The following is a 72,089-nucleotide window of genomic DNA, read 5'->3' on the forward strand; positions in this document are numbered from 1 at the left end:
GCACAGGAATTAATCTTTTTGAAATTTTCTGTGGTACACAATGACAATGTTTGCTTGAATGGTGAATATGATCTCGCCGAGGTTTTTCAAGCAAAGCTGAAGTTCCTAAATCGAAAGATATCACTCGAAACATTTGATGCCTTCAATATCATTAACAATGTATGCCTTACTACGGATTCGTTTTTTCCAACGACTAAGGAAATGGTAACAACTATAAATGAGGTTGATGCGAATCATATTCTTCAAGTCGTCTATCCAAAGTACTCCGGTGTTGTATCCCATCGGCGAATAAAAATTTGCAAATCAAAAAATGCCCAAACAAAGTATGCGAAAATATACAAATTGAGATATCAAAAAAATCAAACGTGTGAGCAAATCTTCATTTTATTTACGAGTGAAAGTGATTTGCTGAAAATACTTCTGTTGCACAATGTCATGGTAGATCAATGTTCTAACAAAAAGCTGAAAATCATTGCCATCCCGACAAAACGAAGTAAGGAAATTTACAAACGATATGAATGTTTGGAGTCGTTTTACGAAATGTTGACAAGGTTTTGTTCAGTACATTCTAACAGCAGAAGCCTTCAAAAAGAAACGATAAAGGAACATTTGGAGAAAACCGGTTTCATATCCCTTTATGATGTTCCGAACAGCGATGCCTTGGCATACGTGAAAAACAGAGTGGTTCATTTTACGGCTTCCTTCAAGAAACCGCCTGCACTCAAACCACGATTAGGTGTGAAAAACAAATTGCTTGTTACTCTTGAAAAAGTGGTAAAAACGATGACGATCACTAGATACAAAACAGAAACATTTCATGATAACAACATCTCATTTAATGTTAACTATCAGGGACCTTTGAGTCATCTTCAATTCATGGTTTGCAAGTTCGTTAATGAAAATGTTCATCTGGGTTGCTTTCTGAACTCGGCGTTTTGGGTGAGTAATGTGTGTACTACTACAGACACTGTGCACGCTGGTATTCAAAACACACACACGTACAGAGAGCAGTGTTTGCAAGATGATAGTCACCTTTCATATCCGATGATGAATTTCCCGGCTATGGTGACGTTTGTTAACAATACAAAAAACACCAAGACAAACTGTCTTATCAAACATAGAACATCCATCAACACGTCTCGCATCTACGGTAAAATTTTAGAAGACGCTCTCGCAAACAATGTTAAATTTTTAAAACGGTTGAGCGAACATGATGAGATATTGACAAAGCTATTCTACAAAATTGAAACACACTATCAGGAATTGCTATCGCGCAACGTCATGCTACTGATACATCTTCTCTATATCTTTCAAGCCGGAAGAAAGTTCAATACCGATGATATATTGAACTTCTTTGAACGACGCTTTTTGTACTCGAGGATGCTTATGACTACAAGTAGATCTTTTTCAACTGTTAACACATACATCAAGAAATTCAAATCCGATGCCAATGAGAATACCAGTATCAAGTCATCTAAATTTCTTCCAGCATCACCTCCAACAATATTTCGGCAAAGGCTGTTTCAAAAGTACAAGAAACATTTTTCTGACCTCGGATCTATCAACACAAGAGTATATCGTCCTAGAGGAAGAAATGCAATACTTTTAGATCTGATTTTGAATTCGAAAGATAGATTTTTCTTTTCAGATCGATGCAACAAACTGTTAATCCTCCTTCTCGAAAGGAACAAACGGAATCCGATGTCAAAACTTGCATTTGAATTATTATTGGACTATCAGCGAGGTATAAAAGGAAACGCCATATTGTAAAAGAGCAACACTTTAACATTGACAAACACACATCATGGACTTTGAAGATAGTAACAGCAGTGAAGGCGAAACCCGTGTTGAGATGACAGACGGCGATTGCTACAGCCAGTTATCTGAATGTGTACAAGATAATCTACATACGATACTGGTAGATACCATAAAAAACTACTTCATGCTAAAAAGAGGATTTTTTTCGCCTATCGATTGCTCAAAAACAAACCAGTATCGCCGTGATATGAGGTTTCTCATAAAAAATTGGGAACATTTGCATAAGATGAACCAGTGGTTTGAACAACTGATGGGTGCGAGGATATCGATGCAAGACTTACCGCATAAGAGACTTATGAATGAAATGACATCATTGTTTCACCAAGCTATGAATGGAATTTTTCCTGAACACTTTCCAGTGAAGAAATACAAACAAAACGTGTCATTGCTGTCGATGACTAGCAGGATGGAGGAGATGTTAGATTATGAATAATACCATTGTATGTATAACTGATGTAAATGTATCGAACTGATTGGTGAATGTCATCTCTCTTCATGAAATAAAATGTATGTCATACTAACTATGTTTTCAGTTTTTATTTTGAATTCAAATTTGATTATAACAAATGCATCTCCAATATTGCGTATACACGTTAGGAAAATGAAACATATACCACTTGTATGTAAAATACGACTACAGACGCTTAAAGATAGAAAGAAAGAAAAATTAAAGATTTTGAAACGATATATTCGACGGAAATATCTTCGTCTTCAGACTACAAATGATAGTACATCTGATCTCTGGGCGAGATCTGTTGACGATTTTTGTCATACTTCAAATAATAAGTCCGAACGAAAGCAGAGCGGATCCGATTTGTTGACAGAAGTGCTAGAAAGAAAACGGCAATATGTCATAGACTGTATAGCTAAACGTCAACTCGTCAATAGCAAAATTAAATTGCTGGCAAGAATAAGAAAACGATTTTTGAATAACAAAAACATTTTTCTTCCAAAACCTGTTGTCAGTTGGGTTAAAGATTTACCAGGAAAATTGAATGTCAATGACAATTTATTTTTTGGATGGAACACTCAAGCTGAAAACAAAATCCATTTGCAAGATATTTTTTCACGATCATTTCGAAATCTCGTTCAAGAATTCGATGTTCTTTTTGAAAATACATACATATTCAAAGTTGCAAAGGTATTAAACAAACTGGCATTTACAATAAATGCAATTGACAATGGGGAGTTTAATTCCTTAAATTTTTTGTTCAAAATTTACGGTACACAGAAATACGACTTTGAAGATGCGATTGTAGAAGTTACATCCGAAGATAACATTCCTTCTCCAGACCTGGCCGTATTGCACGATCATGTCTTTCCTGTGTTTCAGCGTGTCAATTATTTTGATTACAATAATCAAACTGGGGAAATGCTGGATTCACTGGATAATGCTTTGTTTGTATATCGCACTGAGTTATTTCCATTTCTAGTTTGTGAGTATGTTCTCTTGAGGTTTCTTTTAAAACAGACCAACAATGACATTTCAAAGATTGTGAAATCACAATTAAGATCAGAATATGACGTTATTACCGATACAGTTATACCAAATGTATGTCAGATGTTCCCAGGTGTTTTCACAGTTCTATTTCTTGTTTATTTTGATGCATACGATCACATCGATACGAAAGGTATTTTGAGACTTCTTTTAGATATCCAGTCGTCAATTACAATTGGTGATTTTAATCGAGTGACAAACAATTTACGGGTTATTTCATACTTTTTATGTGAAGTTGTGTACAATATTGAAAATGATATTTGGCGAATTCCGGCTCAATATAAACAGAATCTTCTGTCGAACATGAGCTTTTTGAAATACAATTACATGATAGGTAAATCAAAAGATACCTTTGTCAGGGTAAATGACATGCCTTTCATTACCCGATAAAAGCAGTTTCCTCTAGTTCGTTCAAATCTAGAAGAGCTTTGGCTTCGACAGTTTCGAGAAATATTAAATAGCCATGTATATCCAAATTGTCCAAATTAACATGTGGTTGCTGTCTTTGATTTATTGATTGTGTTAGGATTCCTCTCAAGAAAGATGCAAATTTAACGAATTTGTAAGTATCTGTTTCGTTCTGTGCGATTTCATCGAAACACACTTGAAATGCCGGAAGAGAAAATTCATATATCTGTGTATAAATTAATGAAGCTTGTTCGGTTTTGTAGTACATTTGAACGCCTGTTTCATCTACGTAAACTACCATAGTATCATGTGTCATGTTTTGAAATGCTAATTCGGGAGTTTCTGGAATTGATTCATATATTTCGAGCCTATCTACGTACTGGCTTATAACAACCTTGAGCCATTGTGTTAATTTGATTTCCTTTTGAAAAGATGCCTTTTCATCAATTATTTGGTGTTGAATAAGTCTCTGTATGTTCGGAGACGTTTGTGTTTGCTCGTTTAATCGTTTGAACACTTTTATAATTTCACAACCATTCAAACAGATTTTCGATTTTCTTGGAACGAGACACGGAAGATACTTGGATACCATTCCCTTTGTATATATTGCAAGAACCTGATAGTATCGATTGTTGAGTTGAATAAGAAATGTGTACTTGTTGATATCGTTCCTTTCTGAACGGGACAGTTTTGCTCTTTGTGCTTCTTTGTATTCAAATGAAAAATATAACTTACATACACCAGTGTGATAATTTCTAACAATAATGTTCACACCATCTTCGTATATTGGGGATGGTGAAATAATAGTTGAAAACTTTTCAAAATCATACACTCTGAATGCAGTTGGATATGAGACTGAGTTATTTTGAAATACCAAAGGTCTGTGTTCATAATCAGCCATTGCTAGCATCGGGAGAAAACAGTGAGATTCATGCGGTGGGTACTTCCCAAAATTTAAGCATATATTTTCTAGAACCCCGTAACGGTGTTGAAAATGAAACGCCATACTAAAGTATTTTTGTCGCAAATCAAGATCTTGCATGAACATATTGGCGTCATCGGTTAGTAATTGTAGATCAACCCTATTTATGATATCATGGGTCATTTTCAAAAATGTTTCAGAATCTGAATGTACTTGTAAAAAGCGACACACAAGATGGAGAATGATAACGTCAAACATTCGAAAAATGCGGCGTTCTGATTGTAGGACATCGTCGAAACAGATGCTTAGCTTTCCTTTTGTGAAGATTAAAGTGTATATTCCATCACATTGTGTTGATAATTGTATTTTCTCGTTTGGATGAACAAAGATGAAATTGCTTGTGTCAAATTCTTTGTCTGGAAGGGAAACAAACAAGTTCATTACAAAAATGCATTGGCTGGTACTTAAGTCGAACATTAATGTAATATCGGAAAATGGGAGACCTGATTATATTTGGAGATGGTGAAAAATCAAAACGGTACAAAGAGCAGTTTCACACAATGTTGTCTTCATGTGGAAAACAAGAAAGCGAATGTATTCGAGTCATGCGGAAAATAATGATTGATTTTTTTGTTAATTCGTTCCTAACAATGACCTGTCTCTCGGCTTACAACGAAACTAATTTAAATCGTTTATTGGTTAGCTACAAACCGTTCGATTCTATTCGTAAATCAGAATACTATAGTGTGGTGAAACGTTTCAAAAACCTGTACTGGGCTGAATCTATGTTACGACATTGGAGTTCATATTCTTTGTTGCAAGCTGTTACCAGCGAGCAAGTACATCTAACTGTTATTTCGTTTTCTGATTTGGTTATGTTTGTCATATTTGCTGTAGCGAACAAAATTATATCACTTCATCCTAGTTTGCTGAAAGGTGTTATATTCGGTAATCCATTTTATGTACGAGACATCATTTATAGATATTGGTTCTTACACGGACTTAGCGTGCGAGAGGTGTACGAGTATAAATTCCACCATATTGACTTCTTAGCTTGGCGAAAAAAGCAGTATTTGAAAGAATGTCTGAAGATAAACCACTGACGATGACGATCCTTGCATCTCTACTTTTCTCAAACTCGTATAACGAACACTATCAGAAACTTTGTAGTTTTTATCATGAATATTGGACAAATCAAAAACATATATCAGATATAATGGAATCGAAAATGACTTCATGCAGTTTATGTTCGAATTTTGAAAATGAGCCAATTGCAGTGTTAGGATTGTATTACGACTCCCTTCCGCTGACTTCTGTCTCCTTACTGGACTCAGCAGTAGTAACCATAATGTGTCTTCTAAAGGAGGAAGAGCTGCACATTGACAATCCTCGATTTGTACAGTTTGTAGACAGTCTGAATCCAGATGTGATGAGAAATCACTATTTTCTCAATTTTTGTAATACAAAAGAGAAAAGTATCAATGACTGGGATGTCACTGAAATTCTTAAAACACTTATGTTTAGTCTCAAAAATGGAACAGTTTGTATTCGTCAATTTGCAAATTTGACAAAGTTACTTAAACACGAATGCGTTGGTCAATGCAACACGTTTAAAACAAATGACATTCTTGGTGTATTGGAAAAAAGACTTGGTTCGAATACAGAATTTTACATAAGTGATAAAAACACGCTCCAGATGTCAAATTATGACAAAGGCGATAACACTGCCGAACGATTTAAAATTGCCTGCAATCAGTTAAAGATTGAAATGCTCTGATCTTAGATTAGGTTAGTTTCGTTATCGTTTGTGAAATTTCCGAAGTCGTTTTCTTCTGTATCAATAAAATTGAAATGTACAGTATTGTTGTTATGAGCTTCGTCTTTTTCTTCCCTTTCCTCTTCTACTTCGTCTATTGTTTTGATTATAACTTTACCAAATGATATCGATTTTTTCTCATCTTCTTTTTCTGTCAACGCATGTGTTGGCGGTAAAGGAAGGATTTCTCGTAAATGTTCTTCAATATTCAATGTTCTCGAAGATGGATTATCTTCGATTATTGAATCAAAATCATAATCCATTGCCTCTTTTACACCAAGGATAGTCTCTTCTCTTACATCGTGTAAATCTCTTTCTTTGTCTGAAAGATTTGCGATCTGGTTATTCAACGTTTCTAAAAGCTTTTTATCAGATTTGATAGTATCTGAAAGGAGTTCTAAATCATGAGTCAGCTGTCGCTTATGAGCCGAGGACAATTTCTTATGACCATAAGCGAGACTAACTTTATTTTGAATGTTTTCGAAGTACATTTGTTGAATATCTTGGGAAAACAGGTTAGATAGGAGTTTATCGTCAATCAGCGCTTTACACTTTGCCTCATTTATTCGAGATTGTATTTTCAGATGTAAAAATTGACGAGATTGTTTAGGATTCATTATTTTATTAACTTCAAGCAATATAATGAGTCGTTTCTATGTTTCAGTAGTACACAAATAGAAAAAATGGAAACGAAGTACTTACTGTCATTACACTTATACAGAAGTTTCTCAGGAAGAAGACAAGGTGTCGACAAACATTTTCAAAACAGACAGCTAAATGCAGTTTACGAAATGTTAAGTGAACTTGGTGTTGAACTATTAAACGGTTATCAGAAATTTGTTGGAGAACAACTTTTTATCCTGAAAGAAAATGGTGTACATCATTTCCAGAATCTTCATCTTATGCTGAATGACTTGTTCTTTGATGGAGAAATAAACAGGGGGAGAATTGCATCAACGCTATTACTAGCATCAATGTTTTACACGAATGACATTGCGACAGCATGCGAGGTGAACACGAGAATCGAGCTATTTTACCAACAAAAACAAATATCTACGTGGCTAAGTAACGACTGTCAGCTTTTTGAAGATCAACGTATTGCCAGACTGTTAACGCGGCTAAGTAACGAATGTCAGCATTATGAAAATCGAAGTGTTCCCAGACTGTTAATGCGGCTTTTCGTATCGTCGTTAAAGTATATGTATTTGTCTACCGACTTGCTCAAAGTTTGATCTTATCAAAATCAATATCATCATAACTGCTCTGATGAGACGTGCGCTTTCGTTTGAAGGGGAACTGATAACTAGAACTTTCTTCTTTTGGATTATTTTCTTTGAGAAGTCTTCTTTTTGTTTGTGGATGTGTTTGTGTCGTAATAAAATTTGAAATGTAATCTTTCATCGTTTTGGTTTTTATGAGTGTCAATACCCAGTCTTCTTGGTTGCTATCTTTCGGGATGATATAATGCTTATGTTTTGGAATTGAACTTGTTTGTCGGAAAACGTGGTGTGGTATAACGACGTACTCACACAATGTATCGCCGTCTAACTCAAGTAAACTCGTGTCTGTTTTACTGAAACAAACATTCATAGTCTTTCCAAGTTCGGGAGATTTGACACGATATATGTCATGATATTCGTCATGACTTATGGTTTCGCACGATGTTAGCTTTTTCATTTCACTTACCTTGTGGGAAGCGTTTGAAAAATGTGTTGGTACGATTTCAGCCATTTGTTTTTGGTTAGAGAAAATCACGATATCGTCACCATTAGAACATAATTGTGAGTCTTGTGGTAAAGGCATTGGAAGCGGAAAATATTTTACATCATCGTCACGAAACAAGTTTTTCTTTGCAAGATAACTATCTCCCTTCACATACCACATATCGTCTTCAAAAATAACACTTTTATGAGTTTCTATTAATGGTATGATGCTGTTGATATTTCCATCGACCTGAAGTCTACACCATCTTACTCCATTGAAATATTTTGCACACAGCATTTCTTCGTTTTCTGGTTTTTTACATAGTGATAAAATGACATGGGGTGCATCGTACGATTTAGCTATTGGATACATATCATGTCGAACCGTTTTAAGCTGCTCAAGATAATCGTATAGGTATTCGTGCTGTGTGCTGGCATACATATCTATTGAGATATTTGAAAGCAGCTCAAGTGATGACCAATTCAAAAGCTCGAATATATATTCAAGCATAGGATTTGGTGCACTTTGAGATCCTACACGTATTTCAGCATTGTATAATGGGATCTTGTTTATGAACGCAAATTGTGTATCCAGAGAGTATTTCTTGAGAATATTAACAAATTTGAAAATCAATTCGCCGAGATCACATTTCAGTGCGTGCCTATACAATTCAACATCGTTTGGAATTCTTACACGAAATGAATCAGGATTGTCAAGGTATTGATTAATTCGATCGACTGCACTATCCTCATCTTCATCGAAACATGTCAATTTTTGTTCTCTGTGCGTGTGAGTTCCAGTAGCCATTATGATATATTTCGATGAATCTATGCTTACCATGATAATATTTTTTTCGCATACAAAGTAAGATTGTACAAAAATAATTACAAGAATAATGTATTTGCGTTTGCTACATATAAGTTCTGACCCATCTCATTTGGAAAAAATAATTGCAATGTCAAGACCAACCATTTCACCACTTGTAGGAATAAGCATGAACGGTGCAGCATTTACGAATAAAGATAACGCGCCTTTAAATTATGTGGATCGGAAAAGCATAGCTACAAAAATATTTGGAAAGACGAAAGTGCCCTTCATTTTTGATGTTGATATAGACACAAAGCTTGGTCACGATAAGCCGGTACAACGATATCCAAGTAATCAGCTGCAATGTTTTTGTAAGCAAATCAATAGTAGCTTTTTGAAGAATGAAATCAAGGGAGAACTATGTACATTCTTTTATGCCATTTCGTATTTCGTATTTGGAAAATACGACTATGAGTATGCAAAAAGGTTATACGAATATGTCACTATTAGGTTGGACAAGTGGAAAATGTTCGATATCCTAGTTGGGACGGCGGGTTGTATTGGAACTGACATATGTGTGCTCGCTCCATCTCAAACGATAAAAAACCCACACGGTTATAAACGATATAACATCAAACGGATTTCACCGTATATAATAAATCCACGACCCGACGAGTATCGAAAACTGACTGGAAAAATATTGGTGTACCATTGTACAGAACGGAATGTGTTTGAGCCGATAGTTGGGTACGATCATGCGGAATTAGCATACCAGAAAATGTGTTATAACATGGCCATGGATGTGAATATGAAGGTCACACTATCAGATGCTACAACGCATTTAATCTACATTCCTGATTGCAATCAAGTAGCATCTGATAATGTGTTTAAAGATTTGCTCGACTACACTGGGTCATGTCATTTGGATCTTTGTGAAAGAGACATTCGCAAAATACAGACATTTTTGAAACATAGACAATTTCAACCAAGCATAAGTCAGGATGGAAAGCTTTTTTCATTCGCTAATACGTTTCGCATTACAGAACTAGGCAGCATCCTTCGTGATGCGTTTCTTCTTGAAACCGACTGTGAAAATATTCTCAAGTTTTTGAATGATTGTGACCAAGTACCTAATCAAATGTTGAAACATACACTGGATCAACTGAAGAAGCAAAGCATTTTACAAATTGACAAACTTCCTAAGTCCCGATTTAAAAATGTACAGTATCGTATAGATACACTACATGATTTTTTGACAGATGTACCAAACATAAAGTTTGATAGAACACAGGAACCATTTACATTGATTCGCATTTCAAAAGAAGGAGTGGAACTGTTTACAGACGATTGGCATCTGATACCAGTAAACGTATGTCTTCAACATATAACAGCTAAGATTCCAATAAACAATACAAATTACGTAATAATCGGATCTACACTGTACTTTCTAGAAAATCACGCCTTGGGATATATTGACTTATTTCAAGATAATAAAGATGTTCGATACTCCCAGATCCCATCCGGTGGACCAAAAATGTCTGAGATGCAGTTGTGTGTTTCAGATTGTGGTTCGTTGTACATCTTTCATAATGAAACTCTTAGGTATGCATATGTTGATGGAGAACAAAAAGTATGGATGTGGTCGAAGCTGGAACGTAGTTTTCATAAATTCAAGTTATCAGTAATGCCTGATAGTCCGTTCACTTTGTTGTCCGTGTTTGGACGTTACAAAGTAACAAAGACGGATCCTTACAGTGACGAAGATTTATTTATCGAAGCTGATTACAAAGCCAACGAAAGATTATTCCTTCGAGAACATGCACAACAACAGATATTTGCGATCAATGACGATGGTTTATTTATTTTTGACATCAATAACAGATACGGCATCAGGAAAATGAAAAGAAATTATGACAATGATTTAAAAGTTGTGTTTGTGCAAGTACCTGTCCATACTTATGATACTAATTTTCCGATTATGGAAAACGCTTCAGAAGAACTCAAAAGCTATTATGAAACTACTGACGAAGAATACAACACATTGGAAGAGGCCCACATGGAAAAATATGCCTACGCTACAGTGGAAACAGCATGCTTGGAAAAATATATTCAGACTTTTAGGCTACAGTAAAGTGGCTGTAAATTGACTTGAACATTTTGCGTAATTTTTCACATCCTCTGATACAGATTTTGAGTGAAATTCATTGTTTAGTGTTGGTGTAATAAATTGTCTTAGAATGAGATTGTTGGTTTCATTGTCTATTTTACTGGGAATGGCAATAAGTTTCTTGCTGGATACTACAATATTATACATTGGGTTCACCCATAGGAAAGTGTCATTAACTTTGTTATAGTTTGGAACGAAAGAATACGACTTGATAAGAACTGCATTCTGATTCCTGGTATCCAATGAGCATATTTCGTCTTGGTCACAATTGCCCTGGTCACCAATGCGAAATCGAATCATCATGTTATCGTGAATTGCATTGACTTCTTTTAAATGCTTAACATAAAAGCTATCTTCGCTTTCTGAGAAGACGTATACTTTTACTACTGTCATTTGAATAGTTCATATATGGCTTTATACAAGTTATTGTCAAATTTACCATTGGAATCTCTTATACATTCGTGTTGTAATATCAATAATTTCTTGCTTGTTGCTTCTATGGCGATGTTGTTAACACAGCAAAATGCGTATCTTGCGCATTTGTCGACACCCAGAGTATAGTCGGTGTCGCTTAATGTGATAAGACTTTCTATTTTCTTTCGCTCAGATGTCATGTTTCGCAAGTGCAAATATTGATTAAAATGTAAAAAGCAATGATTAAATACATCCGTCAGTGATTTTGGTCTGATCGCGTTCATTTTCCCCTGCGTACAATTGATCACCAAAAGTGGCTGATGAGCAAGATATAGATACTTTTGAAATGTTTCTCTATCAAAGTTGAAACATTCGAGTAGTGACATGAGTATACATTCGGTCGTTACGTTTGCCTCGTCATCGTGCATGTACGAGTGTAGACCTTTTGTATCAACACAAACGGAGGACTCTTCAACACCTTTTAAAACATAGTATTTTATTTCTTCTTTACCATCTCTATCCACTGATTCAAGAACCTTACTTAGTTTAGAGTTGATTTTTATATAGTCTATGGATGGATCCGAATGAACCGATAAGTATTTGTTTGTTACTGGTAATATAAAGTAATAGTATACCTTCATCATTGAAGAAATAAACAAATGCGTTCAGTGTTAGAATAGATTTTATTGTCCAATGTTTCGCATATACCGCAACATATCATCCCAGTTTTCACTTTGAGATCTGATTCGTCGGCTGATATTGTATGATGATATAAGGTTTTGTGTGTGTTGAAGAACAGCAAACGAATCAACTCCTGCAATGGTGTGAATAGTAAGAATTTTAGCAAATAACATAAACACTGTCAAGAGTGCATGCCAGTCGATGCAAATCGGGTTGGCAAATTGATTGTGCCTTTCACCAAATATGTTGGAAATCGTCAAATTGTAAATGTCGTCGTTCGTACAACACAAGAGAACATGTTCATTTGTAAAGCGTTTGGCCAGCCACTCCTCCATGTTAGTTATGATGAAAGAAATAAGTTCATTCAATAATCGGTCTGTACTTGTATCCACGTTAGGTGCTTGTCCGAAACCGAAGTAGTTGCCCAAGCAAACTAACATGAATTCGCTGCTTGCTACCATACCGATGCTCATGTTTGTCCCGTTGCCTGCAAAACGCAAAAAAAGTAAGCGTATTGGTAAAATATATATATTTGTAGCCTGTTGCAAATACAAGGGATGGTATCAAAAATGTATTTGCAATCTCCACACGTTGTTTCTTACAGTCCTGATATTTTCGTCTACATTATGCTAGCGATTATAGTATCATTTACTATTTTCAACAGCATTGCATTATCTACTCTCTTTTGGCAGAGAAATAAGCGTGTTAACAATTCGAACACATGGAGTGTTCCACAACCAATAGTAAAATCGGAAAATAAGTATTAATTGTACTTCACGAATCTCGGAACTTTATCGAAAATGAACACATATTTTGTAGGTTTTATGCTTTGTTTATTTGCAAACAATGTCATTGGAAAAGAGTGTGATTGTGGTGAACACTGTAAAAGTTTTCAGGGTAAAATTGCTGATCAAAAATGCTACTATATCGCTCCATTCAATAGTATGAACGGTGAACAATATTTAGTGAGCAACATCAAAGAGGAGAAATTGATAGTGAATGGGGTCCTTCGTGGACTTACCGCAAAACAAGATTTTTACATTGCAACCGATAACAGTTATAAAACAAAAATATTTGTTAATGGTTGTCATCCAATAAACTGTACACATACGGCTTATGTTTCTGATTGTGTTTGTAAATTGAACATTTTTGAGAAGATTTGGAGTGGTGTGGAACTTTTTTACATAGATTATAACATCTTGTTTTGGATATCTGTCGTTGTCTGTGTTCTCATGGTTTTCCTTCCGATCTTGAAATGTTTCATATGCAAAACATAAAATTGTCAGAAATATAATTTCGGGTGTTTGAATCCAATAAATCGTACAAAATATTGCCGGTTTGAATTACTGTCTCCCTCAAAAGGTATCAATACAATATCGGATATCAACTTTTCAAAAAGGAAACACTGATCACTTTTGTTATAGTTTTCTATGTTTGTTTCATACAGAAAATCCACTGACATCATATCGTTTGCTAGAGGATTTATGTTTTCGAGAAAGAGAAGTCGAAAGTTTTTCATCGATGAGATATCTAAACTGTAGAAATCGTACGTCAAACACAAAATACACTTAATGTTTTCAATCTTGTTCGTCAAATACTTCTTCAAATGTGTCAGATAAGACTGCACATGTTTTGGTTTGCTCAATTTCAAAATTCTGTCCAATTCATACACGAATGGCGGATGGGCAATAGGAAACACCACGTCATGATTATCTCTCTTCAAAAACCTTGTACTCGCCAAAAGCTTTCCTGAGCATATATTATTTGTACAAGCCGTGTTAAGTAAATGAAGTTTGTCCACAAGTGAAATGAATTCAGGATGAATATTGCATTGCTCTTCGATTAAGTGAATAAGTGAGCTCTGGTCTGGCACAAGTGCTTTCAAAAATGAATCCGTGTCGTAAATGTTGATATCATTAGCGCTTTCAGTTATATTCACTTCCATTTTCGGCCGTTGTCGCTTGATATATTCGATGTCCGTATGCGGTTTTTTAGTCATTTGAAACAAATGTTTCATTGGTTCTATAAGTTCCTCATTGCTTGAACCGTTCTCAACATTGCTCATTATTAACAATTTTGACTGATGAACCGTACCTATTGTATCTTTTACACAGTTGATTTCATTGTTGAACGTGACCAGTTCTTCAAGTAGCTGTGGTTCGATATCAGACATATTGCTGAATAGAATAAAGCGAAACAAAAATGACTAAGTATTTATGGTCTTATATAATCAACAAATATAATGCACCACATCGCAAACATATATAAAGTATAATTAAGTATGAAAAAATACAATTATGGAGAAGAACACTCAAAACATGAATGTGAATGATGTGATTGATCTTGTGGATCAAAATATTTACGGTACAGACAGTGAATACCTTGTGCAATGCTTAGGCCAGGAGAAATCAACAAAAGTTGTTGACATATGTTTGGAACGTTTACCTGATTTGTACAGTTTACTTCCGAGCGATCGACGTCATTTTTTATTTTTGTGTCAATCTCAAATGAACACCGGGAAAACATATCAAATAAATTCCATTATCAATGAGTTTTCGAGGTCGGCTGAGGATAATGGAAACAAGTTTAACGTATTGTTCATAACACCACGACGTTCATTTGCAACATTTGTTACAGCAACGTTCAAGGGATTTCGAGATTATCGTGAATGTGAAAAGCCATATACATACGTTCGATATCCAAAGTTCGTTGTGCAGCTAGAATCATTGAAATGTTTTGAAAATATACAACACGGTTCTGGCAGTATCAATGGGTATGATTTACTGGTACTTGATGAGGTACATAGTTTAGCTGATGAACTATTTTCTACCTACAACAAAGACAGTAAGAAACTCTTAACTTGTCTATCGACAGCAATCAGAACAATCCCTCGAGTATTGTGTTTTGATGCACATTTATCTTATGGATTGATAAAAGTTCTCTTCGATATAGACAATGGAACAATCTTTCAGAACAGAGACAGAATATGTTTGATTAATTCATTTGCACCAAAGACGTGCAAACTGATTTTCTACAGAAAATGTCTTTACAGTGACTTTGTGTTACGACTTTTCAAACAAAACTTATTCAAATCAAAGGACTTTGAAATGTTTAAAACTTTCTTCAATATCAGCAAAATAGAAGAGTATGTGCTAACTCATGGGAAAAATGATTTGGAAGATATATACACCGACCAGTATGTAAACCTTTTGCAAAATGGTGACAGGGACGATATTATGGTCGTTCTTTTTGACTCATTGAAACAAGGAGAAAAAGTGTGTGCTGTCTGTCATACAAAAAAGCAGTGTTATCTAATCAAGCGATTAGCTGAAAAAATGGATTACGATGTCAAAATGATTACAGGAGACTCGACAAAACAAGAAAAATACAACTTTACTTCTAACCCCGATGCCTTCATTAATGGATGTGATCTCTTTGTATATGGTACGGCTTTTCAAGTGGGAATCAACGTATCTGCACAATGCGCTTACTTCGATTCCGAATTTGTGTTTATAGAATGCTATGAAAAAGTTGCCGATCCTGCAGCATTTGTTCAAACATTAAGTCGTATAAGGTATATCAAATCAAACAAGTTGCATGTAGTTGTCACGGATCATTCAAAAGAAACACTTAATTTTTGTATGGAAGATTTAATGGAACAAAAAGAAAATAACAATCAACAAGATTCTATCTATGACAACCTAAGACAACTGGTAGTGATGGGAAAGAACGTTTCAAAATTTCCAAAATCATTCATCGTATTATTTGTTCGTCTGATGTCAAAAAGGTTCAAAATGTTTTTGAATCTGAATGGACATCTAAGCGAAGAAGCTAGTGAGCACGAGTGTTGTTCATTTCAGTATCAGTATAATGACTATCAAAAGTTTGTTCTGGGATTTATTTTTCAAAACACAATAGCTATCAGAGAAAAACTGAACATGCATACAAAAGGTGCCTGGAATTATTTGGAACAGAATTCGTTTTTTTCATCAACTGTTATTAACCATTTTCATTCATTTGTCCGCTGTCCTGAAAAAATGGAAAGGTCAGAGATTGTGTGTAAAATCTGCGAGTGGATGACAAAGCCGATTTCCCTGTTTTACACATATTTTTTGGAGCTAAGAAGTTCGGAAGAAATACAAGCGTATTACAAGCATGAACTAAATTCATTATATAAAACAAATGACATTACCTACATGGATGAAATGAGCCTATTATTCTATAACATTAGAGTATGTTGTGATTACACAGGCTTATCTACATACGTATTGAATGAAAAGCGATACAATGACTTTCTTTTGACATTTCGATCAAGTATCGAAAGATGTTACAAACAATTTGTAAGGGCATCAATATCCAACACTTACACTACTCACACATTGTTAACAATTTTAATGTCTAAATGTTGTTGTGTATACATCAACAGTGGTAGCTACAACATCAAAACGCTATGTGAGTTCAGAAAATTAATAGACTTTCAAAAGTATGTTGATTTTGGAGTGAAGAAATTATGTCTGCAGCCAACATAGAATGTCAACTGTTAAGTACACAGCATAGAATGCCAATAAAATAGAAAATATAATGCGAAGTTTGATAATATCTGTTTCCATAACTTTTTATCGTTTGTTTGATATGATCTTATTCTGTAATAACATAAAATGTCAAATAAAATGGATTACTGTTGAATCGTTCCCTCCTCGTTCATTCTTCGTTCAAATATGATTCTGTCAACATTGAAAAACTTAGCCGTATCTTTGATGTCAACAAAATGATGACAGTAGGTTTGACTACTTATGTTTCCCTGGCTTTCAATAGACTCCTCGTTACACTCATCAGTTATTCCGGTTCTATGATATGCAGAGTTTAACTTACAACTCGGACACTTGTAGTTGTTTTCAAATCGTTCATTACCTCTTAAGCATATATCACTGTACAACTCTACTAGATCAGTCTCAATGTCGTGAAGGAGCGATTTCTTGTTACTGGATTTATGAAAATTATACCAGTAATCTTTCCATATCCGATCCATTATACGGCATAAATCGGTCAAGGTATTAGGATTGTTTTTGCAAGAAAACATCTTATGTATTGATTCATCACTCATAGATGTTTCGACAACATAAATGAGTCGCTCATAAGATTTTATACAAAGTCGTAAGCTGAATTTTAAATCCATGAGGAAGTAATCATTGGTGAAGTCTGACAGATCAACACTCTTGAGTATGTCAAGATTTTTACGTAAAACGGGCAATAGAGACTTTAGAGTATGAAATGAAAGTTGTTGCGAAGCCTCTGCATAGTATCTTGCTTTTTCTACTAGGGATAGAGCAATTACAAATTCGTACTGTAAACCAGATCTTATTTCAGTCATATTTTATTGGTTTGAAAAATCATTGTTTCAACGAACACACATATAGTTACATTTTAGGGTCCATTGTGACACTCTCAGGATCATTTTCTATCAAAAGCATTGCCGTTTCATCAATAGTCCTGACATATTCTTTTACTGAATCGGTATATATCTCATAGCCATTATAGAAACTTGTGTTCTTTCCTTTTGTTCCCATTCGTATGATTTTTTCTCGCCCATACCGATCATGATCCCTTTTTACGAGATAAATTTCAAGCATATGTAAAACGGTGTAACACTTAACTCCAAAATTAGTAGGTCTTTTTTCTTCATCGTATATCCAGGCATAAACTGTGGTATTATCGGGCGGTATAACGTCAATAAAGTATGGTTTATCGTCATGTTTGTCGAGTAAACGATCTGATAATTGTTTCATTGTTTCTTCAAATATCCAACGTGTTCGTCTTTCTAATGACAATTGAGAGGAAATTATATTATCGTACATCGAATCAGCCATAATTATAATTTCTTTTATGTTAACCATTTAACGTTGCATATTCATATAGTATTTTTTATCCATTGATGTTCGCACAATTCGTGTAAAGTCGGTCGTTTAGTATGGTCGGGTTCTAAGCAATATTTGATGAAATCTTTCGCGTCATCCGAGAGAAGATTGAAGTTACTTTTTGATTCGAACGACAGACCCGGCTTGTAAGATTTCCAGGGTACATCTCCGAGCAGAGTAGAATATGTCAAAATCCCAAATGTCCATACAATGCTTTTCATTGGATAACATTTACCTTTCAAGCATTCCGGTGCTAGATATGCCATTGTTCCTTCATTACTACATTCAACCCATTCTTGAGAAGTTTGCACACAAAATCCCATATCACAAAGTTCAATTTCCATGGTGTGAGGATCAACCAAAATGTTTTCTTCTTTAAGATCCATTTGAATCAATCCGACTCTGCTCTGCATATTGTACAGAATATCAAGAATGTTTCGAAGGATGTCTTTGCATTTGTTCTCCTCTGGTTCGTGCTTTACAAGAAAGTCAAACAGATCTGTAGGTTTCCTTTCAAAAACCATGTAGTATGTACCCAGAGTCTCTGGAAGTGGTTCACATGTGTAATGGAAATCGAGCATTTTATTTATCCCCCGAAGACGTTGTAATCTAATGTTATTAACGATTTCTCTCGGAACATGACTCAGTGTTTTGTCCCATTTTGCAATCTTTACCACCAGTTCACGGTCATTAATCCTTGTTGGTGTCGAGTATATATCCCCATTGCCACCAGATATTATTTTGGACCTAAGTGGATATCTATTAAGAAAATACGACATGATTACATCAAAATACTATAATTTGATTCGGTGATGAACAAATATATAATTGTTAGCAATTTTATTTTTTCATTAGATTTATTTATGTACGATAAATGCTTAGTCTCAAAACATATTAACCATTCTCTCAGTTTTGATTTACAAATGACAGAGCAGTACACTAAAACAGTGCTTAAAATTATGATTTATTTGACAACATTTCAATTTTTCAAAATTTTTGACTTTGGATTTTCACCATAGCGCATTCGTTTTTTAGCTATATACCTACCAAAGCGCATTTGCGTTTAAGCGATGTAGTTTTTTCACGCTGAGTACCCCCCTTATGAAACTTTTTTTTACATTGAATTTAGAACGATTTAGTTGACTCACAAAATTAGGCACACAAAGTGACGATGTACAAGTATTTTGGGGTGACGAGCTTTTTGGTTCGCTCGCCCGGCCAAACTAAAACACTTTTAGTATATATATAAGTCTTTTTGTTTGGCCGGGCGAGGTAACCAAAAAGCTCGTCACCCTAAATTATTTGTACATCGTCACCTGGTTTGCTTAAATTTGTGAGTCGATTTGTCATAAAGAGAGTAAAATGTATGATAAGATGCTTAGCATCTTCAAATAATTTGACATTCATCTTTTGGTTTGACAAATAATAAGAGTGAAATGTATGATAAACGGCTTAGCATCTGTAAATAATTTGACATTCATCTTTTGGTTTGACAAATAATAGAGTGAAATGTATGACAAATGCTAAATGTCAATAAACAATTATAATGAGCTAATAATTTGTTCATGCAACTTAATAAAATGTTAGCGCTATAAATTTATGTTTGTATATGACGGTGGAATGGATATATTTTATGTACACGATATCACATCAGCTAACGTAAAAAATAAGGAGATCGCTAGCTATATTTCCAAGAACAAGATTGATACCAGTGATATTTCAAGCGATGTTGTTTCACATATCATTGAAAATCCCGACAAGTCTACAGAAGTTATATTCATACAATGTTACAAGTACTCGGGCGAGGGTAAAGTTTTGCAAGATCAAAAGTATCTAGTCAGTGTGATCGGTGAAAAATACACTCATTATGTGGAAGATAAAAACGGGAAATTCGTTTACTCAATACCGTCAGCAAATGAATACGATTTCAAGCAATGTGGCTTTAAACAGAGGCGTTTTACACAAGAAGCGTATTTTTCTGAACGCGAGAGTAGTAAACGAGTCGACGAACTGTATACACGTGGTGAAACCGTTTATGGAAATTCTCATAAATTTGTAAATGAGTTTTGTTACAACTTATACGAGGAATATTTGGAGCAGCTGGACTTCAAAGGAAGACTGTTTGACATGGCATCTCTTCGGTCGAAAAGCAATTGCTATGAAATGCCACTTTTTATGAATTCTACTTTTATTGAGAGTGAATTTGTTTTTTTCGGTCGTGCAGAAGAGATAACGATTATCGATGATTCGTCAGTAAGTGACTTTTTCTACGCACACAAAACACTGTCATTTGATATTGAAACGGTTTTGATTGACGAACATTCAAAAAAGATCATGGATAAAATCATTCAAATAAGTGTGATATTCCAAGAAGGAGAATCGATCAAAAGATGTATAGGAATAACGATCGGTAATGTGATCCAGGATTCGAACTATTATAATTTTGATGAACTTCTTAGGTTTTTCTCAAATGTGGAGATGCCGGTGTCTGAGGTGTATTGCGTCAGCTCAGAAAATGAACTGATCTTAAAGTTCATTGAAATTATACAAGAAGTAAACCCCGATTACTTGTGCGGGTATAATATCGTAGGCTATGATTTACCGATCCTCTTTCAAGCTTCAGATAGGCACAAGATTGATTTATTTGACGAGCTTTCCAGTTTCATACATTGGACATACGATAAGAAATCGGTAAAAGATGTTCTTAGCGATATTCAGAAAAATACGACAGCACAATGCTCTTCTGCGATGGAAAACAATCAACTTTTCCAATTGAGTTTGAACCTTTTTCCTGGCATGTTGTTAAACGATTTATTTCGATGTCACAAAGGTGAAAAACTTGATGAGTTGGCAAAGAGTGAATTGGGTATGGGAAAGGAAGATGTCTGTCATTCCGAAATAGCCAGTTATTTCTACGATAGCGTAAACAGTCGAAGTAAATTGTTAAGATACAATTTTAAAGATTCGTTATTATGTGGGGCGTTACTCAACACCAGTGACAACTTTTCTTCCTACAAGTTTTTCATTGCTGCTTCATATAATACCAAGATTCCACAGTCCGAATTTTTCGATATGAAGAAAACGCCACTTTTGACTCCAATGTTCTACTACGCTTATAAACGACACGGTATGTTACAGGACATGAAAATCAAGCCAAAATGGAAAAACGATCAGATTGTAATAAGAGAGCTTCTCATGTACTTCATATTTGAAGACAAAAGTGTACGACATCCAAAGACATATGAGATCATAGATAAATTTGATTCGGGAGAAATCAAAACCAAAACAGTAAACACGCAATTTGATTTCCACCAAAAGCTGGATTCTTGCCAAAGGTTAGATCTCTTTGAAGCGATCGACGTCTTGAAGCGACAATTTGAGGTGGTGAAACAAAAGAACAAAAAGCATGGCAAAACTTGCTATACTCTGACCCACTTGTTGCTTTACATTCGATATTTGAATGAACCGGTGGAATACTCTTATGATATCAGCTCTATCATTCAAGATTACTACAAAGTGAAAAAACTTGGAAGGTATGCACCGGTAGATGTTTCTAAGAGGGTCCCGAAAAGAAAGAATATCATGCAAAAGGAAAATGAGCTCACATTTTGTCTCGAGCATTTCATTTCCTATCTGGTTGGAAGAAATATTTCCTCGACACATACAATACATCAGTTGGCATTAGATTTTGTGAAAAAAGAACTGAAAAATACTAGATTAAAGGATGAAATAGCTCCCTTTGGAGTATATCTCAATGGGGGAATGAGTGATACATTGCAAAGAGAATTGAGATCTCTACTAACTAACTTGCGAGATGGAGTGGAGACGAGACGGTTTCGAGACAGATCAGCCCCAGAAACATTTTGTGAGGAATGTTTGGGTATTATCAGCAAAAACTTTTTGTTAAAATTTGATGATATCAAAAGCCAATATGACGGAGCATTTGTCTACCTGCCAAACCCTGGAGTGGAATTAGAAAAGCCTGTGGCATGTTTGGACTTTTCTTCTATGTACCCTTCGATTGGCATCTGTTATAATGTAGGTCAAGAAACGATGCTTTCGAAAGCAACCATTTTAAAAAACGGATTGCAGCCTGGTGACGACTATGAAACAGTAAACATATTTTCACGAGACGATTACAAAGCCGTAGACATTAAAAGTATTTCTAATGGGGAAGCTTCAAGAAATTTTGTCAATTTCATGACGCCTAAACATGCAAAATCTATACTCTGTCAGGTTTGGAAAGATCTTCTCACAAAACGGATGTACTATAAGAGTAAAATTGGGACATTCGCCAAAGAGGAGGACAACAAACGAGTGAAAGAAATCAGCGACACATACAAAATTATTGCTAATTCACTTTACGGTCTTTTTCCAAACATGGGACATTGGAAAATTAGTGCCGCTGTCACTTCTGTAGGCCGCCAACATATTCAGAGTGTGGCTGCAGACATAAACAAAACTCACAGAAGCACAACTGTCTACGGAGATACTGATTCTGTCATGTTTCATTTTAATTATTCATCCCAAGAGCTTTGTAACATGTACCAAAGTGGCGAATTGCATTCTCTTGGTTGGATCAATGAGGGAGACAATGAAGAAATAAACAAGTATTCTGCAGATCATTACAAGCAGGGATGCATAATTACAGCTGCTATTTCAAAGCACATAGCGCATAAATTGAACCAGAGTTTTGTGGAAGAACCTGATAAAGCAATTTACAAACCACCTAGTAAGCTTGAGCACGAAAAGGTGATGTTGCCATTTGCTATATACCAGCAAAAGCATTACTTTGCTAGAATAATGGATACAACTGTAGAGAAAGAGTCATTCATAACGAAGGGTCTCGAGTACAAAAAACGGACGGTCTTGCAAGCAACTTACGAAGTCGAGAGTATGATGTTCAAAGATCTCTTACATCGAAATCCATGTACATGGAACACTTACAAACTCTGTCACGAAATAATATCGGATCTTATTACAGGGAAAATTGACTTAAACAAAATATCTTCTCGCAAGAAGATAACAGTTACCGGTTACAAACTCGAGAGTGATAAGAAAGACGCGGGTGTTCAGTTATTCAAGCGTATGAAGGCCAGAGGAGAAATTGTAGAGACGGGAGGTTTGGAAAAGATCAGTTTACGAGTCGTAAAAGTAGAAAACCAGGAGGATAAATCGAGGGTCAAGTACGAAACAATAGAGTTTCTTCAGAAAAAGCAACGTCTCGGGGAAGACCTTCAACTGAACAAAAAAGAAATTTCAAAACAGATCCTAAACGAAGTCATCAAAATCATGAAAGTCCTTCATCCGACGCAAACATTTGCCGAATTTCAAAATTTGAGGCATTTAAAAATTTCAGCTCAGCTACCGAGTTCAGAAATGTTTTCTAATTTCAAACGACCAGAGGAAGACAAAAAGAAGCATTTACCAATTATACAAAATAGAAAGGTCACAATGAATGATACACTTCTCAATCACTTTGACGTTGCTGCTAAGTTGAAGGCTAGGAAAAGAAAAGGAGACTCTTTGAAAGGCCAGTCGAAACAAAAAAAGTTAAAACAGACCGTGCTGCAGTTCTCTAGCTTGTAAATTCTAATATTTGTTGACAACGTGATTGTATTTATGAACAATAAAAATGATTATAGCACTGTTTGTGATTTCGATTTTCATTCAACTTTCATTTGGTGGGAATTGTATCTGTTCGTTATATTGTAGTGAAGAAAATACAGTCGGTTTTGAATACAATGGACGTTGCTACTACATGCGTCATAAAATAGACCTAGCTGACTATAGATCTTCACCAGTTACTGAATTTCGCAATGAAACTGTATTACACTTATTCCAAATAGCTGCTGGGGAGTTCCGAGATAAATTTAATGTTAGTGTTGTATCGGTTCACTTTAAGAAGATGCAAAGACTAGGGGTACTGGGAAAACACTTTTATTTACCTTCTTATGACTTAAACCTTGTTCGATCTGCTGCAATAGATCTGCAGTCTAAAATCATATTTGATGAATATCCATATGTTGGCGTATTGACTTCGTATTCAAAATTCTACCACACTAATCGGTTCTTTAGATTAACATAATTCAATAACGAATCTGAAATGAGAAGTAATTAATTTCATTTTTTTCATCAGTTAACAGGTATGAACAGATCACTGGAGTTTAAACAAAATGCCGTAAATATCTTGGCCGAAAGTAAACGTTCTGTTGGATCAGTTGCGAGGGAACTGGGCATTCCACGAACAACTCTCTCATCATGGGTGAGCAAAGCAAATACACCACCGAAGCATGAACTTATTTCGGGTCTGGAAAAGTATATATTTGAAAGAATTCAATGTGAAATGAGCAATAGTCAACAAATGACAAATTCAAAAATAAAAGAGATCGCACTGCTTACTGCTAATGTGTTAAACATTAAAACGTTTTCTGCATCAAGATCCTGGATTCAAAGATTTCGACAAAAGTATGCAGATCTTCTTGAAAATAAACACAAGGATCATTTCTGTGTTCTGTGTAAAACAAACGATCATTTAATGGTGAAAGGGCACAAATGTGGACACTATTTTTGTTGCGAATCATGTCTCATGACATATCTTCAACATGTTGATAGTACAGAAAATAAACTGTTTCGCTGTCTGGTGTGTAACAGGCGAGATGTCGATATTCTAGGTGCTTTACCAAGTTTTGTTATAACAAAATCATAAATGTTTCAGTTTCTCATTATTTATTGACAAAAGTTTGTATAACTATGCATGTTGATCGTACTTTTTCATAAAAATATGTCATCCTTCAGTAATGCGCAATCAAACCGATGCGATATGGGCTATGTTTATCGTTACACGCAAGTGAAACATATATTTGTCAGCAATAAATGTTTTGAATATCAAATAATACGATGCATGCTAGGGATTCCGAATAGCCTTCTGAGGAAATTGGAAATGAAACACGGCGATGATCGCGACAGTATAGGGTCCGATGTTTTTGACATCTGGTATCCAGTCGCCAACCGATTTTGTAGTAACCAGACGCTAGGTCAACTGCTTGCCTTCGCTTGCTGGGTTTCGTTTCACAGAGATATTTTTCAACAGTTTAGAGATACATTGCATTTAAATTTGCATTCAATCATTCACGATGAAGACCTCTTATGGGCAGTGTCAGAGGATATCAGAAAACATTTGAAGAAAAGGTTCCGTGGGAAAAAACAATATAAAGCATAATCGACATTTTTTTAATAAAATAAACATGACGTTTTATTGTAACTGCTGTCTTCAAAAACATCAGATAACGGACTTGTCACAATACAATTTTTCAGAAGCTGAACAAGCCATGGTAGCAAAAAGTATTGCAGACAAAACCGAAGTATGTTTTTTTTTGCGAAAGACATATTGCGACAGAACATAAAAAAATGTGTAATGTCATTTCAAAATTTGTGAACAATATAACAAAAACATTAAACAGTTATTCTCTGTATGGCGATTCTCTCCGACATTCAATCAGACACGACATTACTTCACTCCAAAATGAAATGAAAATAAAATATGACACTTAAACAGTATTTTTGTTTTGTCGATATTATTAATGATTTGATGTCTTATATACACCATCGTCATCCTTCTCAGAAAATCAGCAAATTGACATTTGACTAAGCCCAATATATCTTTGCGACAAATAGGGCATTGACTGTTGGCGTGAGCACACTGTGGACAAGTTACAATATGCCCACAAGGAAGGAAGATCACATCGGCAAGACATTCAAGACAAATTTTGCAATTTTGCTTATCCTTCAGATTTTGATTTTCTTCTTGCAATGCTTCTAGATCAGTTTCTAGCCCATTTGATGGACTATCTTGGGATTGTTCAGTTACACAGCAAGAACCAGAACCAGCAGTATAGTTTATCGCCATACTTGGATCGTCTTCCATCTCCATCAGAATTGACATAAGATCGCTCGCTTGAAACTGCGAATTCGGACCTTCTCTTTCACTGTATATTCTAGCAGCTATGCGTATCCAATCCATGTGGTAACCAAACTCGGCCGCTGCTTCCATGGCTGTTTCTTGGCGTGAAATTGATGATTCCTGTTCATCGGATTGGTTTACCTTTTCCTTTTGTTTTGATATGGATGGCTGTTCACCCAGCCTTGCTTTTTCAACGTAATCTTTTCCTTTACAAATAACGATATGCGGACACGTTGGAAACCATCTCGCATGTTCATACATCGGATCATCACCGATCTCCCAATGTTTTAGACCACCGCCGCAATAGTAACAACGGACAGCATCGCCCACACCTGAGTATACTAGGCCAGCAGATACTAACTCGTTCACGTCAATGTGACTAGCATCTGGCCACGGTGTTGATGATTCTGTGAAGGATTCCAATCGTTTTGTTGGTATTGCATAGTTTGGAAATTTTGGCTTCGTGGTGAAGATGCCCAGTGATGTAGGTGTTACCTTACTTGCCATATTTGCTTACTTATTTCGTAAAGTGTTCATTGACATCAGATATAGTTTAAAATGATTTCATTATATTTGTGATCACGTGATTTTATATTTTGCGTATAAAGGGGACTGAAACAGAACTCCAGTCATCATTTACGTCTCAAACTCGAGCCAATATGTCGTCTCTGTTTACTCGTATAAGTAAAGGTCATTTTCTGGGAAAGGGTGGAAATGGAAAGGTGTTTGAGGCACATAGCAAGAACGGTGACAAGCAGCTTGTCGTAAAACAAGGTCGGTGGTGGAGTCAACATTGCGAAACCCCGCCAGAGATAGCTAACACTTGCCTTATGCAACAGATGGGCGTACGAGGTATCAACCACATGGTCGATTGTGAGATTTACCATGACAAGACCAAAAATGGAGCGAGCAATTACAGCGTGGTATTTGAAAGAATGCCAATGGACCTATTTACCTATGTGGAAAAGTTTGATATCCCTGAGCCTGTGGTGAAAGACATTATGTGGCAAATCATTTTGATTCTTTGTGAAATGGACAGCAAGTGCCAATTGATGCACATGGACATGAAACCAGAGAATGTGTTGATCGATCCAGACACCATAGAAGTTCGCCTATGTGATTTAGAGTTTTGCGTGCCAACTGATGACGAGTGCATATCTTTGAAATCATATGAAGTTTCCACACCTGCCTATCGTGCTCCTGAGAGACAGTTCAAGGTATGCTTCCCTCGTAAGTCTACAGTCTGGTCACTGGGTATAATGGCCTATGAGATGTTACACGATGATGTTCCGTGGGAATCGTACGTCATTGAAAAAGGAGCTGCGCTTAAGTTTGGGACCAATGTTTCGGAACAGTATATCAACTTTGTCTTGGCATGCCTAGAGCCCATCCCCAGTGAAAGACCTGAAGTCTCAGCTCTACTACAACATCAATGGTTGTGTGACTGACGCCTCAAGATAGATGTATTTTGTGATAGTACCTTTCTGATTTCAAACATATTAAACATAGCGTTGAAACTACAACTTCTTTTTATCTTTATTGTTCATGATAATTGTTCAGCAATTGTTCTCGAAAAAGCAAGCTTTCTTTTACAGCTAACTTTATCGCGGAAATTCGACAGAGCAATCTTTTTCAGCTAACTTTAACGTAGAAAATCGACTGAGCTTTAATTGTTAGCTAACTTTATCGTGGAAATGCGCCCAAGCTTTCTTTTACAGCTAACTTTATCGTGGAAATGCGCAAAAGCTTTAATTTTTAGCTAACTTTATCGTGGAAATGCGCAAAAGCTTTAATTTCTAGCTAACTTTATCGTGGAAATGCGCAAAAGCTTAATACAACCCGATATCGGCGATGAGTGCGTTTAGTCCCACGAGGGTGAAAATGAAAATGACGAATGTGAAAATTGAGAATGAAAATTGAGAATGAAAATTGAGAATGAAAATTGAGAATGAGAATGAAAATTGAGAATGAAAATTGAGAATGAAAATTGAGAATGAAAATTGAGAATGAAATGAAATTGAAAATGAAAATTGAGAATGAAAATTGAAAATGAAAATTGAAAATCATCTGAGAAAAAAATGAGCGTCTTGGTATCAGATACAAAAACAAAGTAATTTATTTCAAGTTTTTATTTTTTATTTTGTGAAACAAGATAATTGTCACAATCAATCGAAAACTTTCTTCAACCACGTCAGGGTTAGCCGGCCAAGATTGCAAGATTTTCAAATCGGTGGAAGAAACATGACAAACAATAGTTTCTCATTCGCACTTTTGGTGGCGTTCCATCAGCCTTACAATCATTACAGTACCACACATATCGAAAACAGTTTTGGCAGTAGCCAGCTGGAGGGAAAATGTTCAAAAGATCATGTCGTTGACAAGGTTCTAACGTAAAGACTCCAGCACAACACAATTGGCATTCCCAACAGAATCTTTTGAAATAATCATTGTACTGTAGTCCAGCAAACCCAGCGATGTCAGTATATCGTTTTGCCATAGTAAGTGAAGTGTGAATAGTACAGTCACTACTGTATGTTTAAATAGTTTGAAGTACTCTAAAAAGCGTATACATTATTTCTCGAACTTGCATTCAACAACTTTGCAAACCAATGTTAGAAATTTGAGCTAACTAGCGTATTGCGGCTGTCTACAGCATAGCTGTGTGAATCAGAACTGGTAGTGTTTGAGTGATTAGCACAGTTCACCTTTACCGGAAAATGAAATAAACAGAAAGCAAAAATACAAATAATTGTTTATGATTTATTCATAAGATATTTTCCAACAATAGCCGATCCACAAATGTGACATTCGCTGCTGGTAATGGAGCATGACTGACAAGATAAATGTCCACATGGGATAAACACAATACACTTTTTGTTTGTAACACAACTTGTACAAATGTTTTTTTCGTCGATTTGTCGTTGCAACTCTGCTTCCCTGCTGAGAAGATTGCGCAAAAGGGATGTTAGTGGGTTTGTTTTACGCAAGATCTTGGATACCGATCGGATTTTGGATAAAATGTCAATTTCTTTCTCCCTGCCACAACGTTCTGATATTTTGTTCAACTCAATTTTGTAGTTTTTGAAGTCACGTTTAATTTCTCTGGCTAGTGGTAAAACTCTATTTCTTTTGTCTTGCTCGCTCATCTTGCTAGGAGGTTTTTCTGAAGAAGCTATCTTATGAAGTGATTTTACACTTTTACGAATTAATGGCAAAAGTTTTCTTAAGACGCCAGATACGTGTTTGCTGTTATTTACTACGATAGTTTTCATGTACAACACCTGAGTTTCACTGTGTTCCATACGATCTGCCAAATTGCTTATTAAGCTTAAAGTTGTGTTTGACATGTTTGATATCAAATGAATGAATGGATTAAATAATTGATGAATGAAACTCGAGTAATAAGAGCTTGAAATTATAATGCAATGAAAACACTGATTCGTTTTGTTTTCAACAATGATCATCATAATCTCATTTCATTGGATAAACACTTGTGCATTATAAAAGTTTAATCGTGTGATATAAAAGCTCATATTCTATATTATGGGTATTCCTTAGCTGCAATACGTAGAGAGATGGCTAACGAATATAGATATAGCACATCTATTCCCCAGTATGAGAACAAGACAAACACACTACTTCAGAAATATCTCAAGTACTGTTCGAAAAATGTACCAACTCATGTTCGTACAAGTTTGACAAAGGAACTCGAATACCTTGGACAATGTTCGAAAGTACAGACAATCAACAATATGAATATGGTCGTTATGGCACATAGAAGGCAGAAAATAACATTAGAAAGAGAAATCAAATTTCTAAAACAAGAAGGCCAGCATTCTTCTAAAGCGATTCGAAAAACACAGCATCTGCTTAGAGAGCACAAGCGACACATACGGAAACTAAAGGGAATTCTTCAACGAGTCACAAATGAAGTAGTCAAAAGCGATTTGAGCATCCCAGTTTGCAGAAGGGATTTGAACACCCCAGTTTGCAAGAAGGATTCGAACATCCCAGTTTGTAGAAGGGATTTGAGTTACCATTCCGATACTGATGATACTGGTGATAATGATGAGACACTGTCTGTGGCAATGAATTGGGGTGACGAACTTTTTGACCAGCCACCGAACGAAGAAACCCCCAGCGTATAACTTTTGAAAAATGTTCTGTTTCAATGAAACGCAAATTATGTAACGATTTCAAAATAAAACCTTTCATACCACTTATTTTTGCTTCTCGTTCTTTGATTATTATTTTGTCATACAAATTGTTGAATAACACATCGATAAATGGAAAATACCCGAAGACTAAAATCACAGCCTTTGATTTGAAAATAAAATAAAATCTGAACATGAAGTTATGTATCAGCAACTAAACAAATTTTCCAATATACTTAAGTTACAGTTATCATACGTTCCCAAATTGTTTATTTTGAAAACAATAACGTTTTACGAGATATTTTTCATCTACTAAAAACCAGTATCTCATTCTTCTTAAAGGGAGGTAATAGCATTAATAACACCGTGAAGAAACAAAATTGAAAACAAGTACAGAGGAATATATTTTACAATTTATTCATAAATTTGATATTTTCCGATAACAACAGTTCGGCAAAAATAGCATTTACTAGTTTTGATTGAACATGCATGACAAGTCAAATGGCCACAAGGCGTAAACACAATACACTTTTTGTCCGTAACACAAATTTGACAAATGTTTTTTTCATCGTTTTGTAGTTGCAACTCTTGTCGCGTTTCTTCTTTCATGCTGAGGTGATGCCAGAGAAGGTCTCCTAGTGTGGTGGTCTTTCGAAATATCTTGGATACTAATCGCATGTCAGCCAAAATGTTAACTTCTTTCTCCCTACCACAGCGCTGTGAAATGTTGTTCAAGTCTGTTTTTAAATTTTTCAAGTCATTTTTTAGCTTTTGAACCTGTGACAATAGGTCTCCGGTCTTCTGTTTCGGTTTACACATCTTGTTTGGAGGTTTAATGGAAATCGCTGTATTTTGCAATATTTTCACACATTTGTGAAGTAGTGAAAGAAATTTTCTTAGCACGTCCAAAGTGCGCTTGCTACTTCGCGTACTAATGAATATCTTTATTTGCTGCAAGTCAGATTCACAGTGTTTTACACGATCTGCCAAATTGCTAATTAAGCTTAACGTTGTATCTGACATGTTTGACTTCAACTCAAGAATGAATAAATGACTGAGAAGTGAAGATTATAAGAGCTTGAAATTATAATGCAAAGGAAACATGAGTTTTTTTTCTTATGTTTGAAGATTTTGAAAAATATGAGATGAAATTTAAAAATTGCTTTCACGTGAAAGTGAAGTGAGCTTTGCAGTTTGAAGCATTTCAAAAGACGAAAGTCTTCATGATGCTTAAATTTTGTTTCACTCAATCGTTGCATAACTATTGAAATTTCTGATCTACAACTAATGCTTCTAATTTCAGTTTATGTTTTATTCAAAATGTAAGCAGATAACAAAGTACAAACATGCATAGTATTCATAACATTGCAAACATATCAATATACATAATTATACACAATTGTTTTCATGAAATCAAACACAAGCAAATGTTTACAATTGTTATAATGTCAAACATTCAATGTGAAAAGTATTTTTGTTATGCAATGTGGTCACTCCCTGTTTTTCATCCAGACTTGTGACTGGCATTGGTCAGGTTACCCACGGCATCAGCGAGATCGGAAAATGGTAACTCTGAGCCAGAAACCTATTTTCCTAGTGTCATACACTACGCAAAATCAGCACCCATTAGAGGCCTTCCAGGCGACCTTCTACAATTTGTTACACCTATAATGTAGAGTGCTGGACTACTCGGGTGTAACAAACGGGGTATTGCTGACTCGTTGTAGGCACAACGCCGAACTTATGATCTCGGATACATGAATGGCTATACTGAAGCAAGAATCGAGTGCTACAGCCGCATAGATCGATCAGTGAACGATTGGAAATATGCGATCAACTTCAAGTACCCAAAACCACAAGCTAGGCTCGAAAACTCGTAGACTTATTTCTCTTTTGATCTAAGAGAAGGCTACAGAGTTCACTTTCAAACACACCTCTTAAGCACAAAGAGGCATATTTGCTCGCTTTACTTGCAGGCAGGAAATGCTAACTTTAATCTCAGAAAGCATTTCCTTTTATGTATCGCAACTTCTGAGCAAAGAAGCGATTGAAGTTTGAATTTTGAATTTTGAAAAAAACTGAGGCAACGCTAAAGGCAGTTACTCGACAGGGCACACTTAGGAATAAGCATCCGATTGCTTGTGTTTTCCTCTCTCTTTGTAAAGACTGTGTGGAGTGTCGGACCACAGCGATACATCGAGGTTGCCACTCCCTATTTTTCATTGCCTGTAGCGCGACATGATGACCATGAGCGGTTCCTAGTATTGGTACTGTACATCACCTTACACCAATACTAAGCTGGTCTAACGACACCTCCATACTCATGGTAGCCTCTCAAATTTTACTTTTACCAAAATGTTTTTGCGAAGTTGACAAAATCATTGCATTGCATCCAAGACCGTAGCATATTGAGCAATGAGAAACAAATCTCGTCGAAGCTATACTTCTATGCTCATGCTACCAGACGCAAATAACAAATCACTTGCCAAAATCGCTTTTTGTATATGATCTAATGGCTATCACAGAGAATGATCGTATTCGTCAGGCGATGTCAAAGTGATCGACAACATGAGCTGGCCAGACTCAAGAGCGAAAAACTATGAGGTATCGCGACATACGGTTCTCATGTTCAAACCAGAAGGTCAAAAAACCTCTCAGATATTTTCTCTGTATCTCTGATGCACCAAGTTCATAGTGCGAGGAGAAATCTGAGAAGTTCAAACCCACTTTGGGCTCCCAGCAGACTAACAGCACTTCTGAGCTAAGAGCTTGCTACTGGAATGACGAATATTGAAAAATGTGGAGCTTATATACCCGATGGCCAAAATTAATGCGCATCGCATTATAATTGTGCATAAATGGTTAGGACTATTTTTTTTACCGTTTTTATTTATACGCTCATATGAAATAGTTCCAGAATTATCACTTGATTCCGCATTATTATTGTACAAATGGCTCGAGATTTTGAAATCTGTGAATGAAGTAGTTTTTCTATGAAGATTATGTGAAATCAGTTTCAGCAAAATATCATTTTTTTCAAGTTTCATGGACTTGGTGGAATTTGTGCATATAGCTTATGATTGTGAGATCTGTGAGATTTGCTGCAAATGTCGATTTGTTGAATTTGATCATTATGAAGATTTTATTTTTTTCATGAAATCTTGTTGTGAACGCCAGTTTCAGTAAAATATCAATTTTTTCATGTTTCATGGACTTGGTGTTTTTTGTGCATATAGCTTATGATTGTGAGATCTGAGAGATTTGCTGCAAATGTCGATTTGTTGAATTTGAACATTATGAAGATTTTATTTTTTTCATGAAATCTTGTGTGAAAGCCAGTTTCAGTAAATATCAATTTTTTCATGTTTCATGGACTTGGTGTTTTTTGTGCATATAGGCTTATGATTGTGAGATCTTGAGAGATTTGCTGCAATTGTAGATTTGTTGAATTTGAACATTATGAAGATTTTATTTTTTTCATGAAATCTTGTGTGAACGCCAGTTTCAGTAAGATACCAATTTTTCATGTTTCATGAACTTGGTGTTTTTTGTGCATATAGCTTATGATTGTGAGATCTGTGAGATTTGCTGCAAATGTTGATTTGTTGAATTTGATCATTATGAAGATTTTATTTTTTTCATGAAATCTTGTGTGAACGCCAGTTTCAGTAAAATATCAATTTTTCATGTTTCATGGACTTGGTGTTTTTTGTGCATATAGCTTATGATTGTGAGATCTGTGAGATTTGCTGCAAATGTTGATTTGTTGAATATGATTGTGAGATTTGTAATTTTTTGAGATATTTGCATGAGCCTATAATTTTTTCAACATTATGAAGATTTTATTTTTTTCATGAAATCTTGTGTGAACGCCAGTTTCAGTAAGATACCAATTTTTCATGTTTCATGGACTTGATGCTGCATTTTTGTGCATATAGCTTATGATTGTGAGATTTGTAATTTTTTGAGAGATTTGCATGTGCCTATAATTTTTTCAACATTATGAAGATTTGATTTTTTACATGAAAATCTTGTGTGAACGCCAGCCTCCGAAAGATATCAATTTTTCATGTATCATGGACTTGATGCTGCATTTTTGTGCATATGGCTTATGATTGTGAGATCTGTAATTTTTTGAGAGATATGCATGTGCCTATAATTTTTTGAAAGATTTGCATGAGCCTATAATTTTTTGAATAAATGAAGCCTATAATTTTCAACACTATGAAGATTTGATTTTTTTCATGAGATCTTGTGTGAACGCCAGCCTCAGAAAGATATCAATTTTTCATGTTTCATCGACTTAGCTGCATTTTTTGTGCATATGGCTTATGATTGTGAGATTTGTAATTTTTGAGAGATTTGCATGAGCCTATAATTTTTTGAATAAATGAAACCTATAATTTTCAACACTATGAAGATTTGATTTTTTTTTCATGAGATCTTGTGTGAACGCCAGTTTCAGTAAGATATCAATTTTTTCAAGTTTCATGGACTTGGTGTTTTTTGTGCATATAGCTTATGATTGTGAGATTTGTAATTTTTGAGAGGTTTGCATGAGCCTATAATTTTTTGAAAGATTTGCATGAGCCTATAATTTTTTGAATAAATGAAGCCTATAATTTTTTTTTGGAATCTTGAGATCACGCGTTAATTTCTAGATTTTCGACAATATGAAGATTTTAAATTTTTTCTCATGAAAACTGGTATGAACGCTAGTTTCAGAGCACAAATGTTGAAGGTATGGCTTATGATTGTGAGATTTGTAATTTTTTTGAGAGATTTGTATGAGCCTATAATTTTTCAACAATATGAAGATTTGATTTTTTTCATGAGACATTGTGTGAACGCCAGTCTCAGAAAGATATCAATTTTTCATGTTCATGGACTTAGCTGCATGTTTTGTGCATATGGCTTATGATTGTGAAATCTGTGAGATTTGCATGTGCCTATATTTTTTGAAAGATTTGCATGAGCCTATAATTTTTGGGTAAATGAAGCCTATAATTTTTTTTTGAAATCTTGAGATCACGCGTTAATTTCTAGATTTTCAACAATATGAAGATTTTATTTTTTTTCTCATGAAAACTGGTGTGAACGCTAGTTTCAGAGCACAAATGTTGAAGGTTTTGAAATCTGAGTGTTTGAGTGAGTTTTATGAAGCCTATAATTTTTGAAGAATGTAGCCTATAGTTCGATTTTTGAAATCTTGAGATCCAACGAAAAATCTAGATTTTCAAAATATTCGAATGTTCAGACCATAGAATTGTCATTCAGAGTTCTTATGATGTATGATTGTTGATATCATGAAGATTTTAACTTTTTCGTGAAATCTTGTGTGAACGCCAGTGTCAGTAAATTATCAATTTTTCAGGTTTCATGGACGGGGTCCACATTATTGAAATTTGTATTTTTTTTGAAGGAGTTGCATGAGCCTATAATTTTGAATAAATGGAGCCTATAATTTTTTTATGAAATCTTTAGATCCCTCGTTAATTTCTAGATTATGAACATTATGAAGATTTGATTTTTTTTCATGAAGTATTGTGTGAAATAAAGCCTATAGTTCGTTTTTTGAAATCTTGAGAACTCTCGTCAACTTCTAGATTTTCACAATTTTTCACAATTTCGATGCATATTTTTTTGTTGAGAGCATGAAATTATAATTCAGAGTTGCATTATTTTTGTACATATGGCTAATGATTGTGATATCTCAATTGTTTGAAAATAAAAAAGCTTTTTCATACAATCTCATGGTTGATTTTTTTAAATTTCAACACAGCAGAATTTGTGAATTTGCTGTTCATGTTTTGCATTATTTTTGTACATCTGAGTATTTTTTTTGAAAAATGAAAAATGTTGCAGATAAAATGTTGAAATGTTGAATGTTTGTGTGATATGTGTATTTCGAGCCATTTTTTTGAAGTATAACGCCAGTGGCTGTTATCTTCAAGCATTAACAGGGAAACCTAATTTTCATCGTAACCCTATTATGTGGTCCTAACCTAGTTTTATTTGTTCACAAATTTGAAAATAAAGGCAACGCCAAAGGCAGTTACTCGACAAGGCACACTTAGGAAGAAGCATCCGATTGCCTATATTTCCCCTCTCATTGTAAAGACTGTGTGGAGTGTCGGACCACGCGATACAAAGAGGTTGCCCCTCCCTATTTTCATTGCCTGTAGCGTGACATGGTGAACATGAGCGGTTCCTAGTATTGGCACTGTACACCACCTTACACCAATACTAAGCTGGTCTAACGACACCTCCATACTCATGCTAGCCTTTAAATTACTTTTGCCAAATCATTTTGCTGAACGAAAACATTGCCACATATCAATGTTCGGTCGTTCAAGAGGAATATTTGTGATGAATGAAGTTTTGCACTTCGAAACCAAACTAAGAATGCAATGAGCCTAGTACATTCACAACGCATCTACATTCTAACATTTTTTTTAAAAAGTGCTTGATCTTGCAATATTGATTTCAATTTTCATTCAAGCTGAACTTTATAGACATTGACAAAACAACAGGCTTGCATCTTAAACCGCCGCATAAAGGACAGCGAGAAACGAATCTCGTCGACCCATGCTGGCACGAGCAAACAAATCATTTTGTCAACAGCATTTCACAACGCATCTACATTCTAACATATTTTTTTTTAAAAAGTGCTTGATCTTGCAATATTGATTTCAATTTTCATTCAAGCTGTACTTTATAGACATTGACAAAACAACAGGCTTGCATCTTAAACCGCCGCATAAAGGACAGCGAGAAACGAATCTCGTCGACCCATGCTGGCACGAGCAAACAAATCATTTTGTCAACAGCATTTCACAAAAATGAAACATTTTAAAATGCAGTGCAAATTTTGCTCTTGTGCACACTATCAAAATGTTTACCATTTTACCAATATGACAAGACCAAAGCTTAATAAATTTATGAATTACAAGCAGCATTACTGCTAAAATTTTGTTCAATCACAAATGTTCCTCGGTTTCAGCCGTGACCAAGTCTGGCTGTTTCTCATAAAAAAATATAGTGAAAAACCGTTTGACTGTGGTTTCATTGAAAAAAATCGACAGACCAAAATGTAACCAATTTTATGAAAAAAATGTGTTATCTTTCGTGAACAATACTTTGGATGGCCAAAAAAAATAACAACAGTACTCACAATAGCAAACAAGACCCGCGTTACTGGGGTAAGCAAGACAGCACAAACATTAAAAGCAAACAGATAAATCAGTATTTCTCCATTTAAATTTCATTTTCGAAATGATTTACTGTATGATAAATTTTCAATGTTCATGTAAAACACGAAATACAAGTGTTGGAGAATTACTGATAAACAAAAAGCAACGGTACAAAGCACATATAATACAAACAATATTTTAAAACGAACAAGTGTGGATAGGTATCTTTTTTCAAATAAACAATGACATTTCAAATGGATCGACGAATTCTGTCTGCTGTCTTCTGTCGGATCCCCTGTGTATGGCATCTCATCTGAAAAAATGAAATGAAACGTGTAAAAGACGAAACATTCATACATACAATAGCACATTAATGTTTACTCTGGTAAATTTTGGTTTCATTTATAACATTGGACTTGCAGTGAGTTGTAAATGCTTAGTCTTAAAACATATTAACCTTTATCTCAGTTTTGATTTACAAATGACAGAGCAGTACACTAACAACGTGCTTAAAATTATGATTTTTTTGACAACTTTTCATTTTTTTCAAAATTTTTGACTTTGGATTTTCACCATAGCGCATTCGCGTTTTAGCTATATACCTACCAAAGCGCATTTGCGTTTAAGCGATGTAGTTTTTTCACGCTGAGTACCCCCCTTATGAAACTTTTTTTTACATTGAATTTAGAACGATTTAGTTGACTCACAAAATTAGGCACACAAAGTGACGATGTACAAGTATTTTGGGGTGACGAGCTTTTTGGTTCGCTCGCCCGACCAAACAAAAACACTTTTAGTATATATATAAGTCTTTTTGTTTGGCCGGGCGAGGTAACCAAAAAGCTCGTCACCCTAAATTATTTGTACATCGTCACCTGGTTTGCTTAAAGTTGTGAGTCGATTTGTCATAAGAGAGTAAAATGTATGATAAGATGCTTAGCATCTTCAAATAATTTGACATTCATCTTTTGGTTTGACAAATAAAATGAGTAAAATTTATGATAAACTGTTTAGCATCTGTAAATAATTTGACATTCATCTTTTGGTTTACAAATAATAGAGTGAAATGTATGACAAATGCTAAATATCATGAATCGATTCAAGACATGACATTTAGCATTTGGTTTGACAAATAATAAAGTGAAATGTATGATAAACTGCTTAGCATCTGTAAATAATTTGACGTTCATCTTTTGGTTTGACAAATAATAGAGTGAAATGTTTGATAAATGCTCAGTATCATGAATCGATTTGATATTCATCAATTTGTTTTACTAATGAACAAATAATGTCATATGGTTTGACAAAAAAGTAGATTGAAATACCATTCATTTGTGATGTTTTACACTTGTGAAATGCAGATCGAATGCATTATTTTTGTGCATATTTAATATGTAACGCATACTTAATATCATTACAAAACTTGAAACCTACAGCAATTTATGATCTGTACAATGGAGAGACTTAACCGCAAAATTAAAAGAATTGCCATTCTTGAGGCTAGACTTGCTGTACTCAAAACAGAGTTACAGTCAGAACTGGAGCAGCTGAACAATTCCAATGACATGACAATGAACTATGGTTCAAAAACATTATCACCTGTACAAACTGAGGTTGAAGACTGGGGTGACTGCGTAAGGACTTCAGAAATCATCAGCGAGGAGGACTGGGAATCTGAAGCAAACAGGCAGCCCTTCACTCTTGGTGGGACATTCTGCAAAACGAGAAAATCTACAAACTGGGAAAACAGATGCCCTGTTTGTTTCTCAAAAAACTGTGGACATAAAGTGAACAGATGTTTGTTCAGAGAAGCCGCAACTCAGTGATTTATATTCTACATTATGTTGTATGTACCATATAATACTGGATGAACAAGTTCAAAAACTTTTTATCATATACTACTGGATGAACAAGTTAAAAAATAAATAAGCACTTTGTATTTTACCTCGTGTTGTTTTACTTCAATGTCCCGAAACCATTTAAACGAACAACTTCCACTGAGGTCAGACCAGCCATACAGAGCTGAAAAAACAAAACATTTCTGTTGAAAAATGAAAACATCAATGAGTGAGTAAAATAAGAACAATACTGTTCAATTTGTTTGCCACCAAAAACATGAATCTTAAATGATCTTGTTTTCCCTGCCAGATGATATACAATAAAACTTAACAATATAAGCTTTAACTCACTAATTTTCATTTACTAAATATGAACACTGGCTAATTAACTTCTATTAAGTCTTTGACCACCAAAGAATATTTGCAGTGAGTTGTAAATGCTTAGTCTCAAAACATATTAAACCATTCTTTCAGTTTTCATTTACAAATGATAGAGCAGAACACTAACAATGTGCTTAAAATTATGATTTATTTGACAACTTTTCAATTTTTTCAAAATTTTTGACTTTGGATTTTCACCATAGCGCATTCGTTTTTTAGCTATATACTTACCAAAGCGCATTTGCGTTTAAGCGATGTAGTTTTTTCACACTGAGTACCCCCCCTTATGAAACTTTTTTTTACATTGAATTTAGAACGATTTAGTTGACTCACAAAATTAGGCACACAAAGTGACGATGTACAAGTATTTTGGGGACGAGCTTTTTGGTTCGCTCGCCCGGCCAAACTAAAACACTTTTAGTATATATATAAGTCTTTTTTTGGCCGGGCGAGGTAACCAAAAAGCTCGTCACCCTAAATGATTTGTACATCGTCACCTGGTTTGCTTAAATTTGTGAGTCGATTTGTCATAAAAAGTAAAATGTATGATAAATGCTTAGCATCTTCAAATAATTTGACGTTCATCTTTTGGTTTGACAAATAAAATGAGTAAAATTTATGATAAACTGCTGAGCATGTGTAAATAATTTGACATTCATCTTTCGGTTTGACAAATAATATAGTGAAATGTATGACACATGCTAAATATCATGAATGGATTTGACACTTAGCATTTGGTTTGACAACTGAAAGAGTGAAATGTATGACAAATGCTAAATGTCATGAATCTGACACATAGCTGTAATTTTGCTACCATAATGTGAAATAAGTACAAAGAGCAAAATCAAATCATGTTGGTTCAGTGTTTCAGTAAATTAAAGTACCAAGATGAGTTAACTTTACTGTTCATTGTAATTTGAGATTTGTTTCTGATGAAATTTGGTGAAATTACTTACTTGTTATTGACAGAGCAGAACACACTGCATATTGGGTGAGCTTCAGGTTATATAGGCTAGGTTACTCCTCACAACTCTGAACAAAACATTTTATCAACAAAACTGCACATATTGCTTGTTAGTTTTTTACTTTTTTCATTCCATTAAAAGCATGGCTAAGTGCACATTTCATCCACATCAACAATGTTGAAATAATCCTGAAAACAAAATACTTCCTACACATACAAAAACAGAAACAGAAAAACTGTTCACATGCAGAAGGTATTATGTTCCCAACATTTCTTATCATTCACAACAGGAACAAAATTATGCATTTATGGCATTGGTAGATATCAAACACAAACTGAAAATTTATCTAATAGCAGTTCAATGTAATAAATCAAACACAGTGTCTGTTATTAGATAAATTATCAGTTTATAAAAATTATTCCAAGCATATTTCCAAACAGACTAAGCACTGAGATTATGATATGACAGTTCAATTCATGGAATTAATTTTCAGCGATTTTACTTACTTGTAAATGTACTTTCTTGGGTACTGCCTTCAACCATTTTGATCACCAGCTTTCTGACACACAGGACGACTGCATCTGAACTGCCGTCTCTGGTTTAAAAAAAATAATTTTCAACATATTTTTCAAACAAAGAAATAGAAGAAGATATTTATCAATCTTGCATGATTTGTCATTTCTTATTTCTGTCAGTTTGGTCCCTAAACAAAGTTAAAATCATTCAAAATATGACATAAACAAGACAAGAGATATGAATTAACACTGCTTACTATGTTTTTCAACATATCTAGCCGAGAATTAAAGTTTCTAAAATCGGCTTCGAGAATGTTCGAAACATTCTAAAACGAGCTGGGAGCAATTTCTTTTGACATAAGTTTTTACGTAATTCAATGCACACATCGACAAAACTTGTTGGTAATATGATACATCATATATTTAGACACAATTTCTCATAAAACTTTTAAACATTCATGTCATACTTACCGCAGGAAAGCTGGAAATACGACCTTCACAATTTATTTTTCAAGATGGCCGACCAGCGCACAGCGAGAACTCTGCAATATGACGTCATACATATCACGTCATATCATTCCATGAATTGCATTATTTATTTATTTTTTTAAACTTTTACGAAAATAAAGAAAATACACTCATTAAAAATAATTTAAAATTATCTTAATCATGTATTATGTATCGTTTTATGAAATTAAACAATAGGAAAAAAAAGTTTGTTCATTTTCAGAAAAACGAAATCGAAAGTAGAAATATTTTCTGAAATTGGAAATGTTTAAAACCTCGTAAAATCATTTATATCTCTTGTATATGCATAAACCCGGCTTGATTCAATCGCGAACACATTATAGAAACTATAACTACCAAGGTCGTACCTTCAAACACAGAAAATATCCCAAATTTTACACACAAAGAGTATTGTTTACATGGTTCAACCGTATCCAAGTGAATACGACAGACAACACTTTCCCTTATAATAATCAGCTGAGAGCTGCTGCTGAACGGTCAATTTTGTACTGAAAATCGTAACATTATTCTGTGATTGTTTTACTTTATTTCATGTTTTATTTTGCTTAAGTATCGTACTTTGTAGCATTTTACGATACATTCTGTGTATCTTTGAGGAGTTATGCATAGCGATTTGCACATATATATATGACCATATGACCATTACTCGTTTGATAACTATGAGCAAGCATAGTTGTTCTTGAAGCTTAAGTGATTCCAACTAGATTACTATAGATAAACACAATAAAACACGAACAGTTCATACATTTTATTTTGTTACTAATCATTGTCTGTTCATCACTCAATTTATTGTTAACAACGTTTTGGCACAAACTGTCTCCCACGCCTGGCGAAGAACTGGCGAAGTGCTTCGTGATTCTCATTTTTCTCACTGTTGTCGCTGGTGCTGAGATCTTCAACGCTTGTAACAGCACATTTTGTCAACACTCGACAAGTCTTCTTGCAGCAAACACATCAAACAGGGGTACAGTTCAGGGCACTGATGGCTTGGGGCTCTCTGTTCTGCTTTCTGTTCAGCCTCTCCGTTTTTGAAACAAATCAAACACGGATATAGTTTCGGACACGTGTGGATTTCAATTGCCATATTGATGTTTGCATTCAATTGCACACTGTCCATGTTTTTCTGTTTTGCATCAGACCTTCTGAGCAACTTCTTCAAACACGTTTTGATGATTTTCTTGATTCCCATAATTTGTATATATACTAGATCAGTAGGTTTTGACAAGTATGACATGAGAAGAAAAGATAAGTTTATATATGAAACTATATTCGTTCCACTCATTGCATTATTTTAAGCCATGGACCATGCAATCTACAATGCTAGGTACAGTGCTTGCTACTATGTTACTATGCTTCTATTTTCAATCGAGATAAAACAAACAATCAAATTGCATTTCAACGCATTTATTCAAAGTTAAAAACATCAAAACAATTGTTTGAACCTTTTCATTCGGAAAGCACTTAATGAAGTATCATCATGTTTGAGCGGATTGAAAACTAATGTCAATTCTTGTTTTCGCTCACAAAAATACTTGGTTCAATTTCGTCAATTTTTACTTCCTCGTCTACGGTCTCAATGTCTTCAAAATTATCACTATCAACAGTAACCGTCACAAACGCAGCAATTTCTCATATAACAAACTGCCCCGTCTGGGTTGTCATCTTGCATGGATTCGATTTCGCTCGATTTTTGTTCTTCAGCATCTCGCAAATAATCTTCTGCCATCTCCATCATTTTTCATATTCATTGATATCATCATGGGTTGCTGAGAAGAAGATTCGCTTTTTTGCTCGTTTTCACTGGTGTTCTCACAAGGCGTTGTTTGCTGTGTCGATGCTTGACTGGACTAATTGTTTGAGAATGTGTATGACAAGTAACAAATTTTCAGCCCTTATAATAAGAATAAAATAATTCACTAGTAAATCGCATTCCATGATATAAATCGAAAATAAAACTGACATTGAACTCGCTCACAATAGAAATATGACGGACATAAGCAACCTTAATTTACAAATTACCGGCTTCGTAGCGAGACTATGTATGGGTGATAACAAGCACGAGTCTACGTTCAAAGAAATCGTCTCAATACTTGACAATATCGAAAAAACATTTCTGCAAAACAAACTGGAAACGACCGAGTATCGCAAGAAATGTGGCGCACTACAGCAAAAGGTGTTTAGGTTGATCAGAGAGAACGATCGGTATAAGCAAACTCATGTGCACAACTCGAATACGGACGATAGTCAAACTATTGCAGGACGAAGTTACACGCTTGACATTGAATCTGTCACAGCTGACTGCGGAAAACAATCAGCTTAAGCAAAATAACACGGCATTGGAAGACGAAGTTTTGCGCTTGAAATCTCAAACAGACAACCTGCAATCCTTAGACGAAGCTGCCTGTATGGAACTATTCAACGAAAACACTCAAGATTTTTCATGAATTACTTTACTTCTGCCACTTACAAGTGAAGTATACGAAGTTCAATAAAAAGCAATTTCAAAACATTCGTTTTTTATGTTAATTTTGTTATCCTAAGTCTTAGAAACGCAAATTCAGTACGTTTTGCTTAAACTGTTCTCTTGCGCTTTGCTTGATTCTGGCCAGATAATCTTTCCTTCTGAGTTTCCCAATCTTTTTGTAGTAACGTTTAATGTTTCTTCTATTCATTTTTCGTGCCGGGTGTTTATCCAACACGCGGACAAAAGCCGTTGTATTTATCAAAAACAGCTTGGACACGCGGAATGTTCGAATGCACATTGTTTCATAACGAGCAAGCGATAGTCAATGTTACTGTAGCCACCGCACCAATGACAAGCTCTGAAACGTTTTCCGAGTCTCTTATCATACGAAATACATTTTGAGTTTTTTTACCGTTGTTGTGAGCCATACTTTATTTAAAAGGTTCAAAAATATTTCACTAATATAGTGTCAAGTCAATTTCATTCAGTTTATGTAATTCAAATGTTTTGACAACAGTAACATGGCAAGTCTTAACCGTTGGTGACACAATAAACTATTGTCTATATTTGCTGCGTTTACCACATTTACGAAAACACAAGACAAAGAATATTTCATTTTTTCATGTTTATTTTACAATTGAATCGTTATCTACAAAAACTTGAAACATCATAACACACTAAATGTCTCCAAAGTCCTGATACTCAGAGTCCCCAGGTTCATTGTTCATAAGTACGGTTTTATCGTTTCCACATATAGCCTATGTGCTTCAACAGAAAATCGTTTAGAATCTCAGGTTCAGCATAATCGTTTGAACTGTGTCTCAGTGCTGTCCTCGCTTCTTCCGTCTCACAATACTTGATCTCTCTGTACATTTCAACGCACCTCCTGATCTGGTCTGCCTCATATTTTGACTCCTGAATATTGTATATTTGTTCAAGTATTTTCGCAACTTTATCATGATCCAAAGGGGAAGCCGGCGAAGAATTTTCAAGATCATCGCTAAAATTCCATCCTCGATATCGTCATCATCTGAAAGGACAACAGCTGTAGCTTCATCTTTTCCTTCCCATGCCTTGAAACCTCTTCCTTATCGGCTAGCAGGTGGAGTAAGAACGTCTGCTTTTACTTTTACTGCGCTGAATTCTTTCTCATCCATGCTCACATCCATACAAGACTCTGCCGCATCTCGCAAATAGTCTTTTGCCATTGCTTGTAGTTTTTCGTCTTCAGTTGAGTAGTGCTGAGGAGATGATTTGCTTGACATGTTGTAGATTGTAGATTGTTTGTAACCAGTGCACAATTTGGAGACCTTATAATAGCAAAAAAATAATTCATCGATATTACTTTCATATGGTTTTATGTTCATTTATTTCAAATAGAAGCACATTGTAGCTTTTTGCATAAATATCAAACAAGATCCATACAGTCATTGTCCTTGTCAAACATACCAACTCTCATCGATTCGGTTTGCTGGGGGGAGGTATTGCTGTATTCTATTTTCTGTCTTTTTACAATGTTATCCATCTCACCATTTTCCACTTTTCTTTTCATTCCCGCATTGGAACTGGAATCGTTTAAATCCATCTGCGGTTTGAACATTTCATAATAATTCATGAACATTTCCTTATCCAACATATCAACACTCATCGATTCGGTTTGTTGCGGTAAGGTATTGCTGTTGTCTGATTTCTGTGTTTTTACGGTGTTAGCCAGCTCATCCATCTCACAGTTCATGGCATTGGAATCATTCAAATCCATCTTCTGTCTGTACAATTTACAGTCGTCGCACTGGCAGTTATCGATACAGTCATAATAATTCAATCTGAAAAGGATACAGTCATAATAATTCAATCTGAAAAACTTACAGTCGTCACACTGGCAGTTGTTTGTCATGATCTCTTTGCAGTTTGGTTTTGCCATGATCTCTTTGCAGTTTGGCTTTGCAGTCTTTTGCAATGTTTTGCAGTCTTTTGCTTTTATACCAATTAGAGCTTTCTTTGCATTACAAAAAGGCGAACATCAACACGTCACTTTTGAACTTTTCCCTTGTGCTTTTCTTAATGGTGGCGAGGTAATCATGCCTCATCTCTCTCAATAACCAGTCGTTAGTTTCTATTTTACCCAATTTCTTGTAGTATCGTTTCCTTTCCTTAATGTGTGCTAACGCAACTGGATGGTTCAACCAACAAGCAGGACAAGAGCCATTGTATTTATCGAAACAGCTTGGACACGCGGAATGTTCGAACACACAGTTTTTCATAACGAGTAGGAGATAGTCAATGTTACTGTAACCACCACACCACTCACAACATCGAAAACGTTTTCCGAATCTCTTATCATACGAATAGTTTGACGTGTTTGACATGTTTGACATGTTTGGATCTGTATCGGCTGTCATAGTGTATGTTTGTGTGTTTGTATCTTTCACAAAGTGTTAAATGTTTTGTAGCCACCACAAATAATGGAATACAGAAAACGGGGGGTGAAAATAAGGGGGGGGATTTTCAACAAGGGGGGGGGGGCCTTTTCTATCAGCCTATTTCCCCAAGTCCATTCCATTTCCATTTTCATTTTTCAAACATCAAAACAAAACTTCCCAGTTTGCTCTGTGTAAACGCGCAGTTGACTGTGGTTTGGTCCCATCCGATGTAGCCATTTAATGCCATCACAATAGAGCCTGTACTCTGCCTGTGATTTTCTTCCGACACATGGAACAATTTGACAGGATGTTGGCACACACTCTGCAGCAAAACAGATGCCCACAAGGCAAAAGTACCATGTCTACGAGACCGTCAAAACAAATTTTGCACTGTCTTCGTTCATCAAGGTTTGTGTCTTGTTCATGGTTTCAGATGGTTCGTGCTTTACATTCGTTTCGAGCAAAATGTTACAAATGTCATTGATTTCATAACTCTTTTCACTGCCGTATGTTCTGCGAAAGACCAGTTTGGCGTTACTAATATCCTCGATGCGAAACCCAAATTCAAGTAGGATTTTGTCAATATTTTGTTGTTCTGAAATGCATACCAGAGGTACATTTCTTGTTTCAAATCCAGCAGCAAAGGGACATTCTGGGCTGAAACGATAATGAACATTTGGGATTCGGTCTTCTGGCTTCCAGTCAGAAAAACATTTTCGACAAAACACACACTGAACGCGATCCCCAGTGTGTTGGTAAATGAATCCATTTTTTGCCAACTCTTCTTGACTTATCACAGATTTCCAATCTCTATACGTTTCGAGTCGTGCTGACTCGCTGAAAAATTGTCTGTAAAAGGGATCAGGATCATATGCATCGTCATCTTCTTCGTTAATAAGATCTTCAGATTCCATGTTATGTGTTAACTTACAATTGGGGAAAAAGCGTGCATGTTCATTTTCTGGACTTCTCCTCGCTCCCACGAGTGTAAATGATTTCCGCAAAAATAACAAGTTACTTCATCACGAAAACCGGTAAAAAACAATCCTGCTTTTGCCAAGTCAACTGGATCAATGAAATCGATCGACCAAGCACTATATGTTGCTAATCGAGCAGTGAAATTATCATATTCTTGATGTTTTGGAATCGATACTTGTTTGAAAGAATACTCCATTGTAACAAATGATACGTTCTGTTTATAGCCATATATATAGTGTTTTTTCTCTCTTCATCATCTGATAATGAGACAAAACCGAAATATCAGGTTTATTGGTTTATTATTTTTGAAAATCACAAACAATGGAAAAAACAACAAATTTGTGAATAATATCAAAGCCATGGAAATTTATCAGGGTATGAACCTCCTACTTTGCGTAGAGCAATGTGCTCTGCGAGTTGACTGATTGATTGAGGATAGTCAGGTTGTTGAGCCTTAAGCTTCCGTGATTCTTTATATGCTTTTTTCATATCGAGATATTGGTACAGATACTTCAATTGACACATACGATTGACAATCCATTCTGGAGTTTGTTCTTTGATTTCCCCTCTGATATACCTCTGACAGAGAGTACTGTCGTCTCGGAGCTCGAGGCCACTCTGAGATAAAAGATATCTCAGATGTGAATGTCTCTGTTCTTGTCTCTGTTGTGATTTAGCTTGGCGGATAGCGATGCGTTTTTCTCGTTTATGCTTTAATATTTTCAAGATCTCGGTCGGGTCATCAGAACCATATTTCTTACTCACTATTGCCTGTATATCATCTCGATTGTATAGTTTTTGTGACGCGGACTTGACGAATGGTACTTTCAAAAGGTCTGTCACAGAAAGGAAAAAGTCTTGTTTAGCTTTGGTAGCACACACATATTTATCATCATCGATCTTAGGCTTCAACGATTTTACATTTGTTTTCACCTCGGACCTGCGAACTTCATTTTGTCTCTTTTCCCTTTGAGGTAATTTACTATTTTCAAATATCACTAATCCTCCATTGCTACAATGCATTTTGCTCTTCACTGGTCTTTCCTTCGCTGGTTCGATATGTGCTTTATCTCCTACATCTCTTTTGACGCCAGTGAAGGTTTTTCCGCTTCCCTGGTAGTAAATATAACCTCGTAACCGTACTGCATTATCTCCAATTACTTTGCAAATGATGATATATTTACATTTAATATCTTTTAGTTTTTTTAAATCATCTTCGTTGTAATCGTTCATTGTAAAGCAATATCCTCTTTTTTGTGTCATTCTGATTACAATTGACAATCAAAAGCAATTGCACTAGCCTTACATACCATTTCTGTTAAATACTTTTTGAATAACAAACATAATTCATATCATAATTTATTTCACACCAATGTGACACTTAGCATTTGTCATACATTTCACTCTATTATTTGTCATTCCAAATGATGAATGTGAAATCGATTAATGACACTGAGCATTTATCAAACATTTCACTTTATTATTGTCAAACCAAATGCTAAGTGTCAAATCGATTCATGACACTGAGCATTTGTCATACATTTCACTCTATTATTTGTCAAACCAAAAGATGAATGTCAAATTATTTACAGATGCTAAACAGTTTATCATACATTTCACTCTTATTATTTGTCAAACCAAAAGATGAATGTCAAATTATTTGAAGATGCTAAGCATCTTATCATACATTTTACTCTCTTTATGACAAATCGACTCACAAATTTAAGCAAAACCAGGTGACGATGTACAAATAATTTAGGGTGACGAGCTTTTTGGTTACCTCGCCCGGCCAAACTAAAACACTTTATATATACTAAAGTGTTTTTGTTTGGTCGGGCGAGGTAACCAAAAAGCTCGTCACCCCAAAAAACTTGTACATCGTCACTTTGTGTGCCTAATTTTGTGAGTCAACTAAATCGTTCTAAATTCAATGTAAAAAAAAGTTTCATAAGGGGGGTACTCAGCGTGAAAAAACTACATCGCTTAAACGCAAATGCGCTTTGGTAGGTATATAGCTAAAACGCGAATGCGCTATGGTGAAAATCCAAAGTCAAAAAATTTGAAAAAATTGAAAAGTTGTCAAATAAATCATAATTTTTAAGCACATTGTTAGTGTACTGCTCTGTCATTTGCAAATCAAAACTGAGAGAATGGTTAATATGTTTGAGACTAAGCATTTACAAACACACTGCAATCTCTTTGTGCAATATGAATAGAGTATTCGTCCATTTTGTAGATCAACTTGAAAAAATGTCCAAATGTAAACCATCACAACTCATTGATGTCTCACTTTATTTTTTGTCATGCCAAATAGCCACAGATTGTCTCATAATTATCAATATGAAGATTTTATTTGTTTTCAAATCTTGTGTGAACGCCAGTTTCATGGACTTGACTCCGCATTATTTTTGTACACTATGTTAGTATAAGTAATATAAATATGAGAATGTTTAGTATCAATTTCAATATAGCAATGAACAAAAAAACAAAAAGAATACCGAAAAGTAAAATTGATTTCTTTTCTCTTCTGCCAGAGGTTCTCGAAAGAAATGAAGAGACAAAACTCAAATGTAATCAGTTTTGTAAAAAACTTGATGAAGAAACATTTGGGTATCCTGAGCTGCGGAATCCTGCCAAGGAACTCAGTGAATGTCAAAATGAATCACTGGAGATGCTTTTGAGACATTGCAGATTCGCGGAACATAAAACAGATAAACAGTTCAGTCTTGTGGAGTTTTGCAACTTTGACAAGAATACTATGGTTTCGACAATAGCCAACGATATCTCGTCAATAATAGACTTTGGAAGTAGGCTCGTTTGCCTTTACTCAAAGTTTGGAGATGACAAAGAGGTGTTCTTGATCCTAAAGGCTATGGTACAAAGGCAGCAAAAGGCAGAACAAATCATAAGCACCATTCAATGCTCATTTGGAATCAGCGAAATTACCACTCAGAAGTCAAATGATGTACTTAACATGCCACAGTCACTAGGTTCAGAAATGAATAAAAAAATTAACAAAAAAATACCCTATGAGACGAAAATAAAGATAGACACTAATCGAACTTTGCAGGATTTGGCTTGTGCTCTGTTTAATGAATTGAAACATGCGCTCGTTAAAGCGAACAATTTGTGGATGCGGTTAAAACTGGAAGATATGAGTCCTGACACAGATATTTTGACAAGATATGTCAGAACAATCTGCTGGAACAATCAATTTGTACAGAATGGACTTTTGGCGATGTTTCCCGAATGTGCAAAAAGTACAGCTAGCTCATGTGATATTCAAACTAGCTCAAGTGATATTCACACAGACATTTCGTCGTTAAAACAAGAATTAGAATCAATAACAAAACATAGCCAAATTTTGCAAGAGAAATCTCGTTTATTCGACAGCAAATCAGTGTTTGATTGGATGAAAAAATTTAACTTAAAGTACAAGAATTCTATTCGATCAATTGAAAAAATTGAAACAAACTTGAAATGTTTTGAAAAATAGGATCGCGCATTTGTAGTGAGCAAAAACGTTACTGAAATATTAAACATGTGTATGTGTATGTGTATAGACTCATAAGTTCGATAATAAAAGTTTGAATGATAACACTTTTGCATTTTTTTTTGTTCCATTTAACACTTTAGGTTTAATTGACAGAAAAATAGAATGAGATACTATTCATTTGTGAAAATTAAGAAATCGTCGCGAATGAATAAATCATTTTTTTCATTAGTAAAACAAATTGATGAATATCAAAGCGATTCATGATACTGAGCATTTATCAAACATTTCACTTTATTATTTGTCAAACCAAATGCTAAGTGTCAAATCGATTCATGACACTGAGCATTTCTCATACATTTCACTCTATTATTTGTCAAACCAAAAATTGAATGTCAAATTATTTACAGATGTTAAACAGTTTATCATAAATTTTACTCATTTTATTTGTCAAACCAAAAGATGAATGTCAAATTATTTGAAGATGCTAAGCATCTTATCATACATTTTACTCTCTTTATGACAAATCGACTCACAAATTTAAGCAAACCAGGTGACGATGTACAAATAATTTAGGGTGACGAGCTTTTTGGTTACCTCGCCCGGCCAAACAAAAAGACTTATATATATACTAAAAGTGTTTTAGTTTGGCCGGGCGAGCGAACCAAAAAGCTCGTCACCCCAAAATACTTGTACATCGTCACTTTGTGTGCCTAATTTTGAGATTCAAATAAATCGTTCTAAATTCAATGTAAAAAAAGTTTCATAAGGGGGGTACTCAGCGTGAAAAAACTACATCGCTTAAACGCAAATGCGCTTTGGTAAGTATATAGCTAAAAAACGAATGCGCTATGGTGAAAATCCAAAGTCAAAAATTTTGAAAAAAATGAAAAGTTGTCAAATAAATCATAATTTTAAGCACATTGTTAGTGTACTGCTCTATCTTTTGTAAATCAAAACTGAGAGAATGGTTAATATGTTTTGAGACTAAGCATTTACAACACACTGCAAGTACATCATCCAATATGAATAGAGTATTCGTCCATTTGTAGATCAACTTGAAAAAATGTCCAAATGTAAACCATCACAACTCATTGATGTTTCACTTTATTTTTTGTCATGCCAAATAGCCACAGATTGTCTCATCATTATCAATATGAAGATTTTATTTGTTTTCAAATCTTGTGTGAACGCCAGTTTCATGGACTTGATACAATGAGTAAAATCTTTGAAAATAAAAATGGAACATGAACATTTTGTATTTCATGAAATTTTCAGCACATAAAAACAATCAAAGGACTGAAAGCAATATGACAATGTTACTTGTTTTTAAATCTTGTGTGAACGCCAGTTTCATTGACTTGACACAATGAGTAAAATCTTTGAGAATAAAAATTGAACATGAACATTTTGCATTTCATGAAATTTTCACACATCAAAAAATCAAAGGACTGAAAGTAAGATTTACATTTTATCTTTTTTCAAATATTGTGTGAATGTCAGTTTCATCGACTTGATTATGCATTATTTTTGTACACAATGAGTGAAATCTTTGAGAATAAAAATTGAATATGAACATTTTGCATTTCATGAAATTTTCATCTCCTTGAAAAAAACATGCAGATCATTAAGGTTTATCTGACAGAAAATAGAATGAGATACTATTCATTTGTGAAAATTAAGAAATCGTCGCGAATGAATAAATCATTTTTTCATTAGTAAAACAAATTGATGAATATCAAAGCGATTCATGATACTGAGCATTTATCAAACATTTCACTTTATTATTTGTCAAACCAAATGCTAAGTGTCAAATCGATTCATGACACTGAGCATTTCTCATACATTTCACTCTATTATTTGTCAAACCAAAAGATGAATGTCAAATTATTTACAGATGCTAAACAGTTTATCATAAATTTTACTCATTTTATTTGTCAAACCAAAAGATGAATGTCAAATTATTTGAAGATGCTAAGCATCTTATCATACATTTTACTCTTTATGACAAATCGACTCACAAATTTAAGCAAACCAGGTGACGATGTACAAATAATTTAGGGTGACGAGCTTTTTGGTTACCTCGCCCGGCCAAACAAAAAGACTTATATATATACTAAAGTGTTTTTGTTTGGTCGGGCGAGCGAACCAAAAGCTCGTCACCCCAAAATACTTGTACATCGTCACTTTGTGTGCTAATTTTGTGAGATCTAAATCGTTCTAAATTCAATGAAAAAAAAAGTTTCATAAGGGGGGTACTCAGCGTGAAAAAACTACATCGCTTAAACGCAAATGCGCTTTGGTAAGTATATAGCTAAAAAACGAATGCGCTATGGTGAAATCCAAAGTCAAAAATTTTGAAAAATTTGAAAAGTTGTCAAATAAATCATAATTTTAAGCACTGTGTTTGTGTTGTGCTCTATCATTTGTAAATCAAAACTGAGAGAATGGTTAATATGTTTTGAGACTAAGCATTTACAACACACTGCATACACGATGTACAAACATTTTATTCATAAAAAAGTAAAACACATAATTCACCCAACAACTCCTCAGTCAAAAATGTAGCTTGAGTCCTTTGTAATTGATGTTACTATTGCAACAAAAACCATCCTTGCAGAAGCGGTTGGTCGTGTAGGTTTGTAGTCCATATTTTGATTGAAATAAAACACATAATTGGTGTTTCGAAGTATCAATGTAGCAATCTCGGTAAGTCCATGTATCATTTGCAATATCTTTTATAACTGTGTTCAATTCAGCACACTTTAGAAGTCTGTTTGATTGATCAGATCTATACAAATTATCTCTCTGAGATTTTATCGCAAGAAGTGCTTGTTCATGAATGTCCTGTATTCGTCGATCTAAAAAGTGTACCATATTTGTAGGGTAGAGTTCACTTCCAAACCGCTGCAGTAAATGTTGGGCAATTTTCAATCTTGAGAAGACGCTGAATTTTGTAAGGAAGTCGAGTTTGATTACCGAATAATAGGCTGTGGCTGCCATGTCAGCTGTACATCTATCGGAAAAAAATATCTTGTTTGCGTATCCCTTATGTAAATGATCCCGCTCACTAACATATTCCTCAGCTAGGAGAAAATCTGAATCGTATCCATCGTTATGAAATTTGATTCTGACAATTTTCTGTGTCAACGCACTGTCAAGCGTAATTTCGATGGATTTCACATGTGTTGGTGTAAATTCTATGGGTACAAAGTGTTCCTGGCGCATTTCAACCAGAAATTCATATCGCATATCACCGTGTTCGTTTACGATATTGGCAATCTCAGAAGATTGAATTTCCTTAGGTAAGGTATAATCGCTAAATATGTGATATACCATATCTTCGATAGGAATGTGTCGTTCTTGATTAAAGTGTCTGGCTAACATAATGTCAATAAAAGTAACGATACAAAGTAATTCTGCAAGCATTTATTTTTTCAAAAATAATACAATAATCTTATCGGAATAGTAGCTCTGGGCAAGTTAATTCAATTGCCATAGCAAGAATGTCTACAGTTGATTTTCCGTCTAAGGATTCATCAAATAAGTCTAACCACCATTTGTTGTCATCATCCCGGTTACCACAATATTGTGTGTCATTGTCGTTTAAGTCATTTTCGGAATGTTCCACGCACTCCTTCTTTATGTGTGTGTGGTTCGCAGTATCCGACGAATACTCTGCTAACATCTGAATTACCGATTGTTCAAGAGGAATTTCTGTGTTTAGCGAGGTAGCGTTATTTAGCCATTTCTTCTCCTGGGTACCACAATCTTGTATGTCATTGTCATTTGAGTCATTTTCGCAATGTTCCACGCACTCCTTCTTTATGTTTGTTTTAGTCGCAGAATTCGACGAATCTTCTGCTAACATCTCAATCACCGATTGTTCAACAGGAATTTCTGTTTCTAGCGTGATAGCATTTTTTCGCCATCTCTTTGGTAGTTTGGATTGATCTCGTGGCGCTTCCACATGCTTTCGTTTTCTGTTGGGTTTAGCATTCGATAATATTCCTTTGCCGTCATTTATAAGTTGCGTTTCCAGAGTAAGCGCATCTTGGAACTGTGCAAACATTGGGTGTAGTGCAAACAAACACTCAAGTGCTTGGCAAAGGTTTGAGTGAAGACATCCAAACAAAGGCTTCACAACCATGCCACTATTTTCTATAACCTGAAGGCGAATTCCTATCCGACTTAGTATTCCACTAGTTTGAATCTTCCTGAATGCATATGTTAGCTCTTTCTGTGTACATACAAGATGAAAATTTTTACTGGGTAAAATGTTTTTTCGATGCATAACATCTATGATGTCCGATTCTGTACAGTTCAGTGTCCTTATCAGAGCGACGAAATATGTGTTTAGGCGAAGTCTGATCTGAGTTCTCTCCAGAGATTGGTTGTTTGATTTAACTCCATAAATCCTACTGTAGTCTTCAAGGGCTGCGAACTCGGTTACTGGTATGATGCAAATTGGAATGCTCGTTCGCACCTCTTTGTCTACCCTTCTGCTCAGATTTGTATTTTCCAGAGTGTCTGTGAGTTTGCTGAAATCCATTGGAGAAAGCTTCTTCAAAATGTTGAAATACGACCAGTCACTTTGTTCGTTCTTGAATATTTCATCTATGTATTTTTCAAAGGCTTCCAAGGTAGGTTCTGTCAAAAAGAGATGCTGGGCTGTTGGATGTAATCCAAAAAATCATATGGACTGTTCGTTATCGACGTGAATCGAAAACCTTCGATATCGGTGAAAGGACATGTTACATTGAACATGTTTTTTCGTTGATGGCCAGCCCCTTCAAAGTTTCTTTTCTTTCGTATAAATGTTTCACACAAAGCATGTAGGTCTGGGTTGACAAGTTGAAAAGTCATCGTGAAATGAACAAAAATAATGAATGTGTCGCCCTTATATACTCAAAAATGCATGCGCGCGCACCAATCAAATGTTATACATATAGTCGTACAAACAAATCAACCTATTAAAATGATGTCATTTGCTACACATACTTCAATCGTCACGCTTGACAACAAAACCAAACAATCTTTAATTGACGAAATTGATTATCTTAATTTAGGTAAAAGCATATCAGCTAAAAAATGGATCTGTGTTTTATGTAAGAAAAGTGAAGTCAACGTATTCTGTAAGAAATGTCGTTATAGATTCGCCTGCCGATATTGTTTTTTAAATTCTATGTTGAAGGGTGAGACATTTACTTGTAACACATGTAAGGATCCATCAGGGCTTTTTATAATGCAACACGGAATGATTCTGAAGAATATATTTATGAAGGTACAAGATACAATCTAGCAAAGATAAAAATGTCAGCAGAAAGCCAAATTGATCTAGCTTATTTTTGTAACCAATCATTTGAAAATGCTGAAAACTTCAAGTTTGAAATGTCGAATGAACAACAACCACAATATGTTGCTGTACCGATTCCTGATGAAAGCCATTCCGTTAGTCAACAAACAGTTGAACAGACAAAGCGTAAGAAAAAACCAACCACTGGACGGGCCATTAAGAAACCTAAGACCGATGATATCTCAGCACATTTTACACCCGAAATCGGCAATCCAGAGTCGATGCAATCTCAACAGTTTGCTCAAGATCAACAACTGTATCAACTACATAACGAATATTTGAAAAAAATACAGTCCTTGACGCCGGAGAACAATCAACTGACATCGGAAATCATAAAGATGATAAAAGAATTGCGAGATAAACTTAAATTTTCATGCTGTCAGATTTGTAAGAAAACACCAGATACGAATCCACTAAGACTCATGGGTGAAAAATGTGGACACAAGTTTTGTTGTGGTCCGTGTGCGAGTGAATATCTGAAACAAATGCTTTCTGAAAAGGATCATATATGTATTGTTTGTAGACAGGAAAGCAAAATAGTATGTTGTAAATGATTTCCAGTTTACAATTTCAATTACGATGTGTAAATAAATTGAGTTTAACAGTTTTATGCTTTGTTATCAATATCTGTAATTTGAATGGCCTGAAGGTTCTTGTTCAAAGTACTTGTTTGTGTAAGCGCGTACAGACAAAGTTGTCCCGCAGATGGAACAATATAGTGAGCTTCTAAATCTTCTGCATACTGGATAATCTGACTCTCTCTCCATTGGTTTGTCGCGTCGAAATAAAGTTGATTTTCGGCTAATCGTTTAGTGACTTTAAAGTCTCGAACTGTCCGATTTATATCATACTGAAATTTCAAACGACCGTTAGCTGTTGTTTGATATAAATGACTCGCTTGCGGGGTATTATTGTGACTTAAAACGACAAAAATCTTTTCATCACCATTTTCGGTCTGAAGGGAAATTGCAACATGTTCTAAAGAAGTTGTTCTTAGTGTTGTTACCATGCTTTGAACCTTTAGCCATTGGTTTTCTCTTACACTATAAACTTGAGATGTATCAACATCAACAAGGTAGCAATGCTGTTTTTGATCGAGAACAATAGTAGGTTTCTTTAGTGATTTTGATGGTTTAGAAAGTGCTTTGTAATGAATAAACTGAGTGTAGTCAAACACATTCATTAGATAAGCAATTTGATGGTTTCCATCTCTTAGTCCAGAGTAAAAAAATATTGTTTTTCCCACAAACAACATTTGTTCCGCACATGACAGTTCATCTTTTAGTCGATTGTTGAGTTCTAGTGGGATCCATCTAGATTTATCAGGTTTAGGACCTGTAAAATATTTGAAACTTTTACTTTTCTTACAAAAGCTTATCACTGACAATGGAAATATGTCCTTGAAAGCAAAACGATCTTCTTGTTCACTCTCCCCTTTCAGTTTAACAGTCAAATCCTCAGTTACCAGAACGTATTTTGTTTTGGATTCGATCACATTCTCTATTATTTCCCCGAGCTTAATATCGTATGATTTGAGATTCAAAAGTTTCTGATCTGGCTGCATATGACATACATTAATGAAGTGACGAAATAACTCGTTGCGGAATCTCGCAGTGTCCTCGCTAAGCTCTTCTAGAAACTTTAAAAGGATATCACAATCTTTGCATTCCTTAACCTTACTAATCATCATCTCTGTTAACCAATAGGCGTTGTATTTGCATGCAAAGTTAAACAGATAAACATCAATGTCACAAATCTCTAGATCATATGCCTTTTCAGTTACAAACATCGATAGTTTGTTGAAAGTATTTTCATCTAGCTTACATTGAAAGTGTTCTTGGGTCACAACATCGCGACAAAATTCAGCAGAAAATGTGTCTAATTCATCAATGGTGCATGTAAAACTAAATCCATCTTCGCTGTGGACGGTCGTGTTATTTTCATTTAGAATACATTTGTGCTTAAAGTTGACACCGTCAAATTTTGTCACCGGTCTAATGTATCCTCCATCCTTGAACAAAACAAACCCCCGAGCATTTTTGTTTGTTCTCGGTTCAAATACATTAGGTGGGGATGAAACGGGATATGTAAAGAGGTAAATAGGAACACCAAAGTACAGCGCCAAAGCTTTCATCTCTAGAAACCCATTGGATGTTCTGTCATACTCGTTTGAGTGTGTTTCATTTATGTAACTAGTCACGTCTGAGTATGTTTGTGTCGTAGAAAAAAATCTTTATCAAGTATATCCTTAAACCGTAACATAGCTTTGAATGTTACATCCCGTATCCTCATGTGATAATTTTGATGTTCAAACAATAGGTAAGAGATACTTCTGTACAGTGTATTTCCGTCCCTTTTCATTGGAACAGGATAAAACAAATTACTCTCCATGTCTGTAACATGTGATTGTAAGAGATTTATTTCGTCTTGCATTTTGAGTTCTTTCTGAAGTTTAGTGACAAGTTTCTTTCTTGTTTCGTAATCCACCAAGCCAACTTGATTACTCTTTGCCTGTTTGCTGGTCGAAGGACCTTCAACTATATCGTCCGGTCCTTCATTGACATTGTTCTGCATCCGTTCATCGTTTGTACGTTTACGTTTTGTAATTTTAGTATTGGCCATTTTTTTTGAACATTGCAAATAATTGAATGTAAATAATAAAATTTCATTATTTATTACCATAAAAGTGGATAAAAGAAACTCGCTTTAGAGAATATTAATTATTTCGTTATGGATCACCAACTAAAAAGAACAAGAAAAATGTCTGAAACGGAGGCACCTCCAGCAAAGAAAGTAAAATATGATTTTCAAGCAGCAGCTGAAAGAAGAAGAGAATACCTATGTAAGAAACATAGCAAAAGTGTTTTTATACAAAACGCTAAACAATTCGGCCTCGACGAGTGGTGTGAACGAGTCGGAATCCCAAGAAAGGAAAATTTCGTGACATTTTCCAAAACAGAATCAATGATCGGATGTATCGAATTCCTATTCGAGCAATGGTACAGCGTCACATCGGAAGCGGTTAAAGATCATGAATGGACAACAACTGAGTTTTTGTATTTTGCTGAAATTTCACACGATGGAAGCAACCTGGAAACGGATATGGTTTGCGAAGAACATATGACAGTTTTTCTATATTTGAAAAATAAAATATATGCAATTTTGAGAAGAAGTAATTGCTTTTGCGAAAATGAATAATATACTGTTTCGTAAAATTTGTTTGATGTGTTTTCTTTGTAAGATATTATGTACAAATGAACATTCCTGGCGTTTCAAAAGCACAGACTTTAGCAAATGTGTATGCAGTGTTTGCGATGTAAACACCTCAGTAGGCAGAGTGCTAAATGACAAATGTTTTTATATTTCCATTTTCGATAGAGTTTTTTACAACAATGATTATGTACCGAGTTTATCGAAGTCCTTAATAAATGATGTTGATATACTGGATGGACTTATATCATGTCTAAGAAATGACTTCGTAAAGGCGTTTCCAAAATCGTCGCTATCTGTCAACTTAAAACCATACTCTGGGAGTAATTTGTACCAATCGCCTTCGGTAACATAAGATGTACAAAGTTAAATATGTCGTCGAATGCACTGTTCGACGATTCGCAAAGAAATTGCAAACCGGAGCCTAATATTATATTCACTAGTGCCTTTGAAATATTACCTACGATTAAGAATGCGAAAGCCTTAAACAACTCTTTGGAAAACGAAGTTTTATCAGTACCATCGAGACCTAGTTTTAATGCAGCTAACCTAAAAGAGTGTAGAAATAAGAAAGACGGGTTTTTGACAAACAGAGATATATGCATATTCTTTAGTCAGTCTGACAGTACAAGTTGTATATTAGCCGAGATCCTAGATACCGACACATATGTAAAATTTGAGTCATTTGTGGTAAACTTAGTTGAAGAAAAGACACTTCATGAGTGTTCTTCATCAGGAGATGATGCTGAGTTGATGCAATGTAAGATAAATTCATTTAGAAAAGTGTATAGGTCGTTCATTGTTTATTTTAATCCGCAATGCACCAAGTCGCTAAACAGTACATACTTCAATATAAATGGAACTATCGAAGGCTATTACTTTGTTGATGTACCAAGAAAACGAATGAATTATCTCAATTCATACTTTGAAGGTATCACGTATTTAATCAATACATATGGATCCAAATCAACGAAACACTTTTGCCAAGAAGAAAATATTCCAATTGTCACAACACCTGAACACACAACAACAGTCCAATTCACACAAGGTTTTACAATTAACACGGAATCAACTTCAAAATTGTCTGTTAACAAAACTGACAGTGGACCTGTGCAATATCATCAAAAAGCAAACCACACAGTGATCTATGTTTGTTTAGGTGTATTTACATTAATTGTACTTTGTATTGTGTTGTATATTCAATTTGGTCGAGCTACTTGTTCATTTCGGGAATAAATAAATTGATGAAAAAACTCTCTCTTGCTTTTCTCACTAGCCTATCGGTCTGTATCTCTAGAATGAAAATTTCAAATCTTGATTTTACGTCTGGTAAATGAGATCCACATGATACGAGGTGATCGGTTGCCCTGCATAACAAACTCTTTGTTCTTATATGAGACGCGTGTGTGTTCATTCTCTGTCTGAAGTTTTTTGTTTCACCAATATATTCACCATGACATGTCGTACATCGTAGAACATATATAACATTTAACGACGTACAGTTCAAATCTTGATCTTTATTTACAAAGACAAAACCACACTTGAATTTATATGCATCAGACTCTATCATCTGCGAACAAAGGGTACAGTTAGATCTATTACACTTTTTCGTCATTGATATTACTATATCGTATTGAAAAAGTGGCTTGTTTTCGACAAATACCACAAAACTTTGATGCTACGTATACAAGAATAAAAATAAGGATAGGAAAAACAAAGATAGAAAACACACATATAAGAATGATTTCAAATGAGACTTTGTCGCTATGTTGTTCTTTGTTGCGAGTTTCAGTCGTGTTAGTAGATGACACATGCGTTTGGTTTGTTACATAGTCGAGTTTCGCAAATTTCTTTCTTGGAGCATTTTTTGTAATAAGACACAAATTGCTTGTGTTTAAAGCACAACCATTAAGAAAATCTGATTTCCCTTGAATGTCGAAATACAAGCATTTTCCTTCCATAGTCTGTATATTCACATTATCGATACGATATGTACTTTTGAGGTAACCTATTTGATGTGAATATGGCTGAGAAATATCACGAAGGTAATCCATCATATTGGCAGCGTCCATGGTGTTCATGAGATAGAAGAAATTTACACGTTCTGTTCGCCTTACATCGCATTCATCATCAGACGCCTTAAGACAAAACCAGGGTTTCCGTGTTTTTATCGCATTCGTATCGAAATCACATTCCAATTTAGATCTGTTTTCGTATTGCCCATATTCGATGAATGTTGATTTTTCCACAAGTAAAACGTTCGTTTCTGTTGAACAATCATCAAAGATGTCATAGGGAACGAGCATACTGTCAGAACTGACAAAGCGCACACAACGAGTGCTTTTACCGTTTGGAGGTGGGTATATCATATTGTTTAAATTGGCGGATCCATTCATATAAAAGAATATATTCTCTTCTTCAAGGTTTACACTTGCTTCAAAACTCAGTTGTTGAACAAGTTTGATCTCTGCACGATTTGTGATATAAGCAATATCATAAGTACCATTTCTTATTTGTTGTTCAACATCCTCAGGACGCCACGTGATATTGCTGATATGAAGTAACACTTTCCATCTAATACCTTACCGACCGTATCATGTTTGCTACAGTCACTACATATACAGTCTCGAAGTCCAGAAGATGAAGCTATGTCTGAAATATTGTCTGCTTTTTGCTCTATTTCACAAATATATTTTGTTTTTAGAGAACACGATTCTCGAAGAATTGTTTTCCCTTGCGTATCGATAAAGTGGCATGATTTTTTATCGGAATTCCTTGTTACATAATCATTTACATAATGGTTGAAAGAATTAGTACTAACCCTGAAATAACTTTTGTGATATTGTAAGTTGTAAGCGTCCTCCTGCGTTTGGTTTTCCAGATATCTAAACACATTATTATAATTTCGAGTTAAAATACGTGCCAAGTTACTTTCACATGGGTATTTGATATTTTCATGCATGTCCTTGGTCGACCGTTCATTTGTACAGCATTTGAATCAAATGAGCATTGTTCATACGGAATTTCATCCAATTTACCTAACATAGTGTAAAATGTACTTGTCTTAAGAAATATCGGGTTCCTATAGAAGCACCATTTCTTCACATTACCTTTTACAATATTGAATATTAAGCATTTTTCATTGTTTTTTGACATACTGGCACTGATCATTTTAGATACCATTTCAACATCCGATGTGTAGAAACCGACGATATCCTCAAGCGTGTTCGTATTAAAATCACTACTAACCTGTTGAAATAAAAGTGCTTCTTCCTCCGTTGTGATGATGGCTCTTTCGTACCTATCTAAAATTAATTCGTTCTTGGACCTTAGGCTGCTTCTGTCCCGAAAATCTTCGGAGATGAAATAGCAGGTATCGTTGTATATTTTGCCGGCAGAAGTAAAAGAATCACAGTCCGCACAGTAGCAGCTCCTTAATCCTGGGGAAGATATTTTGGTTTCATCGACCTTTGGCCAAGAACTTAGCTCTTCATTTAAGTTTATATTTCCATCAAAGCGGAAATTTCCATTCAAGGTATTATTTAAAATTAATGTACTTACATTTCTTAAAATATTCACAAAAAATTGCTCACTGACGTTTCTTAATTCAGTAGACTCATCTTCGATTGATGATGGATACTTGCATATTCTTAAACTTGAAAGAGAGCAGTTATCATATAATATCCGTTTTCCTTGCACATCCAAAAACAGGCACTGGCTTTCATTTGTTTTGGTATTGGGATAAATTGCAAGCTTCTTAAACTTACTTGTCAACTTTTCATTCACGTGTGCAATTCTATAGTATGTTTTATACTCGGCAAGTTCAACAGTATTCTTTTGATATTCCGAAACCGTGTAATTGTAAACAGCATCCATATCAAAAGTACTTGAAATAGAGAACAAGTCACATTCAGAGTCGTTGGATACTTTGACACACGAGTCACGTTGATACTGGGCTGCTTGGTTATCAAATGAACATGTTTGTATCTTTGGTTGAACAAATGGATGCTTCTTCGTATAAAACCCAGATGTTGCTGTAAGTAGCCCAATACCGGGTAACATTCCATTGTCGTATTTTATCCCAAAACGGCCATCTCCTATTACCAGTACTGGATGTTTAAAGGTATTGTAATTGGATTGCCCGTCATCATAGTAAATTATTTTCAATGGGTCGAAAATTTGGGTTCGTTTAGATGCATAAAGCTCGTTTGCCATTTGTATCAACAACAGCCTTTCATTTGTGCTTTGTAGCAATGGTGGGTGGTAATATGACTTAACGACTTGGTGCTTGCCCATGTATGCATAGGACAAATAAAAGTCCTCTTCAAGAGTGATGAAATAACAAAGCCCATTGTACAATTTTCCTACGGTTCTGTTTGGATCACATGTCGAACAGTAGCAACTGGGTAAGCCGTATGATGATGCCGAGTCATCTACATTACGGGTTGAACCAAACGCATTTTTGATTCTGTCCCAAAAGGGTCCATCACTCAAACCGCTGATAAACGCAGTACAAAACACAACCATGAATAACCATTTAGCTACCATTGTAAATTATAAACAAATGTATGGTAGTTTGTTTATTTCATATACAAAAATCTACAAAATTAATGAAAATGTACACACTGCGTTAACGAATGCATTATATTAGGGATTTTCTGTTTGTAAAATCCGTCTCACTATTGTTTTCGTTTTGTTTGTTTTTGTGCAAATATCAAAACAGTTAACCACGCATCCCACACACATGTTGTTTTTAACAAAAGAACACTTCTCAGCATATGTCAAATCGTCAGATATAAGATCTTGCAAAACTTCTACACACGTAGCTTTCTTTTGATTGTGTTCAGAAGAGCATTTTGCTACAACCAGCTGACCGACTTTACTCTCAAACGTCAGGACATTTGAACAATGTCTGTCCGTTGCACATACCGTGGTTATGTATCGTTTGTGATTTTCTATTCGCAACAGACCTTTAAAATGACAAGATATATTGCCACTTGGTTCTACACAACACTTATACAAATCCACAGCTTCAAAATCGGAACACCCATCCGAACACGAAATGTAATTATCAACATCGTGAATTCCATTCCTTACGAAAACTTTGTTATACAGTTTTTTGAACCTATAATTCACTGGACGGTTGCAGGTTTTGCAGATAATGATTAGACACTTATCGTACAGCCTTTCCAGCTCTGGTTCCGTCTGTGTACACTTTGTGAAGCAATAACAACCCGGAACTGTCAAATCTATAACCTTATTTTTAAGGTGATTAGATAAGCAGCAAAGAATGTCACCGATATACTGTGCGAACGATAAGTTATAAAATTCCTCTGGTGAACATAAGGTATTTTTAACAAATTCAAACACAAAACGTCTAGTTGAAGGATGTGTTAACATCCTTTGCTTTAAGTAAAAAGCAAAATCTAACCATTGTTTAGGATAAAACAACTCCTCTGTCAAAAATGTAGCTTGAGACTTTTGCAATACTCGGTTGCTAATATCGTACCGATACACAAAGTTGCACAGAGAATTCATAATTTGTATTGATTTACAGTTAGGTATCCATTCAAGATTTTTGACCTGGTTCATTTGCTTCTGCAGTTTGTTGTATCTATAATACGGCTTGGTTTCGAGATCATCTGTTAATTTTTTGATTGTTATCAATGCTTGTCCATTGATGGATATGAGATTAGGTTTTTTCTTCGGAAAGTAGACATTAAGCTCTGCGATGGAACACCGAGAAGCAACTCCCAGGATAATGTGTAAAATTTTGATGATTTTTCTTGATGCTTCATGTTGAGTTCTCTTGAAGTATATGACGCAAAGAAATGCGATTAGAAAGAAAACAGATACATTATCTGTTTTGGAATACACTTTCTGCAACAAAGTTCCGATTTCAAGATTACTTAAACCAAATTTCTCAATTATTAGTCTTGTAAATCTATAACAATGCATTGTTGTGAGTTCATCTTTGAATTTTGATAAAGAAGCTGCGTTGATACGCCTAAGATCAAACAAGCTCCTTGGAAAAAAACAAATTGCAGCAAAGACATTTTTCCTCAATACACGTGCGATCTCTTGTTCATTCATTATGACCATTGTTTGTTTGTGTTCGTCAATATCAAAGAGCAAAGAGCATTTTTAAGTTTGCATTATTTTATTCACCATATAATACCAGTATATTGAGATCATGTATCATTTGCTTTCAAAATATTGCAACCATGAGTATTCAAAAAAAGAAATTCCAGCTTAAGAGAATTCAAGAATCATATTTTATCATCGGGTGTTACAATGGTGACAGACACACTTATAACTTTGATAAGAAAATTCAAGAGGCGAACAAACGCAGAAAACAAAATCTTGTATCAAATCAAATTGTACAGAGACAATTTCGCATTCACCAAGAACGCTTTCCATCATGGTTTCAAGTGGATGATGGCAGTGGTGAATTTTGTGCCAGTAACCTGTTGAACACCACATCGGTTCGTTTACCATCTAAGTGCTACCGACTACCAGTTGCGTTTGAACAGTTGTCAGATTTGTGTTCAATTGCAAAGAAACTGATTGAGCGTGCAGTTTCCATTGACAAGATGGACGTTAGTTTGAGTTTTGACAGTTCGACACTATTTTGTCCACAGAAGATGGTGCTTCTAAAACATGAACAATCGGGAAGTGTATTTCCAGAAGCGATCAAGCACCAAGTGCGAGAACTAAGTCCTTTCACGATTCGAGACGTGGTAGGTGGGATTTTTAATGACGATGAAAAAGCCATTTTCATCACAAAGGACAAAGTTTCACACTCACGGTATCTTCACAGTAGCTTTGCAAGATATCAGTTTCACTCTTCCATCCCAACATTTAACAAAGAAGTGAGAACCTGCTATGGCGTACTACCCGAAACCGTGGATGGAGTTACACTGATCGTCGGTGATTTGAAGATCGTGATTCACTACTCATTACGCGAGGAATGGACAATCAGTGCAGATTCTGTTGTGGGTGCTGTTGAATCAATTATTCAGTTTGGTTAACATGATGAAAAAATAAAACAATAGAATATTTTGCAACTCTGTTTATTTCTCTATATTTGATCAAACATATTAAGTTTTCGATAAAAAGTAATTAATTTTCTCCCTCATAGTACTTGCTAACAGCATAATGTATTTCGTATCGTTACCTAGGAAGTTCTGGAAATATAACTTTTATCTTATTCATATCTGAAATGACGGTATATTCGTTTTTTGTTGATCTGATGTCAAACTCGTGTACTTTTGGAACGAACGACCCTTGCGGTGAAAACGAATCAATAAGAACGGTTGATTTGGTCCTGTCATTCTTCTTACCTATAAATGTTATTTCACGAGCGCCATCCGATTCAAATATGAGCTGACTACATTTTAGCTTCGGAACTTGAAATTGAGTCATTTCTGTCAACTTAATCCAGGGTGTGAGGCCTCTATTCCCAACTATTGAAACCCTTTTCTTTTTTAAATCGATAGCGTAAATCTTCTCTTGATTTGTCCTGGCTAGAACAATCTCGTTCATATTATTATTTTCTGGAATATCAAACCACTTTATAGGGCTGTTTTCAAAAATAAGCGTATGTGCAACTCTTCCTTCCCATAACACATACAGTGATTTATTGTCGGTCACATACTTGTTGGCTGTAAGAAAGGGCTTTAAGTTCAGAATTTCCTCATTGATTGCAATTTTACACCATGCATTGTCCTTAGTACCATTGTGATAATAACCTACGTGTCGGTTAACAGCTCCATCTGCATTTGGTACTGCCAAGCAGGCAAACTGGAGATTATCGTTATGGTTTAATTCAATATCACGAAAGAAAACAGAGTTTAACTCTGTCAGCGATACTCGCATGTCTATTATTTCTGCCTTGTGATCAGATGCTTGTTCGATTTTAATTCTAGCGTCAAATAAGTCTATGAGACTGGCGTCTATCATGCTGTTGATAAAGTGCCGAACAACGTCTTCATTTTCATAAAGGTTTTCATCTTCATTTAGCATCCATACAAGATTTGTAAATTCTTGTTCTTTCAAAAATTCATCTATCTGAGTACGAGTCTGAACAGAACTGGTAAAGGACTTTTGGACTTTTAGTTTTGGTTTTGGAAGTGTTCTCGTGGATTCTTTTAGAGCATTATTTACAGCCCATGTTATATTTTCTACCATGGACTTTTCCTCAAAAGGTCTGACATACAGCACCAGTTTTGTAGGAGCATTAGGCTGTTGATTTGCATAAAAACAGATAGATTCATCTTCCTCAAGTTCTTCGTCGGTTTGTTCGTCTTCAGATGAAGAAATGTTAGTACTTAAAATATCCGTATTCAAGGATTCATTGATCCACTTATGGTAGGTTGCAAAATATCCGTATTCAAAGATTCCATTGATCCACTTGTGGTAGGTTGCATTAAAAATGCTGGTAGATGTTCGTCATCCGAGGAGTCTGTGTCACTCAGTGATAGATCTTTAGCCAGTTGAATGCTGGAAGAACATTCTTGGTTTGATTTTGAAGAACAAGACTGTTTATTTCGATCGATAAGTCTTTGAAGTTTTTCACGACTTTTCTCTACATCCCAAGACATATTTTGGATACTTGACAGGGTATCGATATTTGAAATCGATGCCCGAATCGACGATTCATTTTCGATACTTGACAGGGCATCGATATTTGAAATTGATGCCCGAATCGACGATTCATTTTCAAATTCTGCTTTGTCCTGGATTGTTATACTTGATTTATGATACTGGAGTATAGGGTTTATGTGCCAGCCTTGCGTTCTCTGAATTACTAGTCCTCTTTCGTGATAATTGGTATCTGTTGGTAAATACGTTTTTGTGTATGTTTCACCATCAAAGAGGTGGATGGGGACATTTAACATATATACCGTGGATGCAATGGCCATAGCATCAGCCTCTTTCCCGTAGGATTTAATATCGTTTTGTTTCAGATAACTAGTAACACTATTTTGTCCTGTAAGTTTTAGGTAAAGTTTGCTTAAAATATAGTTGTTATCATCATTTGTCATATACCGATGAAGACAGTCCCGTATTTTCTTATGAAATGATTCATGACCAAAAATGAGATATGAGACACTTCTAAAAAAGCTATTGCCATCATCTGTCACCTCCTGGACTGTAAATGTTTTGCTTTTGCTCGATCTTTTTGGAAGTTTTTTCACTTTAATGTTTTCTCCAATGATCAGAGCTGCAAGTCGAGATCTATCATCCTCGTTAATTTGTTCTCCAGCCTGATCAAGTTCATGTGTTTTTTCGCCACCTTTCAGTGTTATCTCCACTGGATTTTCGTACTTATGAAAAGACTGTTCGTCCAGTTTTATCCCAACGCTATATGTCCCAGGTTCTGTAACACGTAATACAGCAGCATCGATTCCACTGTAAATTTCTTGTCCATTTCTACTCCAATGATACGTGTGACCTTGATTGTGATATTTCGAAAGAACTCCTAAGACTATGGAATCATCGGTGTCAGCTTCTTGCCCAAATACTTCGTCCGGTCCATGAAAAAACACTCCATTGTTCTCATAACTAGATTCGTTGAAATTGTATTGAAATGGTGCATATTCAGACAGAAATGTTTTATCCCCTTTCTTAATTTCAGTGACTTTAAAAGAATCATCAATCGGGTTGTATGTTTTTGGAATTTCTGGTTTGGTGTGAAAACTGCTTCTGTAGCATTCCTTTGCTAATTTACAAGAGATGACCGACAAACTGTTATCGTATCGTGAATGTCTAGACCGTTTGTATATCAAATGTATATCCCCTGCTGGTTTTCCATTTACGAGATATGTTTTCCTGCTTTTTTTCACTTTCAATGGTTTATCTGCATTACGAAAATGTGTGGACAATGGTGTAGATGATGCGTTCATTGTAGGTGCAGTTCTTACTTTAGGTTGTAATATCAGATGTGTATCACATAGCTCCATTGTAGATGATGATTTACTATATTTAACGTCGCTATGTTCTATTTCATCATTTTCACCATGTTGTCTTTTTGTAGGCCTCTTCATATTGCGATTACATTTATCTGTAGAATTTATTTTGACCGGTTTATCGGGTGTGAAAAGGTTGTCGTTCAGTGATGGTCTCTCCCTAAAGGTGCTTCTCTTTGCCTTTTTGGGCAATGAAAGTTTATTGGTTTGTTCTTTATTGAGAAGTTTAGTGACACCCTCAGTTGATGTGTTATACGATTGCGGTAACGATTCCTCGTATCTTCTTTTTATTGCTTTTCTAGGCGGTGATGAAGAAGCCTTAGAATCATAGTAGCTCATGTAATCTTTACAAATTTCTTTAGAACAATTTTCATTGTTTTGATTTTGGACGCCACAAAATGTGTTTGTTTTAGGGTTTTCACAATTGGATGAAGAATAAGATAGAATAGCATTGTTATACGCGTCATGTTTCACGTTTGTAGACGGATCATACTTGTCCTTAAGTTCTAAAAATGATTTACTTTTAGGATGATCTTTGGATGGCACTACCCAAAAGTCGTACGGTGAAGCACTCATTACACTTCTATCAACTACAGGCAGAAGTTTATTCATCTTAACAACGGGCTGAATGCGCTCAGTATCAATAGAGTGAAGATGCATTCTACATCTTTCCTGCATTGTTCTGAACATATGAGGGTTTGAACCATTTAACAAACAGTCGTCATTTAACAAGAAAATCGTCATTTTAAAGGTCTTCCCAATGAAAAATATGTCCATGTAGGTCATTTCAATGGAGCAAACATTGGCACCTTCGGAGTGATATGTTTTAAAAAAATCGGATGCGTTCGCAAAGTTATTATCAGATATTATTTTGAACAAAGCAAAGTCGTTATCTTGATTTTCTTCAGTGAAAAATGCAACGGCATCCAAAATTTGTTTCCAAAGGTTTTCTGTACCAAACAAAAGGTAGGAAATACATCTGTAAACATTTGAATGATCCGAGTCATCAACATAACATGTCTTATACTCTTTCACACTTTCCTGAATAAAGTCTGGCTTTAGACAATCTATCAGTTCCTCGCAACGTTTTCTCATAAACGTTAGCTGTTCTTTCCATTTGGTGTTTTTGAGTAAAGAAAATAAAACATCGGTAAGCGATCGTCTAACAACGTTTGTAAGCGGACTCTTGACCAGTGTAATGGTATCACATTTTCCTAATCGTGTCTTAAGAGCGGCTATATCAAATGTCTTTTCAAGCATGGTTAAGTATGAAATTATACTGAAAGCTATTTACTGTAATAAAAAAATGTTTCGTGAACATATGCAATATTTTTGAAATTAAATGAAACAACACATGATCTGCTTATTATCATTGTATTTCGATGTTAGAATTCCATATACATTTTGAAACAACAATATTCTGGCATCGCGTGCTAAAGCAATGGCAATACAAAAAACATCGAACGGATTTATTTGACTCGTTCTGTTTGATTCTGATGTAATAGGTACACGGGTTGCCGACTGGGTTTTTGTGTTCCGAGATAGCGCAAAATTTCAATCCTGATACCCAGTTGTAAACATCTCTTGTTCCACTTGTCTGAATAGGAGTTGTTTGCAAACGTTTCAGGTGGCCAGCGTTCCATTTTCTCGTTAATCTTCCTTCAGAGAAAAAATCAATAGCTTTTATTAGTTTTTCCTTGTGTCGTTCGGTGAACTGAAATTGATTTACTTGAATAGTTGATCTGTCCACATATGTTTTACTCTTCACAACGAACATGTCCTTTATAACATTGTCGAGGTTAAACCTTTGTAGAATCTGTTCAGATGGATCTTGCAGCTCATGAATGTAATGTATGTTGGTCAAATCATCCGTGTTATTTCTGGAGTGTGCAAATGAAGTAGTCATTTTCAAGGCGGTAAGAACGTTTTTCTCTTGACCTCTGAAAAACACTGGTAGCAAAGCCTTCGAACCATCCGATTTCATGTTCAATGGTAGTCGTATGCTGTGCGCAGGCTGCCCATATACATTTGTATCAAATATTTCTTCATCGGTTATCTCCGCTAAAATTGATATCATTCCTCTGAACATTTCCAAAGTCTTTAGAAATGAACAGACAACAGAGCTGTTCTTCAAAGCAAGCGTTGTAAATTTAACAACTAATCTTATTCCGAGTTTAAATTTTGAACTCGATACTTGATCAAGATCGTCACGAATTGACTCGTACATAAGGAATATTGTGTTTGTATCATCTATCGGAGGAAGCACTTTTAGCACATCATTTGCCACAATTTTCACAAGCCGTTTTAAACCATCGAATAGGTTTTGCTTCATTTCCCACTGATTTTCACCAAAATAGTACGATTGCACAAATTCATTATCGTAAATATCGACATCCGCTGCAATGGTATATATTGGTAAAAACGGATTAATGATTTCATGATAATAGTACTCGTGTTGTCGCACGTGTGAAAGAAGTTCTATGCAGTACTTAACATAGCTTGAGATCGAT

General features: G+C 35.2%; 1 protein-coding gene and 1 long non-coding RNA gene across 2 annotated transcripts; both read right to left on the reverse strand.

Annotated features, from left to right (window-relative positions):
* Positions 1 to 24,285: 24,285 nt before the first annotated feature.
* Positions 24,286 to 47,485, reverse strand: LOC128246197 (uncharacterized). Its single transcript, XM_052964386.1, has 10 exons — positions 47,180 to 47,485; positions 46,733 to 46,893; positions 45,605 to 45,974; positions 45,279 to 45,392; positions 42,502 to 42,626; positions 41,151 to 41,239; positions 39,406 to 39,482; positions 39,060 to 39,174; positions 25,854 to 26,520; positions 24,286 to 24,460 (listed from the first exon to the last, which is right to left on the reverse strand). Exons 1-10 carry the CDS (start codon positions 47,483 to 47,485, stop codon positions 24,286 to 24,288), a joined length of 2,199 nt encoding a protein of 732 aa, XP_052820346.1.
* On the reverse strand, positions 37,673 to 42,118 carry LOC128245386 (uncharacterized). The gene is made up of 7 exons (XR_008263134.1): positions 42,035 to 42,118; positions 41,631 to 41,701; positions 41,151 to 41,239; positions 40,636 to 40,711; positions 39,406 to 39,482; positions 39,060 to 39,174; positions 37,673 to 37,773 (listed from the first exon to the last, which is right to left on the reverse strand). It is a non-coding gene; the product is annotated as an uncharacterized LOC128245386 (long non-coding RNA).
* Positions 47,486 to 72,089: the final 24,604 nt, after the last annotated feature.

This window comes from Mya arenaria, chromosome 9 (genome assembly GCF_026914265.1).
Source record: "Mya arenaria isolate MELC-2E11 chromosome 9, ASM2691426v1".
In the NCBI taxonomy this organism is placed as follows: Eukaryota; Metazoa; Mollusca; class Bivalvia; order Myida; family Myidae; genus Mya; species Mya arenaria.

What these genes read in the sequence shown, in the direction of transcription:
- LOC128246197 (XM_052964386.1), bottom strand. Translation starts at nt 47,485, where the DNA reads ATGGAATCTGAAGATCTTATTAACGAAGAAGATGACGATGCATATGAT. An exon ending in AAACAAGAAATGTACCTCTG is followed by an intron (nt 46,894 to 47,179) that starts GTATGCATTTCA and finishes GTTTTGCTGCAG; the next exon opens with AGTGTGTGCCAACATCCTGT. An exon ending in CTGGGAAGTTTTGTTTTGAT is followed by an intron (nt 45,975 to 46,732) that starts GTTTGAAAAATG and finishes TATCCTTTTCAG; the next exon opens with ATTGAATTATTATGACTGTA.